At 36.9% G+C, this 72,089-nt stretch overlaps 1 protein-coding gene across 1 annotated transcript in view; it reads left to right on the forward strand.

The window, feature by feature from the left end:
• The first annotated feature begins 71,528 nt into the window (after positions 1 to 71,528).
• Positions 71,529 to 72,089, forward strand: part of LOC113297523 (NAC domain-containing protein 14-like) — a 3,517-nt gene continuing 2,956 nt past the window's right edge. The window contains exons 1-2 of the mRNA XM_026546015.1: positions 71,529 to 71,891; positions 72,043 to 72,089. The exon at positions 72,043 to 72,089 is cut by the window's right edge and continues 207 nt beyond it. Of these exons, the coding sequence (XP_026401800.1) occupies positions 71,726 to 71,891; positions 72,043 to 72,089 (213 nt within the window). The 5' untranslated portion in view covers positions 71,529 to 71,725. The remainder of the gene's footprint in view (positions 71,892 to 72,042) is intronic.

Raw genomic sequence — 72,089 nt, forward strand, 5'->3', positions numbered from 1 at the left:
TGAAGAAGATGGTGTCCCCCTATCCAAACTGGGGGTGCGAATAGCAATTGGGGTGGAAATAGTAATTTTGGGGTGGAAATAGTAATTTTTCTGGATTCCTCCGGCACATTTCTGGGACGCTTCCGGTGCATTTCGAGGGTGCCTTTAGTACTCTATCCTCGGGTGTAAAACACCACTTTTTGAGCCAATATCGCCGCAAGAGCTTATTTCTCTAAGAATTCCTACAAAGACATAAAAGAACACAATAAATACAAAATTGAGCACTAACAATACATACAATAGAGACATATTAGACACATAAATGCGTCTATCAACACCCCCAAACTTATTATTTGCTAGTCCTCGAGCAAAATTTATTCTTGAAAAATGACCGAGTTAATCTCGGGTGGGTTTATCAGAGGTGTACCCACAAAAACCAATACTCCAGACCCTAGCTATCTACGCAGAACCTTGGAAAGCACTAAAGAACCTCCTTGGTTGGCATACAATTATTGACTCTAAGAGGAAGAACCCTGATGCGAAATTCCAATTGTTGTACACGAGTTTGCACTCAAGCATACTAAAATTCATATAAGTGACAGAGCTCTACTAAGATAGTTTCACGATGGACATCATACTCGGAGTCAGACTAATCACATGAAAAGATTAAGAAGATGGAAAAAGAAAAATGTAGATGGTTGAAAAGTGAACGGTGTTTCCCATATCTGTCTGAAGGCCTCTGCCAAGGTGAACCTAACCTAAATGACTGAGATACCGGTCTGACTAATATTAACACACTGGCATATACAAGGGAACCAGTGGTCAATAACTTAAATCTAGATCAACAAACTGGCAAATACAAGGGAACCAGCAGTTGACTACACATAACAATAACCATTTTTTTTTTTTAATTTAACGGCATGAATAGATCTTTTGGATCCAAGCGCATGCTTCTTGTCAGCAGATTACACGATAGTTCCCACGGGTCCTGCATTCCACGCTTGCTTAGGCGACGGAAACAGGGAGAACACACGCATATTGCTATCCAAGTGTTAATACTTATTCCGATTGGTCTAACTGGTCCGGTCTTTTTTTTTTTTTTTTTTGGTAACTCAGTCACTCTATTTCACCCTAGCAAAGGTAACAACTTGAATCGTGTGCCCCACCAAATCACTTGAAACAAAAGAAAACTAAAAATAGAAAGTGAAAAGGACTCGACGAGATATGGCGAAACTATCATGTTATTTCTAACACCTGAGCTCTGTGCTTTTATGAATAGACTCTATAGATGTTTCCATCTAGTCAGATTGGTTCCTCAGCTCCTAAAACAAAAATGTTTCCATCCACTTAGATTGGTTAGTGTTATCCTTAATAGGCGTAAATTTCTAGGCTCTGGAGTTTATTTATTGCAACTAAAAAGTTTCTCCCATACCCCCAAACTTAAATCTAACATTGTCCTCAATGTTCTAAAGATGAAACTAAAAGCATGAACAAGGAGAAACTGTTACCATTTGAAGCGAAAGAGTTAAGGAAAGATATTACCGTGTTGCATGAGATTGGGTTACCTCCCAAGAAGTGCTAAGTTTAAAGTCTTCAGCCAGACGTAGGAAAGGTTTAGTCAACTCGAACCGTATAACAGTAGCCGGAATAACTGTGGGTCTTTAAAACCAAAAAGAGCTGACAAAAGGAAACTACAGTGAACCAACGAAATGAACAACACTAGCATGCCCTTACCTAGTTTCCTGATAACTATCGCTAATTTTGGTTCAGGTTCAGGTTCTATGAAAGGGTCTAAATAGAATATTTTCATTGGTTGCGTTTCTTCATAGGTTGGATCCAAATTATTAGGTCCTAGAGTCTGGAAAAACTCAAATAAGAACTTGGAATCACAAAGTAATAACCTAAATAATTGCGGATCCTCTAAGTCAATCAGATATGACTTACAAAATTGACCACAGTGAGAATAGTGGTCATTCTTAAGCAAATGTATCGATTCTAATTTCCTAAGGCATTTAGGTTTAGTCTCACAACTTAATATTCGACACATTTGGAATATAAACGTTCCCACAGTTGGAAGAAAACTATTTGGTGGGAAAACAAAGTCAATCTGGGGATCATAGCCTGGGCAAACCACATCAACCAGAGGATGGGTTTCTAACGACTGAACTTCTTCCTGGACATCATTAGGTTCGGGAAAACGAGTATGAAGGTAATCTTGTAAAATGATTGAGGCACATATGTCAAGTCCCAAGTGAGGGACCTTTCTAAGAGTTAAAGGTAAGGCACTAGGAAGGTGATAATCACCCCCAAACTTAGAGTTTTCAGTGTCTCTAGCTAGACTAGTCACAATCTCCCTAATTTCTGGATCATTAGATTCTTGAAAATGGTCAATTGATTCTTCTAAGTTATTATCAGGTGGTGCATCTTTACTCATATTTAAAATCTCTACGAGTTCATGTTCTTCGTCTAAGACTAATGTTTCTAAATCGCTAGACTCTAAAACAATATCCTCAGAATAAACTCGTTCCTCTAGACCATTATCGGCTTCGTAATCCTCGTCTAAAACTGTGGTATCTCTAGTCAAATCCTCGTCCTTTTGAATAGGTGAATAATTATTAAAATTATTTGGATTTGAACTAGAAATAACATTATCATTATAAGGATCAATTGGAGAAACAAATTCCTGATTACTCTGCCTACATATTTCAGATTCTTCATCATCACTATCCTCATCATCATGATACAATTTTTGAAATTCAAGAATTCTCAATCTTTGTTCCAAACTACATGGTCTATGTTTATAATATTTCTCATAGATCGTTAGAGGTGATTCCTCAATAAAAGTTGGAGTATCCATATATCGCTTCCCACGCATATATTCACCAAGAGTCATTTCCGAAGACGTCTCTTGATAACGAGAATTTCTAGACATATATTCTCGCAATGTCATCGCAGGTGGCGTCTCCTCAAAAGGATTCATCACCGAAGAAATATAAACTACAGAGGGATTCTATACAATCACAAACAAGACCGACTCGACTCCACCAAAGAAAACCTAAATATTTCTAGCAAACAAAAAGCATGATGGCTCCACTTAGATTTTTTCTAGACCAGCTTCTATCTTTCGAAAGGGAATTTGTTGCAATTTGAGCAAACCCCTCTAGAATCAATCCGAGTCAAAGTAAGTTGAATTGAGGCGAGGGAAGCTCAGTGGAGCTTTGATACCCAAGGCCTCACCGCTATCACAAGGCGGCGTAGTCACGCATTCAACTCACAGAAACCATCATGAACTTTGGAGTGTGCTTAAAGAGCAACCAATATTTTTCGAACGAGTTTCCTATTAAGCTCGTTACCCTATCAGTCTCGTTCTATTCTCCGGCAGCGGCGCCATTTTGTTGTTGTTTTGAAAGTGGTAGTAAAAGTTCGTTGCTCGGACTTGTAAAGATTAAAGTTTTCTAAAATAATAAATATATACACAATAATTGTCACAATGGGCGAGAGATACTGGGACTAAAGATTCGGCCATTTTTCATTTTCAAGTGGTTCAGAATTTAATTCTAGGCGATTATAGTTCAAAACAAAACAAATATTAACTCTAGTTTATTGCCAAGATAGATTTATAAAATATTACTTGTATTTCTTAAGCATGGCATATCAAAAATCCCTAGGACTAAGCATAAACCATCAAATGAAATCACAAATAATTAATTAAAATCTTAATTCAATTAAAATTGGTGCAAAAAGTTAATATAGAATTAAATAAAATTACCCCAAGTATGAAGTTTGGCCTCCTCCGTCGTCCCAGTGTTGGGTTTTAGCTCATCATAGTAAAAATTCTCTCAAAATAATTATTTATTGCTCAAAAAGTTGTTTACAAATGATAAAAATGAGTAAAACAATTGAACAGAAAAATCGCAACAGAAATAACTGTTGCAAAGGCGCTGTTCAGCTGTTACAAAAAGAACGATAAATGATAACTGTTGTTGTACGAAGAACAACGACCCACGCGTGTGCGTCTTAGACGCTGTTGATAAACGACTGCTTCTGCGAGTCCGTTCTTCGTGTTCTTCATCTTCATCAATGGCAGCAGCAGCAGCAGAGAGAAATCATGGTTCTCGATCTGCAGCGTTCCTTCTCTCCTCCCAACTCTCGACGACCTTCTACTCTACCCCAGAAGTCTTTTTATACTCAACAGGTAGACGAAATCCTTTGCAATAACTCCCAAAAATCTTCCATTACTCGGGCAGTTCATAATATAATTTTTTTCCTTTTTTATTTCGATTACGTATCTGCAGCTGTTAATTTCATGGAAACTCACCTTAATTTTCTTCTACACGGTCCAAAAGTGTGTTAGAGTCCTCCATGCATCATCAGAACACGTTCGAATTCCTCCAAAAATTCTCTCAAACCCGTGACAGACATGAACTGCCCTGTTCCCAACTCGTGAATTTCCTAGACGATTCTAGCCAAATTCGATCGGACCCGACACCCAAAATATATTCCTTAGGCTTAATCACATATTCCTTCCAAGTCTCATCCATTTAATCTCCCTATAACACGTTAAAAAAAATTCGGTCAAACTTCTGCCAGTTCTCATGCACGTTTTCCCGCCAAAATTCAGTTTTTTGAAATGAAGAAGATGGTGTCCCCCTATCCAAACTGGGGGTGCGAATAGCAATTGGGGTGGAAATAGTAATTTTGGGGTGGAAATAGTAATTTTTCTGGATTCCTCCGGCACATTTCTGGGACGCTTCCGGTGCATTTCGAGGGTGCCTTTAGTACTCTATCCTCGGGTGTAAAACACCACTTTTTGAGCCAATATCGCCGCAAGAGCTTATTTCTCTAAGAATTCCTACAAAGACATGAAAGAACACAATAAATACAAAATTGAGCACTAACAATACATACAATAGAGACATATTAGACACATAAATGTGTCTATCAAAGGGCCTCATAAAAATGGCATATATCCAATTCACTTCACCAACCACATCAACAACCACACCCCTACAGCTGCATCACCTACAACATTCTCCAGCATACTTTCTACAAGTGATCTTCTCCACAAACGCCTAGGCCATCCCTCTTTCCAGACTCTACAACATGTTTGCAAGTCTGCTAATATCAATAATATTGCTAAAAAACATGTGTTTTGCAATGATTGTAATCTAGGTAGAATTCAAAAACTACCTTTCCAAATGTCTTGTAACAATGGTAGTAAACCTCTAGAGTTACTGCACATTGACCTTTGGGGTCCTTGCCATACTGCTTCGGTTAGTGGTTGTTATTATTATGCCAATGTAATTGATGACTACTCAAAATATTGTTGGATTTTCACTATGGCTAATAAATCTGATTTTAAAAACTTGTTCATTACTTTTGCTGCTCAAATAGAAAATCTTCTTTCTTGTAAGCTTGTAAGATCAAAGTTCTTCGAACAGATGGTGGAGGTGAATTTTTACACTCACTTTTTCAATCCTTTTTAGCTACAAAAGGCATTTTTCATGAATTCACCTGTCCACATACACCTGAGCAAAATGGTGTAGCTGAAACTAAGCATAAACATCTTCTTAATGTTGCAAGAACTTTGCTTATTCAGTCCTATCTGCCAACAAAATATTGGGCTGAAGCCATTCATACTGCCAACTACTCTATTAACAGGCTTCCTACTAAATCTCTTAAATTTGTATCTCCTTTTAAAACTCTATTTCATAAATCTCCAAACTACCATTTTCTTAAAGTTTTTGGGTGTTCTTGCTTTCCTTGGCTCAAACCTTACACCACTACTAAGCTGCAACCAAGGAGCAAACACTGCATCTTTTTAGGTTATAATCTCAATCAAAAGGGATATAGATGTTTAGACCCCACTACAGGAAGAATTTACATTTCCAGACATGCCTTGTTCAATGAACAATCTTTTCCTTACACCTCTTTATTTCCATCTGCATCTCCCACTGTGTCTCATCTTGCTTCCATTCCAGTTGCTCCTTCTTCAAGACATTTTGGCTATGATTTTCCATTCTTTCCTGAAGACTCAGCTCCTACTTCCTCTTATCCTCCTGCTACCTCCAATGCTCATAGTATGATCACCAGGGGTAAACATGGAATTTTTAAGCCTAAAACTCTACTAGCTACATCACACAAGTTTCCTGATGCATTACTTGTTGATTCTTCTCAACCAGTTCCAACTTGTTTTTCTCAAGCTATTAAGATTCCTAAATAGAGAACTGCTTTATCAAATGAACATGGAGCTCTTATGGAGGAAGGTACTTGGTCCTTAGAACCACCTGTTCCAGGTCAAAATTTGGTGGGGTGTAAACGGGTATTTAGAATTAAATACAAGGCAGATGGAACAATTGATAAATATAAAGCAAGGCTTGTGTCTAAAGGCTATCATCAGCAATTTGGCATTGACTTTGCAGAGACATTCAACCCTGTAGCTAAGCCTACTACCATCAGACTTATCTTATCTCTTGCTGTTAATTTTGATTGGATTATCTCTCAACTTGATATCTCCAATACCTTCCTTCATGGAAACTTAGAGGAACCAGTTTACATGGAACAACCACCTGGGTTTAAGGATGAAGAGCATCCTCATTATGTATGCAAGTTGCACAAATCCATCTATGGACTGAAACAAGCTCCTAGAGCTTGGTATGCAAGATTATCCAATGTCTTTCTTTCTATGGGGTTTGTGTCTTCCTTTGCAGATACCTCATTATTTGTTCAGAAAGTGGGTAAAAGACTAACTGTAGCCCTTGTATATGTTGATGACAATTTAGTCACTGGGAATGAGGTGCTTATATCTCTGCATTTATTTCTAAACTGAATAATCACTTTCCTGTTAAAGATCTTGGATCTCTTCACTATTTTCTTGGTCTTGAGATACAAAGAAGCTCAACTGGTATATTTCTTTCTCAGTCCAAGTATATTTTGGATCTTCTCAATAAGACAAATATGGTTGGTTGTAAGCCCTGCACCTCTCCTGTAGCTGCAAATGTTCATCTCACTGCTGAAGGACCTTTGCTGCCAGATCCTTCCATCTACAGATCTCTTGTTGGTGCACTTCATTATTTAACTTGGAGCAGACCTGAAATTTCTTTTGCAGTACAACAAGTTTGTCAATTTATGTCTCAACCAACTACTTTTCATCTAGAAGTTGCTCTTAGAATTGTCAGATATCTTAAGGGCACTATTGATCTTGGTGTTTGCTTTACAAAAGGTCCCATGACACTTCATGGTTACCCAGATGTTGTCTGGGCTGGACCTGTAACTAACAACAGATCTATTGGAGGTTTATGCATTTATTTTGGTTCAAATCCAATTTCTTGGTCAGCCAAGAAACAAGCTATTGTCTCTAGATCCTCCACAGAATCAGAGTATAGGGCTTTGGCAATTGCTGCTGCAGAATCAGTTTGGATTTGTTAGCTATTAAAAGATCTGCATTTCCCTCTCACTACCTCTCCCAGAATTGGTTGTGATAATGTCAGTACTATTTCTCTTGCTTCTAATCCATCCATGAACACCAGAATGAAGAGTTTAAGGGTTGATTTTCATTATGTCAGAGAACTTGTCAAGCTCAAAACTTTGCAGGTTTACTATGTAGCCACTTTGGATCAAACTGCTGACATTTTTACAAAGGGTTTCCATGGTCCAAGGTTCAAGTTCTTAAGATCCAAGTTGAAGGTTTCCTCTCCTCTCACCTCAAACTTGAGGGGGGTGATGGCATATCTACTATTACAGCTTTACAAGAGTGTGCAAAGACTGAAAATTCAAAAGGTGGTGGTACTGAGTAACTCACTCAGGGTGCTTCATAATTCACAATGTCTGTGTGAAACACTTGTGTTGTTTTCTTTAAATAGCTGTCTACCTGTAAACTGTAATCTAACTTTAATTTGAATTTCAACTTTACTTTTATTTTGCTTTTATCTCTCTCTTCTCTGTGAATCAGAGAATGTAAGAACCCTAATTTTGTTTTGTTAATGAAGAGATGATTAACAATATTACTAGTCTTCATCATCCAGATTATTCAATGACGTTGTTTTCTTCATCATCCGGCTTATTCAATGACGCCTCTTGAGTGATTGGGCACATGAAGGAGATGGGGAGAGAGAGAGGAAGATATACGGATGTATCTTGGGGTAGTCGGAGGATGAGGATGGTGTGGAGTTGGTGTAATGACGCGGTGGTGGTGGTGCGAAGCTTTTCTGTATCAAGTTAACTGATCGGATATTGTTCCTCGGAACTGATGGTAGTGAAGCAGTCATGGTCAGGGAGTTGTTGAGCGGATAATGGAAAATGAGAGTCGAGAGGTGAGTTGAGCGCTGAAAGCAAGGAAGGGCGAGACAAGAGAAATGTAAAGTGAGAATCAGGGTGGACGAGTCTTGCTGGGAGAGAAACTAAACCTCTCACACTGTGGCCGCAGTGTTGATAGGGTAAAAGTGGGAAAGAGAATCTAGTTCAAGCCACAGCAAGCCCAGCCCCCTTAAAGGTGAAGAGAGAGAATTGGTAAGTTCAGAATGAATTCCTAAAGGTTTTACCTATATCCCATCCCCACTTTCCCTAAATCTCATCCCAACTATCCAAATCAAATTTTGTATAACTCAATTTAAACTGGGTGAACAAAACTCACTCAAATATTCTTTAATCTCCATGATTAACCAGAATTTTTACCACCGCCTCCAAATTAATTTGGTTTGAAAATTAGTTTGCACATCAATCTTAATTAGTTTTGAGTTTGAATACCAAAACCTATTTACCGGAGGACAACTGCAGACAAATTCCACTAATATAAGATTATTAGATTGAGTTATTTGAATCCAAATCCAATCAAAACCTTGAATAGCCCCTTTTGTGATTGTACGGTAGTTTTTGGGTTTCTTACATTTGGTGCCCAACCTTCGTTAAACCATGTTCATGGAACATTATTGGATGTCGATAATACATATTGGCAGCGACATGATGCTACCATCGTGTTAAACAGGTTAAAGTAATGATAAAGATAGGCTAGGGTTTGAGAGAAGAAAAAGGAGGACGGCAGACGGCGGTTTAGCGAAGAAGACGGTTACCTATAAATTATGATAGGGTATGTTTTGTATACCCACCTTAAAAGGAGTTATATAAAATTGATTTGGATAACGAGGATGGGATTTAGGGAAAGTGGGGATAGGAAATAGATAAAACCTTCCTAAATACCCTTTCTCCCCTTTTATAATAATCTCTCATCCTCCTCTTATGGATAAGCAAGCACCCATAAGATCAATATATTATGAAACTACCATTTCCTTTCCTTTAAGTTATTAGTAAACCCTAAGAGGATTTCTTTCTTCCTTGGACCAAATCCCAACTAGACTAACATGCTCTTTTATGGATAGAGCTATCCCGACCTTGCGGGTTAGGTCTAGTCCCCAAGTCTCTATATCCTATAAGGAATCCCTAATAGGTTAAGGGGATTCCTTTTCTAAGGATAATTATTTTCATGTATCAACAAGGTCCAGTTATCTTTTATCTTGATAACTTGAGTATCTTGATCTTGTTTGATTGTTGATTTATCACTTGAACAAGATAGATAGAAATCACTAAGTTCTCTTCGTCTCAACTTTGTGAATCCAAAAGGTTTATACTTGTGAGCTGAATAATAATCTAGGCTGCACTTCGGGTTGCATAAGTCCGGATTTTGAGGATAGCCAGACTTTTGTCAAGTTGTTGTCGATTTCCATCACCTTGATCCTATATTTGATCTGATCATCTATTTCGATTGTAATTCAAGAAATCAATTATAAGCTTATTATGTTGGGAGACAGATTTGGTTTAAAGTCTTCAATTGAGTTGAAGCAAATCTCATTAGTTGGTGGGACTCCATCTAAGGGAATCAATTGCGCAGAGTCCTACTAGGATTCAAGAGGCGTAAGGAGCACGATTGTACCTTAATCGGTGGATTTCCTTTTTGGTGTCAAATACATTCCAGACCGAAGTTAATTGGTAGTAGACTAGTGTCTGTAGCGGCTTAATACAGTTTGGTGTTCAATCTGGATTAGGTCCCGGGGTTTTTCTGCATTTGCAGTTTCCTCGTTAACAAAATTTCTGGTGTATGTGTTATTTATTTTTCCTCATTATATTGTTTATCTTTATAATTGAAATATCACAGGTTGTGCGTTAATCAATCAGAGTAGAGACGTCCGACCTAGTTTGTTGGATACGACTTGATTGATCCTTGGACATTGGTCTTTGGTATTGTTAGAGCATGGATCGGTTGAACCCACCAAGCGTTGGTATGTCAAGTTTGGTTGTCATTTTAGTGAATCAAAACTCATGTTAAGAGTCGCTTGATTATGTACTAGAGTCAACTTCGTATAGGTCAGCTTAAAAGTATCAGGATATGAGACATTACAAGTATTGCGAAGTCTTGAAGATGTGAAGAAGAAGGATCTACAACGAAAACAATCATCCTTCCACTTGAGGTTAGTGATATTTGACTTGAACTTTTTCATTCCCTAACGTATCTTCCAAGTCGTGCGTATTGAAAACATAACTGCGAAGCATATTTGAACTCTAGATAGACATAGTACTAAGGAATAAAATACGAGGTTTATTGGTTAACCATTAAACTTTGTAGATAAGACATCGCCATAATCATTTGAATGCTATTGTGATTATGTATGGGTATGAGGTGAGGATTTCATCCTAGGGAACAATGTTTACATGTGTTCTAAGGAAGTAAGTTCATAAACTTATTTTTGAACCAAAAAGGAAATTTCCAGGTGTTATTGGTTTTGTTATTCATTTCATATCTTATGAACAACCAATATGTGTGATTGAGTATAACCGCTCACAACTTGTTTGTGTTCTTGGTAGAACTATTCACAAAGGCCTGACTTATGTATTGATATGAGTTTTATTAGTGAAACCGATCTTAAGTAATCACCTGAGATGGTATGATTGGGTTTGTGTTTTGTATGACCAATTATGGGAAAGGGGAACCGATCCTAGTAAGAGGTGCAGTACATCACAAAGGGGAACCGATCCTTGTATGAGGTGCAGCAGAGTTTATAGCAGAAAGGGGAACCGATCTTATGGACATGTGCAACACGTTTTTAGGCAAAGGGGAACTGATCCTATGGACATGTGCAACACATATAAGTTAGATACCATATATATGTGGGGAACCGATCCTAGTACCTAGTCAACCGAATTTTGGAAAACTAGTGTGACTATGCATAGTACTCACATGGAGGTAGAACCGAAACTTGTTTTGGTAGAACCGTTAAACCCATGATTGTGATTGAATGTTGGTTTGATCAATCACATAGTTCTTGAAAGTCAGACGAACCAATTCTAAACTTGTTTGGAAGTGTGGCAAATCGGTTTCAAGGTTGTAAGTGTGAAAGAGAACTTACAAAGTAAGGATGTCGACATACTTTGAACATGTGCTGTGAATGTTTATTTCTTTAATTGTTCAAAGATATTCCTTAACGGCTAACGGAAGAGAATCCCATGATCGAAACATAAGTAAGTTAAGAATCTTTTAATTAAGGTTATTAATTTCATTTTGTAGGGAAATTCCAGAATTAGTAAGGTGCATTTACTAATTAGATTTTCCGAGAGATTTCGATCATTATTTTTGGACAGAGCATTTCTAGGAATTATGAAAACCGAATTTGTGCTTTGATGAATATCTTGAGAATATTTTCGGTTTTGGAAATTCCTTGGTGTCCAAACTTCCTTGTCTATAAATACTTGAAGTTTGCCTTTCTAGCAAACTAATCCTTCGTAACAACAGACTTCCTCTTTTGTTGTTGTTACTGGTGTAGCCGCCTATCCGGAGAGGAGAGTAACCTAATTAGGCGAAATCTCTTATGGCCGCTCAGTTAAAAGTCTTCTTTGGTATTGAGAAGCTCTAGCATGTACCGTTGGTGGGAAACTAGATAATTGTGGTTTATCTTTTGTTTTCATTGATTTGATTGACTAACGGTGGTTGAAATCTGATTGCACCTAGTTTATTTATTCTTGAGAATCTTCTCTTCTGATATAAGATTCACTCAAACTAGTTCAGAGTTTCGACAAGGATCTTTAGACTGTTGTTAGTTCTAAAGACGATCTTGTGATAATCCATTGTTAACAGACTCTGTTCTGTGCGTGATTGATCACAAGAGATTCAAGTGATTGTGTGCAGGTTTTTATTGAAGATTTAAGAAGATTTGAAGACAAAGAAGATATTGAAGATCTGACTTGAGTTTTATAATCTTTGGTGTGCACAATACTTGTTTTGGTAAAAGAGGATCCAATTAATAATCCGTTTATCCTTGTGGTAGATTGGATTGATTAATTGAGTAGATCGGCATCAACACAATTCTTTGGATTAAGAGTGTTGTTGGCTTAATCTTAAACGATTACTTCGGTAATTGAACATAAGATAGATCTAAGGACCTGACGAAGGAGTTTATGTTAAGATAAACGGAAGAGCCTTTGTTTGACTCATATCACTTGGTTGAATAGAGTTGATACCAAACAGATTTCTTGTTCCTTTACTGTTTGGAATACGAACCAAAGGAATTATTCCAAGTACGTGAGTTATTTATAAGTTGGAGGCGTAGGAATACAGACGGAACTAGGTGAACTATAGGTTTAGTTGTTTGGTCTCAACTATACGAAGTTGGTGCAATTTTGTGTAGCGGCTTAATCCTGAGAGTATTCAATTCTGGATAAGGTCCCGGGGTTTTTCTGCATTTGCGGTTTCCTCGTTAAAAAAATCATGTTGTGTCATTTACTTTTATTTTCCGCATTATAATTGTTTTATTATAATTAAAGTAAATTACACAAACGTTAATTCCTATTTATTTGATAAGAAATCTTATTGTGTTTGGTTAAGTCTGAACCTTTGTATCAAGTAAACATACTTCGTTGTTGTATTGTCTCGATATCGTATCCATAGACAATCACACGAAGTGTGAACCAATTAGTTGTTGTCTCGACTCTGTCCATAGACAATCACTTTCAGAGAAAGGACTTATAGGTAGGAAAAGTTTTAGCTTGAGGTGTATTTGGGTCCCCTCGCCTTTTCAATTGGTATCAGAGCATGCAAACACGAAAATATCTAACAATCTGTGTTTGGTGCGATCCAACCTATAAGAATTGAATCTAATGTCTAACTCAGTTAACGCAGTGGCTGGATTTGACTACTTTATAAGATCATGGTGGAAATCACGTATGAAGTATGTAATACTCTTATTCCTAAACATGTTAGGAATTATGCTTATGTATGTCTTGAGTGACTTACATGATCCTTTGGTTATCATAGGATTCTATACCATTATGGTAAGTAACAATGGTACAATGGCCTATGAGGCATGTCGTATCTTGAAAATGCATGAGATTCTGCTTAAGATTTTTATGAACATCGGATATTGTTTTCCAGCAAAATGAGGAATCTTAAATATATTTTGGATGGCCTACCAAAGTATACGCATGTACATTTTCAGATCAACGACTGTCAATGTTCTGCTCTCTAGGATGCGTTTTTGGAAAATATGTATTCCTACAAGGAATAAGTTTTCAGTTAATAATTTTATTAACAATGGATTGCTTCATGCACCTCACAACTGTTTTACTGAAGCAAGTGATCTTTTGAAATTTTATATGGTTTATGATTCTGATGGTATTTTTAACAAATATCATATTTTGTTCAATTTTTCCTCTGCATACTCTAGTAGATTCTTGAATGAATCTCAAGTGATATTATCACATTCTGGTAATAAAAGAGTACACAGACTATTGGAAAAAAACATGGAATCAACCCGAAATAAAGATCCAGTCCATAGAAAAACGGTTTTCCGAAAGAAATACCTAGATACAAAATCGGAATTGTTTCCCCACAAGCCACAGTTTCCGATTTTGAGTGTTTTTCCTAAAACTAGTTATTTTCGGTTTTTTATTTCAAGTCTTCCTATAAAAGATAATCTCTTGCTATGTGTTCAAACATATTAGGGAAGATTGGTCAAAACCGTAACTAGGGTTTTTCATATTTTCGCAAGTATGGGAAAAAGGAAAACAAGAGAAGAAATCTCCGAATTAGACAAGTTTGTCTTGAATCCTATCATCCCTCCCAGGGAAGTTCAGAAAATCAAGTTTCCTCACTTGATCAAAGAAAAGCATGCTCTTACGAACTTCGTAGATAACACTTGTTTTGAAAGGTATCAAGCTTTGAAGGAAGTAAACTTCACTGAAGAGAAGAAATTCGATCCAGAAGTTTCAGAAACCAATTATGTGAAGTTTGTTCAAGACCGAACCTGGGGAAATATGTTCGAATTTGAAAAATATTCACCTGACATAGTAAGAATTTTTATGGTAATATTCACAATATTAATCATGAAAAACTTACGTCTTGCACCCTGGTTGGAAGTACTTTTCTTCATGTCAACAGAAAGATGATATCAGAAATCATCAACTTCAAAGGGAAGGGTCATATGATTACTGGTTTTGAAATTGAGCACGATAACATTTCGAAACTTATCACTGGAAAAATTGTTGAATGGAGAAAGGGAAGGATGATAACCAAAGAAGTACCCTTATACTTGAGGATTTTCGGTAAACTTGTTGTACCAACACTCTTTGCTTGCTCAAGAGATTCCTCTCTATGGAATAGAGAATTTGCTTAAGTGGTTTATTACCTTCTTGAAGGCAAGAAACTGATTGATATTTGTGGAATAATTATCAATCAAATGATCAAAATCACTGAATCTCTCAATGTCACAGGTTTCCATAGAAACCTTGGATATCCCTGTGTTATCACCAAGTTGTGTGAAGAAGCAATAGGAATCTGCTCTGGAGATAAGAAAGATATCAAAACTGTATCTCAGGGAATTATTAACCGGATGAGTGGGACTCAAAAGGGATCAAGCATCTCATATGATCAAATCTATAGTAATTTAGATCTCTTGTTTCACATTTTACGTCTTGGAAGACAATTGGACCGTATTCAGAGACAGTTGATGTTTGCTTACAGACATGATCCAGAAACTCTTGAAGGAATCGTATCAATTAATAATGAGTTTCTTAAGGGAGAACAAGAAGAAGACTCTGAGGATTCAGAGGTGCAACCAAATGAAGCCTAACTTGACTTCAAGAAATAGAATAATAGACATCAATTTTTGATTTCTTTCATTGATTGTATTGGTCTATTAATGAATAAAACTATTATGAATAAAATTATTTGATTGGTAATTTTTTTTGTGATAGTTTTCGGTTTACATAGCCTGTCACTTGAATGCTTTTATCTTATTGCTATGTATGTTTATGGGATGTTTGATTTCGGTTTTACAACTTTAATATTTGATCTCATATATAGTGAACCCTTATGGTTTGGGTGACTTTTTGATTTAGCAGGATTAAGTTCTAGCCCATGTTGGTAGGCTTTATCAAAGAATCATGAGGGGTTATGGTAGAAACAATATGTAAAAAAGTCACAATATGTTGAATCAGTTTTGGTTTAGCATAAAAGCATATGTGTTTCGACGGTTTTCTACTCTTGCTTGCAATTGTTAAAACCGGGTTTCAACCTTTCTCTGGTAAAGATTGAGGGTTGTTGTTATTCTCTTGTTTATGCATAAGGATGACAACATGATGATATTTCGATATCAATTCTCCCTGGACGAAGATGCAAACATATTGGAGAAGTGGATGCGAAATTTGAGGTAACAATCTTGTTAGTTAATTGTTTTCGTGTTTAAGAAAAGCCTGAGTTTATATTATATATATTTGTTGCTTTTGCTTAACAAAATTTCGGTACAATTGATATTTATTCCATGATGTGCGTGTGGATGTGTGTGTGGATTGGTTTTGGTTAAGAAAAACTATTGTTATATTGCTTTATTGTGTGGTATCAATTGTTTCGGCTTACAAAATTTCGGTACAATTGATGTTGTGTGTGATTCAATTGGTTTCGGTTAAGAAAAACTATTGTTATCTTGCTTTTGTATGGTATCAATTATTTAGGCTTACAAAATTTCGGTGTAATTGCGGTGCTTTTAATGTCTATGTTGTTTCAATTGCTTCCGGTTGAGATGAATAATTATGCAAGTTTATTTATTTTGGTTTGTATGAATTATTTATGGCTTAACGAAATAAAAGGTGTACGGGATGAGTTGTTTAGTACAATTCGATTCTGGATAAGAGAAACTAAGTTAATTCTGATCTTAGTTAGACTTATAGAAGTGAGGTTTCAGTTATTCAAGTCTAATCGAATGTCTTAACAAGAAATGCTAGTTAACCAACCTAGTGCTTGTCTTGTTTAAAATTGAAAGGTCTACATTTATGGATAATTAGAACCTGATGAGAAAAATAAAGTTTATCTTTATTTTGGTCTTATCGAATTAAGCGGTTGTTTTTTAACAATCGGTTTAGCAAAGGGACTAAAGTGCTTAGTTGAATTTTGGTTTGCTAAACTAAATTGGAAAATTTGTTTCGGACAATTGTTTCCTTGATAACATATCAAAATAAAACTACTTGTAGATTCGGTTTTGATATTGGTTATCAGAACATGATGTGTGGAACCCTCGTGCCTAACTCTACAGGTTTGCAAGTCTATTTTGAGATTTGTAAGATTCTTTTCGTGTTTCCCTTTATTTTTTCGTTTCTTGTCATTTTTGTGACAAAAAGGGGGAGAAATATATGGAGTAAATAGGTGATACCGGCATTGGTTTTATATTGATTGGTATCGCTAAGGAAAATAAAAATGGTGCTTGAACGTTTATCAAATGAAAGAGTGAAAGCATAGACTAAGGGGGAGTAACATGTCATATGAATTGGTATAACAAAGACGTTCGGATTGAATATCTACCTATCTTCCTTAGGGGGAGTAATAGCTTTGTTATTATAATGTCAACATTGCCATTTTCAAGGATTGAATGTAAGTAGTTTTACTGTGCTGTTGAATCGGGAATCAAGCGGATGTGTAATGAATTCTTTTAATTTGTTTATCCATATGATGTAAGAGTTTTGTCACTAAAATTGACAAAGGGGGAGATTGTTAGAGCATGGATCGGTTGAACCCACCAAGCGTTGGTATGTCAAGTTTGGTTGTCATATTTTAGTGAATCAAAACTCATGTTAAGAGTCGCTTGATTATGTACTATAGTCAACTTCGTATAGGTTAGATTGAAAGTATTAGGATATGAGACATTACAAGTATTGCGGAGTCTTGAAGATGTGAAGAAGCAAGGAGCTACAACGACAACAATCATCCTTCCACTTGAGGTTAGTGATATTTGACTTGAATTGCTTCATTCCCTAACGTATCTTTCAAGTCGTGCATATTGAAAACATAACTGCGAAGCATATTTGAACTCTAGATAGACGTAGTATTGAGGAGTACAATATGAGGTTTATTGCTTAACCATTAAACTTTGTAGATAAGACATCTCCATAATCATTTGAATGTTATTGTGATTATGTATGGGTATTAGGTGGAGATTTCATCCTAGGGAACAATGTTTACATGTGTTCTAAGGAAGTAAGTTCATAAAGTTGTTTGTGAACCGAAAAGGAAATTTCCAGGTGTTATTGGTTTTGTTATTCATTGCATATCTTATGAACAACCAATATGTGTGATTGAGTGTAACCTATCACAACTTGTTTGTGTTCTTGGTAGAACTATTCACAAAGGCCTGACTTATGTATTGGTATGAGTTTTATTAGTGAAACCGATCTTAAGTAATCACCTGAGATGGTGTGATCGGGTTTGTGTTTTGTCTGACCAATTATGGGAAAGGGGAACCGATCCTAGTAAGAGGTGCAATACATCACAAAGGGGAACCGATCCTTCTATGAGGTGCAGCAAGGTTTATAGCAGAAAGGGGAACCGATCCTATGGACATGTGCTACACGTTTTTAGGAAAAGGGGAACCGATCCTATGGACATGTGCAACACATATAAGTTAGATACCAGATATATGTGGGGAACCGATCCTATTACCTAGTCAACCGAATTTTGGAAAGCTAGTGTGACTATGCATAGTACTCACATAGAGGTAGAACCGAAGCTTGTTTTGGTAGAACCGTTAAACCCATGATTGTGATTGAATGTTGGTTTGATCAATCCCATAGTTCTTGAAAGTCAGATGAACCAATTCTAAACTTGTTTGGAAGTGTGGCAAATCGGTTTCAAGGTTTTAAGTGTGAAAGAGAACTTACAAAGTAAGGATGTCGACATACTTTGAACATGTGATGTGAATGTTTATTTCTTTAATTGTTCAAAGATATTCCTTAACGGCTAAGGGAAGAGAATCCCAGGATCAAAACATAAGTAAGCTAAGAATCTTTTAATTAAGGTTATTAATTTCATTTTGTAGGGAAATTCCAGAATTAGTAATGTGCATTTACTAATTAGATTTTCCGAGAGATTTCGATCGTTATTTTTGGACAGAGCATTTCCAAGAATTATGAAAACCGAATTTGTGCTTTGATGAATATCTTGAGAATATTTTCAGTTTTGGAAATTCCTTGGTGTCTAAACTTCATTGTCTATAAATACTTGAAGTTTGCCTTTCTAGCAAACTAATCCTTCGTAACAACAGACTTCCTCTTTTTGTTGTTGTTACTGGTGTAGCCGCCTATCCGGAGTGGAGAGTAACCTAATTAGGAAAAATCTCTTACGAACGCTCAGTTAAAAGTCTTATTTTGGATTGAGAAGCTCTAGCGTGTACCGTTGGTGGGAAACTAGATAATTGCGGTTTATCTTTTGTTTTCATTGATTTGATTGACTAATGGTGGTTGAAATCTGATTGCACCTAGTTTGTTTATTCTTGAGAATCTTCTCTTTTGATATAAGATTCACTCAAACTAGTTCAGAGTTTCGACAGGGATCTATAGACTGTTGTTAGTTCTAAAGATAATCTTGTAATAGTTCATTGTTAACAGACTCCGTTCTATGCGTGATTGATCACAAGAGATTCAAGTGATTGTGTGCAGGTTTTTACTGAAGATTTAAGAAGATTTGAAGACATCGAAGATATTGAAGATCTGACTTGGGTTTTATAATCTTTGGTGTGCACAATAATTGTTTTGGTAAAAGAGGATCCAATTAATAATAGGTTTATCCTTGTGGTAGATTGGATTGATTAATTCAGTAGATCGGCATCAACATAATTCTTTGGATTAAGAGTGTTGTTGGCTTAATCTTAAACGATTACTTCGGTAATGAACAAAAGATTGATCTAAGGACCCGACGAAGGAGTTTATGTTAAGATAAACGGAAGAGCCTTTGTTTGACTCATATCACTTGGTTGAAGAGAGTTGATACCAAACAGATTTGTTGTTCATTTACTGTTTGGAATACGAACCAAAAGGAATTGTTCCAAGTACGTGACTTATTTATAAGTTGGAGGCGTAGGAATACAGACGAAACTAGGTAAACTATAGGTTTAGTTGCTTGGTCTCAACTATACGAAGTTGATGTAATTTTGTGTAGCGGCTTAATCCTGAGAGTATTCAATTCTGGACAAGGTCCCGGGGTTTTTCTGTATTTACGGTTTCCTCGTTAACAAAATCTTGTTGTGTCATTTACTTTTACTTTCCGCATTATAATTATTTTATTATAATTAAAGTAAATTACACAAACGTTAATTCCTATTTAGTTGATAAGCAATCCTATTGTGTTTGGTTAAGTCTGAACCTTTGTATCAAGTAAACATACTTCGTTGTTGTATTGTCTCGATCTCGTATCTATAGACAATCACATGAAGTGTGAACCGATTAGTTGTATTCTCTCGACTTTGTCCATAGACAATCACTTTCGGAGAAAGGACTTATAGGTAGGAAAAGTTTTAGCTTGAGGTATATTTGGGTACCCTCGCCTTTTCAGGTATCATCCAAGAACTTTCTTTGTGATTAGTTTCACGGATTCAATTCTGTAAACGTTCTAATCGCAAGAGAGATAGAGATATAACTATAGACACTTTCTTCGATTGAAATTAACTCTCTGAGTTGTGTTGATTTTGTCCACACTGATTGCGTACGAAAAAATTGGTGGTGTATTTTGGTAACTCCATTGTTTTCAATTGGTATCAGAGCAAGCAAACACATTTAGACCCAATAAGTCTGTGTTTGAAGCAGTCTGAATATATGGACATGAGTGCAATATCTAATAACATATCACCAGTTAAGAATCAACCAGTTGATTTTGATCAAATTTTGGATCCAACACCTGAGGAAACTGTCACATCTAGATCAATATCCAAACATCCTCTGGATGTGGAAACTGTTGATAAGTGGGAACACTCCTGCAAGAACAGTTGGATGAACTATCATATGAAGGTGACTCAGATATTGATAGAGACGTTGATGGGGAAATTTCAGAGTATGTTAAATTGTTGGAATCGGCTAAAAAGTTGACAACTCCTTGTGTGACTCCTTTTCTGACCCATCTCTGTCAAGGAAACAAGAAATTGAGAAGAATTTACACATGTATTTTTGTTTCGAATCGCTTTAACGAATCGATCCTCAAAGATTCGTAAGAAGTCACTTGAATGTGATAATCTTTATCAAAAATACTTTTTGTTGGAAGAGAAACTTGTATAATCTGAAGCAAGGATTAACTCTCAACAAATTAGTTTTGAAGACAGAGAAAAACGCCTTGAGGCTGATTTAGCTGCTGCTCTTGATAAAATCAAGATGTTGGAAGAGGACTTGAAAAATTTCAATACTAGCACAAACAAATTAACCACTATCTAGGAGCAAGTAAAAATCATCGTGATACACGAGGATCGATCTATAAGGGAATAGATGCAAATAGGTAAAATTTGTCAAGGCTAGTGATTCTTCTTAACCAAAGGTTTCCACTGATGGCAAAAGTAAGATACCTACACCGGAGTTAAGGTTCGAAAGACCAAAATATATCAACCTCCAAAGCCAGCACACACGAATACATGTAATAACATTCCTTATGTTTGCTATTATTACGGAAATAAAGGTCACCTGCAAAGGGGATGTCGTTTTCGTATAAGGAATGAGAAACTCATGATGATCTTGTTTGGGTACCAAAAGAAGTTATGAAACCTAGATCATATGTTAAGGTTAATCCCCTTAATATTACAGGTTGTAACTGTCCTATCTTTAGGCGAAGGAATCAATGCTGTGATATACCAAGATTTTCCTATAAACGTCAAACAAAGCCTTTTCAAAATTGTAATGATTATCAAAAGGATAGCTTTGTAAAGACGAAGACAAGAACCGATGCTCCCAATTGGAGAAATACTAACTTGGAGAAATACTAACTTGGAAAAGAAGTGTGACGAAAATGATCAAAGATGCTCAAAATTAAAAGATGGGCCAAAGTCCAAGAAGGTACGTGTACCATGGGAAAAAAGAATGAGGTCATTCCGAGTTCGGACGAAGAAGTTATGGGAAAAATAAGCTTACAGAATATTGACGTCTAAGTGTTGTTATATCAAGCTTGTTTTCAAATTTAGTTGTCAAAAGTATATCTTGATTTCTAGTCTACAATTAGTTAAGTCTTGGTCTAGGATAGAGGTAGTTGAGAAACGAACCAGTCATCATTTGCGTTCCACCGTTTTAAGGCGAAGATCAACTGAAGCTTTTGGAGAAGTTCACCAGCAAAAGGTAAGTGAAGAATGAACTACCCAGGGTCGTACCAAGTGCTTAGGAAACATAAACAATTGCCTAGGGCCCCCGGATTATAGGGGCCCCCAAAAAAGTAATTTTTTCATATATACTATAGTTGTGATTCTCCTATCGCAGAATGGAAAAAAAAAAAGAAACTAGTATCCGACTGTTTAGTTTACAAAAGTAAAACCTAACTGGCTAATCCATTTACATTTCGTCATTCCCGTAGCACCTATTTCTTCATCTCTCGACATTCACTTCAGTAAGTTCACCGATTAGAATCTATTTTAACATAGAATTCTTTTATTTTGTTTTGGTTTATGTTTAAATCTACATGACATTATTGATATGGGTATAATTTTTTTTACCATTAAGCCGTTGTCAGATACTCGGTGGAAAGTCATATAGAGAGTGTCAAAGCAATACGATTCCAACTTCCTGAAATACAGGATGCTTTGCTAGAGTCGTCGAAATCCATTGACTTTAGTGCGAGGAAGGGGAATAACATCGATTATGATATGATCATTGATGAATTTGAATTGAGGAGGCCAGGAAGATCAATTTTATGTCGAGGAACTATTTTTGTTTTTTGTTTTTTTTTTAACATACTTATACTGTCGGTCTTTTTACTTTAGACAATCGGCAAAAAAAAAATTAGGGCCCCTATTTTCGGTTTTCGCCTACGGCCCCTAAAAAGCTTGGTACGGCCCTGGAACTACCTATTTCTCAAGTTATATTCACCTTTCTATCCTTGAGACGAATGTCGCATAACTAATTAGATTAGCTTGCATAGATAATAAATTCGAGTCTAGAACTAATTATTTAGTTTACGAATTTCTCGAAATATAATGACTAATCTTGATGAACACTTGTTCATACTTAATCAATTTCGGTGGAGAACAATTTATTGTTCGGAACCAAATCATAATTCAAGTTTACCATTCGAAAATGGCTTGGAACAGTGATATGTGTCATTGATGTTATTCGGGAATGTTTCGAATTGATTTAGAGAAATATAGAACTATTATATTCGGAATACAAGACAGTGTTATCAGTCTTACAAACTAAGATAACTCTTATATGTCTGAAGTTGTATTACATGTACTCGTACACGTAGCGGAGTAGCTATACATCAGCTTACATATTTGTGTGATACGCATACTCGTATGCACATCATGGGAAAATCTGTTTGTTTCTTAATCCAAATAGTATGTACATTCGTATACAAACCTCTTTGGAACTATGGTAAGGGAACCGGGTTTAAGTATTCAAACCAGTATGGAAACCAATACAGTTCTATGTTCTAGAACAAGTTTAGAACCCAAACCGGTACGCAAACTGAAAATGTTATGTGAACTCCGAAACCGGTAAAGTCTTGAGGTTTCCAAACCGGTTCGCAAACTGAAAAAGTTCTGTGAACTTCAGAACTCAGTTTTGCACCTAAGTTTGCAAACCGGTACGTGAATTGAAACATTTATAACAGTTTCGGAACTAGTTTTTGCTCATAAGTTTGCAAACCGGTCCGCGTACCATGACTCAGCCGATTCACGAACGACTCATTTATTTGTACTTTGTGTAATCACAAACTATGTCGATTGTGTTCAAATGCACTTTTATTATTTCTAAGAATATGATTTGCATTTGATCAATTCTCTAATTAACACTAGACTTATTTGATCATATGATTGTGACTCAAGATCAATGTCTTTGTGTTCATTAAAAAGAGTGCTAAGCTTTTAAGTTCAAACTGGCTAGTTTTGGCTAACCATATTGAACGTAGTCTTTGTACACAGTACGATTACGGTTTACCTAACCAGAGTGTATATCTTTTTTATGTGAATAAGATTCAAAACCTTCATCTAATGGTGAGTATTGTTTGCTTGGTTCCAAAGCTATCTTCGCTTAAACCTAAAACAACCTATGCTTTGAAGCCTATATAAGGGGAACTCTTGGCAACTGGGATCTTTGAATCCTGACACTACTTTTTGGTGTGTGCTAGTTGTATTTAGAGTCGTCCTCTCTAGAAACCATTTTAGGGTTTAGGACTATCAAAGACTTCATTGGATTCGTGAAACCAGGTACAACTATCTTTTATCTTGATAACATGATATCCTAATTTTGTTCGATTGTCGATTTATCACTTGAACAAGATAGATAGAAACCACAAAGTTCTCTTCGTCTCAACTTTGTGATTCCACAAGTTTTATACTTGTAGGTGAATAATAATCTAGGCTGCACTTCGGGTTGCATAAGTCTGGATTTTGAGGATAACCAGACTTTTGTCAAGTTGCTACCAACTTTCATCACCTTGATCCAACGTTTGATATGATCATCCGTTTCGATCGTAAATCAGGAAATAAATTATACGCTTAATCAGTTGGGAGGAAGATTTAGTTTAAAGTCTTCAATTGAGTTGAAGCAACTCTTAGTTGGTGAGACTTCATCTAAGGGAGTCAATTGCACAGAGTCCTGCTTGGATTCAAGAAGCGTCCAACTATTCTTGTCTTCCAAGAATGTTTCAATGATTAACATGGAGTTTAGAAGAATTAACCATTGATTGGATATAGCACAATATGCGTACTTGTATGCTAACTGTTGCAAGTTATTCCAAGTCTGAGAACCATAGTATGCATACCCGTATGCCTGCAGGTTTGATAGTTGAAGTCCGGGAACTTAATATGCATACTCGTATGCGTACCGGATTAAAAGTTAAAGTCCGGGAATTCAACTGAGTTGGGCATGTACGACAGTATGCATACCCGTTCGCATACTGGCGAACCCAGACCAAGTCCGGCTACTTAGGTATGCGTACCCGTTTGCATACTTGAGTGGGTTAAGTTCTAATATCGGTTTGTTCATGAACAAATACATTTATATAATAAGGAATGCAATCTTTTGCAAACCGCGGCTATAATTTTCGTGAACTGATTCGAGTGAATCAAAATCGATTTTGCTTCAATTGTGGCTTTTATACTTATATGATATAAACAATTGAACAACTCTAAAACTAGTTTCATTTGAGTCATTTGAACTAGTTGTGATTAAGATGAACAAGGTTGATATGAAAGTGTTCATATGGCTAACTAATTGTACACAGGTTGTGTTCAACCAGAAATAACTACGCACCAGAAATAACTACGAACCAGAAATAACTACGCACAACCAGTGATATTTCAATTATATAAAAATATAATGCGGAAAATAAATAACACAGACACCAGAAATTTTGTTAACGAAGAAACCGCAAATGTAGAAAACCCCCAACACCTAGTCCAGATTTGAACACCACACTGTATTAAGCCGCTACATACACTAGCCTACTACAAACTAACTTCGGTCTGGACCGTAGTTGAACCCCAATCAATCTCACACTGATTCAAGGTACAGTTGCGCTCCTTACGTCTCTGATCCCAGCAGGATACTACGCACTTGATTCCCTTAACTGATCTCACCCGCAACTAAGAGTTGCTACGACCCAAAGTCGAAGACTTTAATAAATAAATCTGTATCACACAGAAAAGTCCAAAGAATAGATAAATCTGTCTCCCACAGATAAACCTACAAGTTTTGTCCCGTATTTTGATAAATCAAGGTGAACAGAAACCAATTGATAACCCGGACTTATATTCCCGAAGAACAGCCTAGTAATATCAATCACCTCACAATAATCTTAATCGTACGGTAGAGAAACAAGATATCGTGGAATCACAAACGATGAGACGAAGATGTTTGTGAAGATAGTACCTATCGGAGATTAAATATCGAGCAATTCTTAGAGAAGATAGTACTCAATACGATGGAACAAAGTAAGATCAGAACACACAACTACAAAGAAAATAGTTGAGTCTGGCTTCAGAATCCCAATGAAGTCTTTAAGTCATTAACCTATAATGGTTTTAGGAAAAACCTAGGTTAAAGGAGAATCGACTCTAGTCGCAACTAGTATCACACAGGAGGTGTGGGTATTAGGTTTCCCAGTTGTTAGAGTTCTCCCTTATATAGTCTTCAAATCAGGGTTTGCAATCAATGCTACCTTGGTAACAAAGTATTCAATATTCACCGTTAGATGAAAACCTTATTAGAGTCAAGCTAATATCTTTCAACCGTTAGATCGAACTTAGCTTTTTATACACAAATGAAATGTGACTTCATTTAGATATGGGTAATCGTACCTAAACGTGTACACTTAGTTGGCTCAACAATAGTTAACCGAAGTTAGCCATATGAACACTTTCATATCAACCTTGTTCATCTTAATCACAACTAGTTCAAATGACTCAAATGAAACTAGTTATACAATTGTTCAATTGTTTATATTCTCATAGAAGTATACAAGACACAATTGAAGCAAAATCGATTTTGATTCACTCGAATCAATTCATGAACATTATAGCCACGGTTTGCAAAAGATTGCATTCTTTATTATATAAAAGTATTTGTTCATGAACAAACCGATATTAGAACTTAACCCACTCAAGTATGCAAATGGGTACGCATACCTAAGTAGCCAGACTTGGTCTTGGTTCGCCAGTATGCGAATTGGTACGCATACTATCGTACACAACTAACTCAGTTGAATTCCCGGACTTGAACTTTTAAGTCGGTACGCATACAGGTATGCATACTATGGTTCCCGGACTTGGAATAACTTGCAACAGTTAGCATACAAGTACGCATATTGTGTTATATCCAATCAATGGTTAATCGTTCTAAACTTCATGTTAAATCATTGAAACATTCTTGGAAGACGGGAATAACTGTATCACACAAAATATTAGCTTCAAAGCAATTTTGAAGTGATTAATAGATCAATACGAAATATTTCGAGTCTACATCAAGTGATTGTCTCACACAAATCATGTAAGATGTTACCAGGCGATTTTCACATGATCATATTTTGACTTTCGTCAAGAATAAAGATGAACTTGGTTAAAGCGAAAGCTTACCAACACATGTTTCGACAAATATGTAAGCGAGTTAAACTCAGCTCGAAATATCAAATGTGTATAAAATAAAGTCTATATAGCTATACGACTTGTTAGAGCATTGCTCGGTCGAACTCGCATGCGTTGCTATCTCAAGCATGTTTGTCAATTTAGTGATCAAAACTATAAGTCTTGATTTCTAGTCTACTATAGCTAAGTCTCGGACTAGGATAGACAGTGTAGTTGATCTCAAGAACTCCATGGAGATCATCATACAAGACGAAGGACTACTCAAGGAACTGGTGGAACTTTATCGACTAAAAGGTATGTGGAGATTTGAACTTATCTATCACTCAAAAGTCTATATACTTTATCTCCTATCTTGATACAAAAGTCGTTTTGCTATATAGACTTTGATTATACACATTTGCTATTTTGAGCCGAGTTTATCTCGCCTATCTATTTGTCGAAATATGTGTTGGTAAGCTTTCACTTTGGCCAAGTTCATCTTTACCTAGTGACGAAAATCATGTTATGTTTCAATCATTTTGAAAATGGCTTTGACGAAAAATGGATTGTGAATAACAACTATATAACGTCCTCTAAGAATGTTTCAATGATTGAAATAAAAGTTTAGATCATATAACCAATGATGGATATAAGCATTGTGTGGCAACACATATATGTATTAGTCCTTTTTCCTTGAACCGAAGTTTGCGAACTTTGTTGATCAAGAGAACCGGAACAAGAGCCGCGAACTCAGTCCGCGCACCCAGTCCGCGAACTGGCGGAAGTTCTCGACCCGAGAAAATCTGCTGGAGTTTGAGAACTCCTTTCGGGAACTTAAGTCCGCGAACTAAGTCTGCGAACTTAAGCTGGTTATATTTAAAGACGGTTGTGTAGGATCAGAATCTCGCAACAATAATGTCTCAGCGAAATTATCAATGACACAGCACAATAGCGTCGCAGAACAATTTCAGGAAGAATATAACAAGCGACGTCAGCTAGGATCACGAGAAAGGTGTGATAGTCTTGCAAAAAATTAGAGAGCTTGCGAAATTAACATTTGTAAGGTTGGGAGAATGTCGCAAACCATATCCGAAAATAAAGGACAGATTAGCTGTCATCCACTATGTATTTCCCTATAAATAGTCGTTCAAGTTGTAAAAAGAGGGAGAGATCTTTTTTGAGTAAGAAACAAGTAAATAGGAGAGAGAAAGTCTAGAACAGAGATCATTCTTGATTTCTTTATCTTTTCTTGTAAGAATATTCAAAGATTGTTCAATAAAATAAAGAGTTTAAACCTAAAATGAGTTGATTAATAGTGAAACCATATGAGGGGTGTAGTGTAGGATTTCCTGCAACTACATAATGACGCTAGAAACAGGGAGGAGTTGAAGATTATTCTAGAAAAATCTAAAGATTGATATTGAGATTCGTGAAAATTTAAATTGATTGATTAAGAATTTTTCATAATCTCTTGCAATATTGTTAATATTGAAGAAATGGCTAGAAGAAGAAATATATCCGAACAACCGACTGCTATAAGAAGAAGCAAAAGAATTGCTGGAAGAGAAAGAAGTGAAATGGGAGAATCTACTAGAATGAGAAATTAAAGAGAAAATCAAATTCAATCGCCAATTCAACAAACACTAGTTCAAGAGAGGAATACAGATTATGACAGGGTGAGTATACACACTTGGCGATCAAATTCAGCAGAAGAAATAGAAGAAGAACAACAAAACAGAAATTATAGATAGGAAGAGAGAAATCAAGAAGCAGATGAAAGAATAATTCATGGAGGTGAGGAAATTGGAGCGTTAGAAGCATTGAGACGAAGAATACATGAAGAACGAAGAGCTGAAGCAGAAGAACGTGCAAATTTAACAAGGCAAAATCACGAATTAAGGATGGAGAATATAAGACTACAGAATAGAAGATCGAGAAGCATTACAAAATCATATTCAAGATCGAATAGAAGATAAATGAGGCTAAATTCACCCACAATCAATGCTGAAAATAATATTCAAGAAGAAATATCAAATCCTAATGAAGAAAATCGCGAAAATAGAGAAAGAACTGATGATCGTTACGTTCCACAAAATGAAATTTTTGATGATGGGCAAATTGGAGGAAATCAAGAGAATGGACAAAATCAGGGACAAAATAACCAATATGGCGAAGGAAATCAAGAGGAAGGAAGAAGAATTTTACATGTGAGAGAAACTCAAAGAAATCAACAGACAATTGAAGAAGAAATTGAAAGACATTATGCTGAACAAGCACGTTTAATCTGCGAACGTGAAAGATTGAGAGCGGAAATGGAAGAACAAGAGCTTCAGGAGACAATTCGCCAGAACAATCATGACAATCGAGAAAGAAGGCGTACACAAAACCGGAATAATGATAATCTCAATGAGGAGTATGATAGAGTAAAGAGAATGGCTGAAAGACAGCGAATTGAATTGATAAGAAATGAACAAAATTATGGAGGGGAAAATGAACGACATCATAATTTGCGAATTCAAGATATATATGAGGAAGAGAATCGCAGAAGAAGACGAGATGAGGATAACGAAAAAGAGATACAAAATTTCGCAAGAGAAGATAGACGTGAACGCAGAAGAAGAGAAGCAAAATTAAAGAGACCAATTGATCAAGATTCAGGTGTAAATAAACAAATCTTGAAGGAATTAGAAGAAATGAGAGGAATGCTAAATAACATAGGAGAAGTAGGTAGAAGACAATTGGATGAAGCAATAGAAGAAGCTGCAAAAACTCCGTTTACAAGGGAAGTACAATTAGGAGGAATACCACCGAAATGCAATTTGCCCGCATTAACCAGCATTTTTGATGGAACAACTTGTGCAATTCAGCACATTAAAGCTATGTGAGGTGCATGTTACAATGGGAAAATCATGATGCGGTATTGTGCAAATATTTCGCATCCAGCTTAACAGGAGAAGCGTTAAAATGGTTTGAAGGTTTACCAAAGAATACAATAACCTCCTTCAATCATTTGCAGACCACATTCTTGGGAGCATATATAAGTAATAATTCCTCACGACCTGGTATAGAAGATGTGTTTGGATTAAAACAAAGGATTGGCGAAAGTTTGAAACACTTGACTAAAAGATGGAGAACTATGTGTAGCGAAATGGCTGGCCGTGTAGATGAGAGATATCTCATATTATCATTTATCAATGCTATGTTTGCAACAAACCTGTTGTATGTCCAAATTTTCAGAGTCAAGAATACGATTACAATGACTGAATTGCGAGAACTTCAAGAAGAATACATTGCTTTAGAGGAAAGAAAAATGAAATGGAATCATATCCAGTTGCGAACACCAGCTCACAAACAGCGAATGCAAGCTTATTACCCAAGCTAATAAACACAGTGGCGAATACTTCGCAAGTACAACAAGAAGGTGACAAGTAACAATCAGCAGAAATTGGTAGCTATGGGAGCCGAGATCAAGAAGAGTATGAAAGAGAAAGAAATTTCTACAATCGTGGAGGAAATAACAAGATTCAAAGACTCGATCAACCGCAAGAAACTTATGGAGGTCAAAGACCAAACTTAATAGAGGACAAGGAGGTCACAAGGTAATATGGGAAGAAATCAAGATGCCACCTCTAAATGCAAGTGTGGAGAAGATATGGGAAGCTATAATCTTGATGGAGAATATACCAACACCATGGAACATGGGAACGGAACCACCTCCAAACCACAGAAGTCATGAATTTTGTTCTTATCATCATTTTCATGGACATACCACAAATGATTGCAGAAATGTAAAAGAATTATTTTGAGAATGATAGATCAAGGAAAACTAAACGACTTTCTGGTAGGGCATCCACAATCTCAACCATTACCACCACCACCAGAACATCACAAAGTGAATACGATGAAAAAGAAAGAAACATTCTTCATAGAAGTTGGTGCAAAAGCAAAAAATCTATTCTGTCACTCTATCGTACATTCATATAAGACAATTGAAGATTTTCATGATAATGTTTTGAGTAGAGTGTTCGCAAGAGATAATGATGGAAAATTATGAATATTGCGAAAATCTCGCCATAGAGGAATGGCAGAAACAGATCATTTCTTTTACCGCAGAAGAAATTCCCGAAGGAGAAGAGGTGCATGACAATCCATTGGTAATAAAATTAGAAATTAATCCAAAACCAAAGAAGATGAGGATGATGAAGCTGAAGATTCATGGGCAATCAATAGAATTCTAGTCGATACTGGAAGCTCTGTGAACATCTTATTTTATCATACTTATAAAACCATGGGTGGAAGAGATGATGATCTTATACCATCAACATATAAGATATATGGTTTTAATGGTACTGCTAACAAGCCTAAAGGGGAGGTTACTATGCAATTCCATTGAAGGGAATATCTTCTGAAATCTCATTCTGTGTCGTTGATGTAGAATCACCCTACAATGCGTTAATTGGTCGACCTTGGCTACATGGGATTCTAGGTGTAGCTTCAACTTTCCACCAATGCATCAAATTCCCTCACCCCAATGGTGTAGGAATCATAAAGGGAGATTGGGTTGAAGGAAAGAGATGTTACGAAACTGAGATAGAATCTTGCGAAGGAAGAGCAAACAAGAAGGAAAACTGGCGACACAAAATCAAATGTACAAAGAAGTGAGAGGTTGATGGTGGATACAATCGAAAGAAAGGAGAAGAGATGTTGCGAAATTAATGCTAGCTCAGAATAAAAGGATGAACATACCACTACCAAGGAAGCAGTAGCAGAAAATAATAAAGAAGCAGAGGATGGCAAAGGTAATAAAAACAAGAAATGTATGAATGATTAAGTTGTTGCGATAATCTCGCAATAAGTAAAATTCTCAAAAATACATTTGATTGAACAACAAAATTGAGATTGCGAAATTCAGATACAATATATGATTTGCGAGACTCTCGCAGAGATAATGAATTTTACAGAAAATAATCAGAGAAGAATGACAAAAGAGAAAGGCGAACCTTTATGGCGTACACCCTAGTTCGCGAATACAATTTCGCAAGAGGCAAATGTAAGACCTAAAGTACGTCATATAAGGGGGTACCTGTTGCATGGCTCAGGGAAAGGCTACACCACCACCGGAACCTGAGTCATGGAGATTTGGGGTCAATGAAGCCCATCCGGGAGAGGCACCTTGGATTCTCAACTTAAGCATATGACTTAGGTTGGGCGACTAAGGTAATAAGGACTCTCCCAAGGAGTGCAGATCTGATCAAGGCGCCGAGGTACACGGTTGAGTCAAGAGTGCCGGGGCGTTTGAAGCGTCCTTGCCATTCTTGACAAGTCTTGGCTTATACTGCACTCGGCCTGAAGAAAACCCCACTTAGGGTGCAGTCTCGTAACCATAACCCTATAGGTAAAAGGGATAAGAGGCTGCGAAAACAACTGGTTGTTGTTAAGACTGGATGGGAGGAGCTAACCTTGTCTGGTTAGAAGTACGCCTCCTTGACGGGGCAACCAGGGGGAGATAAGGGAGGCACCCTCCATAGGGACTGATAAGTGTCTTAAGACGCAAATGTCATGAGACTTTTATTCGAAGGATATTAAGGCTTGTCATATTTGTGCAACAATCCTGAAGAGGCAATAATACAAAAGAAAAAGATAAGACGAGATCAATGGGTTTTCGCATGAAAGTGCGAAGACGTCCTGCGATTTCGTCGCAAGACGGCAATGTCATGGGGTTTATTTTCGCAAGAATATTTAGGCCTGTCATATTGTCGCAACATTCCTGAAGAGGCCATAATACAAAAGAAAAAGTTAAGGCAAGATCAATGGGTTTTGCATGAAAGTGCAAGGACGTCCTGCGATTTTGTCGCAATGACAAGAGGTGGCATAATAAGACCTTTAATTAGGAAGGCAAAATAAGACCACACAGGAATGAGATTTTGAAAAGAAACAAAATTCACTTCGCAAAAGGTTGCGAAATTATACAATAAGAAATTTTTATGAAATCTCTCATTTGGATTCAAATAACAGAGGCAAGTATGGGAATGTATGAAATTAGAAAATGTTATTTGTCTCCATATGAGAGATTTACTCAAAAATTCAAGAATTAATTATATTGATTAACTGTATTGCAAAGAAGAATTGTTTTAATTTACGCAGGTCAAAATGAAAGAAAAACACAAATATACAGAAAGAAGAAATAAATGTACAAGTATTACAAAGAATCAAAGAAAGAAGTAAAGACTATTTCTTGGTTAATCCTTCATTATCTTCATCAGACTTGTTTCCTTCTTCATCTGCGTCAGAATCTTCACCATCAGAACTTCCATCACTATCAGATTCTTCATCGTCAGCTTCGCTATCAGAGATAATCAAACTGGGAGTATTCTGTGGGATTTCTTCTAAAAGACAAGGATAATCAGAATGTGGGATATTATGATCATCACAAACCATTTGGATGGTTTGATTGCGAAAATGCATAGCGTCATTCTTAAAATTCGCAACGGTGATCTTGATTTGATTCTTTAATCTAGAATACTTGTCGTTGCGAGAAGAAAGATTCTTTGCGAGTTCCTCCTTTTCAGCTTCAAGTTCTTCAATCTTTTCACGATATTTATTTTCAGAATCTGCGAACAAAAGACAATCAATTATTAACTTGATGAAAATTCATAAGAAGCAAAAGATTAGTAAAGAAGAGCAATTAGCAACCTTCTCTGTCAGAAATCATCTCTAATCAAGGCTGTATGTTCAACTTGGAGACTAACATTTACGCCTAAATCTTTTCTAGCATCATCTAAAATTTTCGCAGCCCAGACAAATTCATCCTCACTACTTATGAGAAGACGAGAACGAATTTGATTTTCCCTTTCGCAGAGTTCAATATTCTTGCGGTTAGCTTCATCTCGCTCAAGTTGAACTTCAAGGAGAGCCTCTTGGAATTTCGCCAAAGCCTTGGCACCTTGATCAGAGATACGATCCTTATCATCTATGAGACCGCTAATTTTGGTTCTTAACTCATTGGTTTTCTCTTTGGAATCAATAAGGAGACGCTTAAATCTGTTGGCTAAGCCTAAACTGGATCTATGATCAATTTCTAAGAGGCGAAATTTCGATCTAAGTTCATTTAGAGAAAGAGATGAAATTCTATCATTTGAGAAGCTATTTAAGGAATTGTTAAGACGTTCAAGAATGGTATCATTATCCAAGGCATTGGGAAATGAGCAAAGAAGGGTAGCTTCATTAGAAAGACCATAAATGTCTGCAAAAAGGATCATTTAAATAAGATAAAACAACAGGATGAATGAATAAAGAGAAAAGAGAAAAGTAACATACCTTAAAGATGATTATTAGCTTGTTGAAGACTAGAAATTTTGTTCTTATACGAGGAAGAATCAATTTCTAATTGTCTATTTTTCTCGGGAAGACCTTTAACATCAGCTTCCAATTCTTCATTCTTCTTGCGAAATTGAAGATTCTTTTTTTCAAGATTTTCGCGTCTTCTCTCTAGATCTGAGGCAACAGCAAAAGAAGCTTTTCCATCCTGCGAAAATATATGAAAAATATTAATATAAAAAGAGATTTTGAGTTATAACAATGAAGAAGTAAAAGGATAAAAGTATACCAGACTATTGAGAGAATGCAAGAAGTCGGGAGTCACTGATCTAGAAACTCCACGAAGAGAGTTATCACCATCTAGTAAAGGGACATCACAAAGGGTAGCGAGAGCTTTGCAGGTATTTGCGAATTGGCTATCTCCCATTCCTTGTAGAGAATCAGAAAAGAGGCCAGAAAGCTTAGCCATAGAGGATTCAGGTGGAGAATCTTCAGTTGCAGCAAGATCATCGTTATCCTCATCACCCTTGTCACTTTCGAATCGTTAGAAGGAACATTTTAAGGAGAAGAAGAACGAACTTTTCTTTTCTTTGGAGGAGGACCAGTTGATTTTTCCCTGCGAAGAGCACCTTTACCTTTATCACCAATCTTCGCAACATCAGCAGATTCTTCTACTTCAGCAATAATCTTCACACACAGATAGAAATAAGAAATGGAAGTAATAGTACTATTTAAAGTCATAAGAGAAAATTTCTTACCTCATTCGTGTATGAGCGAAGAGCTAACATAGTACTAGATTTCCCAGTTCTATTATAACTATCCTTTAACTTTTGGATCTGCGGAATGTTGCAAGAGTTAGCGAACAGAATAGTAAAAATCAATAAAGAAATATAAAATGAGTTAAAGGGGAGAAACATACCTCTTTCTCCTTCTCGGGCCAAGAGAAAACCCAAGGTTGATATGCAGCGAGATTCGCAGGAAGAACGTTTGATCCAGCAATGTAGGGTCCCTTTAACATTAAAGGAAAAACATACCATTTATCATCTTTGGATTGGCGAGGAGTTGTGTTTTTACCAGAATGCCAGTCAATATCTTGCATAAGAATTTTGGCTTCATCAATGTTATCTTTCCTTTTTAATCGAATACCCCAGCGAGTATTCTCTTTCTTCATGGAGATAAGTTCGTAGTTCTCAAAGAAATTCGCCACTGTATACTTCTCAACAACTATCTCTAAGTTTGCGAATTTTGGATCCCTAAGTTCTTTGGAGTAAAGAGATCCTCTACCAGCACCACGATTAGCGAACTCCAGCATCAGACGGATGCAGTCCCCACTTAGTTGGAAGATGGCTCGCGAAAATCCCGAATGAGCGAGAATTTCATAAAATAAAGGAAGATCTGGGTTATAAAGAGGAATAGGGAGACCTGTGAGAATCTGACCTAGCGAGATTATGATTGATTGATCATCACAATATTGATCAGAGAAAAGCTTGACAGAAAGAATTGATTTGGCATTCTCACCAGGAATAGTGGAGAGTATAAAACCTTTATCAGCAAGATCTTTTTGAACATCTTGTAAATTCTTCTCATATCTATGACCACTTGGATCCATGTTTGAATATAGAGTATGGGAATGTATGTAAAGTAAAAGGATTGAAGGAAGAAAAAATTACAGCAGCAGAATTTGCAGAAGAATAACAGAGTTGCAGAGAGGAGAGAATAAAAATAGAAAAGAAGGTAAAAAGAAAAGTGGAAAAGAGGGGAAAGAAGAGTATATAAAGGAGATTTTTTACTCGAAGAAATAAACACCATTAAGACGAAAAGACGTGAGCGTTTGAAAAGCAGCGGTTACAGAAGACATGTCAAGAAATAAATGGAAGAGAGAGTACGTGTGATAAATGTAGAATATGAAAAGACGAACAGTTGCGGCATTTCTCACATCATTATCTACTTCGCAGATAAGATATGAGAAGAGGCAAGATGTAGGATCAGAATCTCGCAACAATAATGTCTCAGCGAAATTATCAATGACACAGCACAATAGCGTCGCAGAACAATTTCAGAAAGAATATAACAAGCGACGTCAGCTAGGATCATGAGAAAGGTGTAATAGTCTTGCAAAAATTAGAGAGCTTGCAAAATTAACATTTGTAAGGTTGCGAGAATGTCGCAAACCATATCCGAAAATAAAGGACAGATTAGCTGTCATCCACTATGTATTTCCCTATAAATAGTCGTTCAAGTTGTAAAAAGAGGGAGAGATCTTTTTTGAGTAAGAAACAAGTAAATAGGAGAGAGAAAGTCTAGAACAGAGATCATTCTTGATTTCTTTATCTTTTCTTGTAAGAATATTCAAAGATTATTCAATAAAATAAAGAGTTTAAACCTAAAATGAGTTGATTAATAGTGAAATCATATGAGGGGTGTAGTGTAGGATTTCCTGCAACTACAGGTTGTTTGTGAAACTCATCTATATTAATTAAGGAATGCAAATTGCAAACCGTGGCTATAAAGTTCATGAACCGATTCGAGTGAATCAAATCGTTTTTGCTTCGATTGTGTCTTATGTAGTTACATAAGATTTCCTTGCAATTGAACAACTCTCTAACTAGTTCATTTGAGTCATTTGAACTAGTTATGGTGAAGAAGAATATGGTTAATATGAAAGTGCTCATATGGCTAACCATTTGGTTAACTATTGTTGAACCAAAAAATGTTCATGTTTGGGTACGGTTATGTTGATGGTGGTTTTTCGAATAGGGCTAAAATTGTAAAACCCTGTATTTAATGCGCTGACGCCCTGTAAGGGTATAAAGCCATTTAAGAAGTGATGAGTCCAAAAAACCCTCTTCACTCATTGAGCAATTCAATATGTATGGAATTCGTTCAGAATGGTGCAACAATCCCGAATATTCTATGAATTTTCCTAGTAGCATTATCCATTTAATGCATTGTGCGCCTGGTATTTTTCCATGCTATGTTCTCAGCCGAACTCTCAATACTGACATGACATGACGATTAATGCTTACTCTCAGCAGAGTAGCATGAATCTCCCGAAGTGCTAGTATTGGGATTTGCGCAAAAATACTCATACAGGCTACATCTCTCTGACAAAGAGATCAACGCGTTCACACACTTTCAATTCAAGTTAGAGTGATTGAACACATATTTATTCTCAAAGAAAACCTAGACTGTCAATATCAGTCTCAAAAAAAATCACGGCCATAAGAATTGGCCGCGCGGTTTAACAAGCATAGCTTACTCCTAACAGAATTAGGGAATCACCGTAGTGACCGCCGGCGGGCCCACTAGTGCCCTAGTAGACTGAGTTCCATTCCGTCAGTCACAAGTGCTTTAAACGCTAACCCCCAAATATCGGTGATCGCGCTGTACAAAATAGCTCGAACGAGCCGAGACTGTTAAGAAGAGTCTCAAAAACGCATCACGACCGTCCAACTTTTCCAGCCTAGTTGGACGGCTTAGATCTTCCTACAAACGATTAAAGAAGCATCAACATGATCATTGGTGGCCCCGCTATCCCCTTGAACAACCGACTTGCCGGCAGCAAGCCTATAGGGCGCTAAATCGATCGCCCAAACTCGAGCAGACACGCTGCATTCAAAAATTCTAAATTTGGGTTGTGGCAGTTTACAACTGCCGCAAATCAATCGTGTCCGTCCAACTTTACCGGCTTAGTTAGACGACTTGGATCGTATCTCGAGCAACCAAAGAAGTGCCAACGTGTTCACCGTTGGCCCAACATCTCCCTTGGTCGATCGACCTCTCCGTGGAAAAGCCAGAGCATACTAAAAAGTTTGCCCAAAGTAGCTTGGATGCGGATGCTGTAAATCCCTAATCGGTGTTTGCGACAACGCATTACTACCGCAAATCAATCACGGCCGTCCATCTTCGCCAGCCTAGTTGGACGGCCCAGATCCAATTTTAGACAATCAACAAGATGCTAACGTGTTCACCGTCGACCCAACTTCATCGTTGGTCGATCGACTTGCTCATAGCAAGCTTGGAACACATAGAATCATTGACACAAAGTAGGGCGAACGCGCAAATTTTGAAACACTAATTGGCATTTGCGGCTGTATGTCACTGCCGCAAATCGATCTCGACCACTCCTCTTCGCCAGCTGATTTGAGTGGCTTAGATTTAATCTTAAATGGCCCCAAAGATGTCAACATGATCAATGTGGACCCACCTTTACACGTGATTGACTGGCCTACGCAAACTAGGGCTCAATGCCTCGAAACGCTTGCTCAAAAGGGGGTTGGCCGATCGACCCCTAAACCCTAAAATTGCATCAAACGACGTTGAACAACTGCCGCAAATGATCACGACCATACAACTTTGCCAGCCTAGTTGGATGGTATAGATCTGTTTTTAGTAAACAAGCGAAGCAACATTGTGAATACCGACCATCCTTCTTCCACATGAGGCGATCGGCCAAATAATGGTGGGCCCTAGAGTCACCAAACGATCACCCAAAGGTGGTCGATCACGCTTCCACTTTTAAGACGCTTATCCGCGACTTATTCAATCAGGCTCTAAAACAATGACGCTTCATACACATCGATTAAATTGAGCTGCTTAAATGTGATGCTTCACATGCATCAAATACATACGATATTTTATGTCGGCCTCATAAACAACTTAGTTGTTTCATCTAATAGCATCATGTGCTATTTTCCGCGTCAAGTCCCACGACTTGGCCCACTTACTCGAGACATCAAACGTGTCACAAACTGGGGGGTGCTCACTGGGGTATTGGTCTGGCAGTTTACAGCGTGCGGCGTGCAACGCGCCCATTACGAGAAAGTGTTAGGAAAAGACGGACGGTCAGCAGTAATGAGACTAGTGGGTGAAGGAGTGACCGATTTTCCCTCATAGTGGAAACATGACGATCACCACCACCTACACAACCCCACTACTCCATTACTCAATCTCCACCACTTCCTACGATATCAGAGTTTTGCGCTCAATGACTTGTACAAATAGGCTTTCAGCCTATTTCAACAACGCAAGTGTTGTCAATATAGTATCCATAAAAACACCCAGAACTGATAGCTTACATTATGCAAGCCAGTTCGACATTCTCATACAAGTCATAAACAGCCAACACCTTCATAATCTCAAACACCTTCTTCGCTTCCCTCCCTAAGATCAACCCTTTTCCTTCACCTTGTGACCGAATTGAATCTGGAATGACCATTTCTTGGTTTAGGCTAGAGTCTTACAGATTGATCTCTCGAACTCAAAAGTACTCCCGTGCAGTGCATTGTTTAGGGTTTGAATTCGTTTCTCATCAACACACCCAAGTTTACCAAAACATCAGAATCAGTTTTTACCCACAAATAGGTTACATAAACCTAAAATAGTACATTACATTTGTGTGTAACAAGCTAAGTTTTTGATCCAACGGTTGAAAGATATTAGCTTGAATCTAATCAGGTTTTCATCTAACGGTGAATATTTAATGCTTTGTTACTAAGCTAACATTGATTGCAAACCCTGATTTGAAAGACTATATAAGGGAGAACTCTAGCAACTTGGAAACCTAATCCCCACACCTCATGTGTGATACTAGTTGTATTAGCTAGAGTCGATTCTCCTTTAACCTTTGGTTTCTTCTTAAAAACCAGGTTAACGACTTAAAGACTTCATTGGGATTGTGAAGCCAGACCGATACTACTTTCTCGTAGTTGTGTGATCTGATCTTGATGATTCTATCGTTTTGAGTACAATCGTAACGATTGGCTTGAGATTTATATCTCCGATAGGAAAGATAGAAAAGTAGTCACAAACATCTTCGTCTCATCGTTTGTGATTCCACAATATCTTCTTTCGCCGCGTCGATTAAGATTATTGTGAGGTGATTGATAATACTAGGCTGTTCTTCGGGAATATAAGTCCGGGTTATCAATTGGTTTCTGTTCACCTTGATTTATCAAAAGACGGAACAAAACTTGTAGGTTTATCTGTGGGAGACAGATTTATCTATTCTGTAGACTTTTCTGTGTGATACAGATTTATTTATTAAAGTCTTCGACTTTGGGTCGTAGCAACTCTTAGTTGCGGGTGAGATCAGTTAAGGGAATCAAGTGCGTAGTATCCTGCTGGGAACAGAGACGTAAGGAGCGCAACTGTACCTTGAATCAGTGTGAGATTGATTGGGGTTCAACTACAGTCCATACCGAAGTTAGTTTGTAGTAGGATAGGGTCTGTAGCGGCTTAATACAGTGTGGTGTTCAATCTGGACTAGGTCCCGGGGGTTTTCTGCATTTGCGGTTTCCTCGTTAACAAAATTCTGGTGTCTGTGTTATTTCTATTCCGCATTATATTTTGTTATATAATTGAAATATCACAGGTTGTGCATTTGAATCAATCAATTGGAAATCCGACCTTTGGTTGTTGATTGAAATTGATTGATCCTTGAACATTGGTCTTTGGTACCGTTCAAGTGATTTCTCTTGTATTCAATTAAACTCGCAGATTTCTATTTGTTTGAGAAAGAATTGAATCAAGAAAGAGAGATATAACTCTTTGATATACTTTATTAAGATTGAGTCTAGTTGATTCTCTTGAAAGTATATTGGAGTTTTTCCATACAAATTGCTAATCGAAATATTGGATGAGGTTGTTAGACCCCCGGTTTTTCAATTGGTATCAGAGCAGGCAAACACGTTGACAGACACATTTGTGTGTCCGAATTGTCCTTAGTGTCTCTATTGTTAGTGCTTGATTTTGTACTTATTATGGTGTTTTTATGTTTGTGTAGGCGTTTTTGGAGAAATACACTTGTGTGGAAAAAGTTGCTCGAAAAGTGCTATTTGGACTCCCGAAGAAAAGTACTAAAGGCACCCTCACTTTGGATAAGGGCACCCCCAGGCACCGCAGCTGTTAAAGGCGCCTACGTTTTGGTTAAGAGGCACCTTCATCCCCTTCGTTTGAAACTGAATATTGGCGGGAAAATAGTCGCATTTACTGGCAGAATTTTCGATCGAATTTCGGATGTGATTTAATGAGATTCAATCCCTGAAACTTAGTGGGTAGACGTGATATGTCATAACAAAGATGGTATGGGTGTTTGTTTCGATCGAATTTGGCTGGATAACTCGCAAGAAGAAAATAGGGCAAGCCACGTATGGGAAACATACTCGGGATTTTTGTGCCATGTTGAGGAGATTTCGTGAGGATATTGCATGTATAACTGATACTGGTATTAGGTAGAAACATGCTGGCGCAATTCCGTGTACAACATGCGCATGAGAGAGTTAATTCAGGGAAGAAAACATCCGAAGAATATTTTTCTTCAAGCCGAGTTATGGAGAATTTGATGAAGTTATGACGAGATATTTTGGTGTTGAAAGGCTATATAAGTGGCTGAGGATTAGTACGAAGGAGGACGGATAGTTTGGGAGAGTTTTAGAGCACCTGAAAGTCGAAAAAAATCAAGTTACAGAGCTGCCATTTTTCTGTTGCTGCTGAAGAACACGAAGAACATAAGACGCACACCCTTGTGTCGTTTATGCTACAGTGATTGCGACTGTTACAGAACAGTCTTAAGAGCTACAGTTTCAATGACTGTCGCAGGACAGTCTTATTTGTTACAGTGACAGCCGAGGGTCGTAGTTCTCTGGTTTATAACAAATATAATTGTTACAAACCCGGTTTTGAATTATTTCTCCCTTTTCATCATTTGTAAACCCATCTTTGAGCATAAATGAAATCAACTTTTGAGCGTGTTTCCAACATGATGAGAGGCTAATTTCTCCCTCAACCAAGGCAGTGAGGAAGCTATTTACGCATGAATAATTGGTAATCATTTATTTCCTCTAATTTATAATTTATAATTCACTCAATCACTGCTTTTGCAGAGTTTTTAATTGTTTGCAAAAAATTTCTTCATTAGTTGTGATTCAATTAGATAGGTTATGCTTTGTTTAGATAATCTATGCTTAGGGATACAATTAATTTTTGAGAATTTTCCAGATTATTTGTGAATTAAGAAATAAGATTCTTAAAAGATAATTAGAGTTTTGGATTGTTTACCATAATTTATTCATGTGTAATAGTGAAATCAGTGTCTTGGTTGTTTTCTAATATCTTGAAGTCAATTTTGTAATAAGTTTTCTTTGTTTTAAAATTTTTATTAAGTCTAAAATTCATTGCCTTCACAAGTCTTAAAACAACCCTTTTATCACTATTTACAACAACTTTGAAAACACATCAAATTTTGGCGCCGCCGACGCGGGCTTGTCTTTAGGCTAGAGTTTTTAGATTTTTTTTTTTTAGGTTTTTATTTGTTTTTATTTTATTTGTTCTTCTTTACGTTTTTGGGTTTTTTTCTTTTCCTTACAGATTTTGGAATTGGGAGCGAAAGAAAATTTTGCAAAAGCTTTGGTGAATACTTAAAGACTTGGAGTAAAAGACAAAGCGAAAGAAGAATTTTTTTTTGTTTTTATTAAAAAAAGAGAGAAAAAAAAAGAGACATTTTATTTTATTTTTATTATTTTTTTTAGACTTTCCTTTTTTTTGGACTTTGGACTTGGACATTTGGACATTCTTTTATTTTTAAACCCTATGGAAGGGTAGTATTAAATATTAAACTGTTTGCAGAGAAGGACGGTGATTATGATATCACCTCGGCCCCTCGGGTTCGTACACGACGTTGGAGTTGTGGCCCCAGTCGACTTCAGCGGTTCATCCCCCGTCTGGAACGGGAGGTAAGTTTTTCGAAACACTCGTGAATCCCCTGTCAGCGAGTTACTGTATTCCTTCGTTTGCATATATGCTGAGGACTTGAAAACGGATGCTTTAATTTCCTAGTAAAGGGCAAGGACTGGCCATACAAGAAAAAGGTTCGGATTTCATCACCGTTCTCTTCTTGCGCGCCTTAGGAAAACAAAACCAAACGCGAACGTAAAACCTAAAATTTGGAATAGAACGATACCTATAGGGTAACGAGCTTAATAGGAAAGTCGTTCGAAATATGTTGGTTACTCTTTTGAGCATACTTCGAAGTTCATGATGGTTTCTGTGAGTTGAATGCATGACTGCGCCGCCTTGGAATGCGGTGAGGCCTTGGGTATCAAAGCTCTACGCAGCTTACCTCGCCTCTATTCAACTTACTTAAACTCGGATTGATTCCAGAGAGGTTTGCTCAGATTGTAACGAATTCCTTTTCGAAAGATTAGAAACTGGTCTAGAAACAATCTAAGTGGAGCCATCATGCTTTTTGTTTGCTAGAAATCTTTAGGTTTGTTTTGGTGGAGTCAGCTTGCTGTGTGTTTGCTTAGAACCCCCCTTCCTTTAGGATTTTTTTTTAGTGTATGCCCGAAAGGGCTTGGAAAAGAAATACTTTTGGCCGTCTGATTAGTGACGAGCCTAGAAGTTCTTTTTGTGAAAGCGGGGAGCTCGAAGACTCTTCTTTTGAAAGCCCTGTTTTTGAAAACTTTAGTTTGGAGAATCTGTCTCTTCGTGAGGAAAGTACCCCTAGTACTTCTGTTGTGCCAGCGATGGCAACTTTGAAAGATTACATGTCCCCTACTAGGTCTACCCGAGCCTCTTGCATTAAATTGCCAGCCACTACGGCTAATTTTGAGATAAAACCTAGTGTTCTTCAGATGATCCCTATATTCTTAGGGAAAGATGATGAGAACCCTTATTTTCATATTAGGGACTTTGAGGAAATTTGTGGGACAATTAGAATAAAAGACCTTACTGATGAAGTCTTGAAACTTAAGATGTTTCCCTTTTCCTTGAGAGATAAAGCCAAGACCTGGCTGAACAACCTACCATCTGAATCCATTGAAACATGGCAGGAACTTGTTGCTGCTTTCTATATGAAATTCTACCCTAAGCATAAAACTGCAGCTGTTAGACAGAAAATTAGTGCTAGTGTGCAACAAGAGGGAGAGTCTCTTTATAGGTTTTTAGAGAGATTCAATGATCTTCTATCCCAGTGTCCTCACCATGGATCTGATAAGATGAAACTTGTAGAGATTATTTATAATGGTTTAGACTATTCGACCAAAGCCATGGTCGAGTCTATGTCCGCTGGTGAGTTCACTAGTAAAAATGATGATGATGCTTTTACCTTCTTAGGAGCTATCGCTGAAAAATCCCAACAGTGGGAGTCTTGTGTTGAACCCCCTAAAATACTCTTGGTCAATAGAAGTAGCACCAATATGGTAGATACAAGCTCCGAGTCAGATGCTAAGTTTGATGTTCTGTCTAGAAGGTTAGAAGCTTTGGAAATGGGTCAGTCTAAAAATAGATCCCTTGATGAACCTAATAGAGCCTCTCAAGTCTCTAGTTGTGGAATAGAGCCCGATAACTCATTTTGGGAAGGTCAGGTTAGTGAAGAGCAAGCCCATGCTGTCTATAACAATGCTAGGTTTGAGAACCGTCGAAAGTTTGACCCATACTCAGAGACCTACAATCCTGGTTGGAGAAACCATCCTAATTTTTCTTGGTCTAAGGGACAGAATCAAGGTCAGTCTAGTAATTCTCAGCCTCCCCCAGGTTTTGGTTATGCTAAGATCTCTTCAGGAAAAGCTCAGTTCCAGAACCCTTCTGAGAATATAATGACTAGCTTAGAGGAATCTCTTAGTATATTAAAAAAGAGCCAGAATATGCTATCACAAAGCCAGTAAATGCTAATAAAGAGCCAGGTTAATTTTCAAGAGGAAACCAATCAGAATTTTAAGAATAATTCCCAGTCTCTTGCTAAATTAGAACTTCAAGTCGGCCAAATAGCTAAGTACCTTACTGAGAGAGAGGATGGAAGCTTCCCTAGTCATACTGATCCTAATCCAAAAGGACAGAAATCGTAAAATCATGTGAATTCTGTTACTACCCTTAGGAGTGGAAATAAAGTTGACAACAAGGTCGCCATGCCTGAAAGTGAACATGTTGTAGTTCACCCTTTTGAGCCAGAAAATGAGGAGACTAATAGAGTCTCTAAAGAGACCAATGAGGGTCCTAATGAGTACGGCTTTCTTCCCAGAGACCCATTCCCACAACTGCTAGTTCCGACTAAGAGGGAGTCCAATTTTAATGATATATTGGAGGTTTTTAAGCAGGTTACTATCAACCTCCCATTGTTAGATGCGATTAAGCAGATTCCCGCTTATGCCAAGTTTCTTAAGGACTTGTGTACACGAAAGCGTAAGCTTAGTGTCCAAAAGAAAGCCTTCCTAGCTAGTCACGTGAGTTCCATTATTCAGAATACCACTTCTCCTAAGTATAAAGACCCAGGGTCCCCTACTATTTCTTGCACAAAAGGTAAATACCGTGTTGAGAAAGCTTTGCTTGACTTAGGAGAAAGTGTGAATTTACTTCCATACCATTTGTACCTCAAGCTAGGATTTGGTGATGTGAAACCGACCAAGATGACACTTCAGTTAGCTGATAGGTCCGTTAAAATTCCTCGTAGTGTGATCGAGGATGTTCTTATTGAGGTCGACAAGTTTATTTATCCAGTGGATTTTGTTGTCCTAGATACCCAACCTGTCCCTGACCCAGAGAACCAGATACCAGTGATTTTAGGTCGCCCATTTTTAGCAACATCCAATGAGATCATTAATTTTCGAACTGGTATTATGAACTTGTCTTTTGGTAATATGACTATTGAGATGAACGTCTTTCATATTAGTAAGCTACCCTCTAAACTAGATGACTCGAGCATAGAAGAGGTAAACATGATATGAACATTAGTCGAGGAGTCATTACCAAACACTTTGTTAGAAGATCCGTTAGAGAAATGCCTAGCTCACTTTGGGATTGATTTTGATGATGATAATGTGATTAATAAGGTGAATGCTTTGTTAGATTCAACCCCTTTGCTAGACACTAGTAACAGATGGAAACCTAAGTTCGAATCACTACCAGTTTCTAAGTCTACCCTAGTTCCTTCGTTAAAAGAGCCTCCTAAGTTGGACCTAAAACCATTGCTAGATACCCTGAAGTATGTGTTTTTAGGCCCGTTTGAAACTTTACCTGTGATTGTTGCTTCCGACTTGGATAGTGATCAGGAAAGTAGGCTAATGACCGTCCTTCAAAACAACAAGAAGCTTTAGGGTGGACCATAGCAGACATTAAGGGTATAAGTCCTACTGTTTGTATGCATCAGATCTATTTTGAGGAAGATACCAAACCTTCTAGGGAGATGCAACGAAGACTAAACCCTAATATGAAAGAAGTAGTTCGAACCGAGGTTCTTAAGCTGTTAGATGCAGGCATTATCTACCCCATTTCAGACAGTAAGTGGGTCATCCCCGTTCAGGTTGTTCCCAAGAAATCCGGTATTACTGTAGTCCAAAATGATAACAATGAGTTAATCCCGACCCGAGTGACCACGGGTTGGCGTGTTTGTATTGACTATAGGAAATTGAACAAGGTCACTAGGAAGGACCACTTTCCCCTTCCCTTTATCGACCAAATGCTAGAGAGATTAGATGGACATAGTCATTACTGTTTTCTAGATGGCTACTCAGGCTACAATCAGATTTTTATTGCCCCAGAAGACCAAGAAAAAACTACTTTTACTTGTCCCTTTGGTACCTTTGCGTATAGACGCATGCCTTTCGGGCTATGTAACGCCCCTGCGACTTTTCAGCGTTGCATGATGAGCATATTTTCCGATATGGTAGAAAAGTTTTTAGAGGTCTTTATGGATGATTTTTCAGTGTTTGGTTCGTCTTTCGATGAGTGCTTGCATCATTTGTCATTAGTGTTGACTAGGTGTAAGGAAAATAATCTAGTGCTTAATTGGGAGAAATGTCATTTCATGGTTCGATCAGGAATTGTCTTAGGGCATATCGTATCTTCTAAGGGTAAAGAGGTAGATAAAGCCAAAGTTGACCTTATCAAGACTTTACAGGTCCCAAAAACCGTAAGAGATATTAGGTCATTCTTAGGGTATCAGGTTTTTATCGTCGATTCATTAAGGATTTTAGCTTGATTTCTAAACCTCTTTGCAACTTGCTTGCAAAAGATGTTAAGTTTGTATTTGATGATGCTTGTTTAGAGGCTTTGAGAAGCTTAAGACTTTACTCACTACCGCCCCCATAGTACAGGCACCCAACTGGAACTTACCCTTTGAGATCATGTGTGATGCTTCAGATTATGCTATTGGTGTTGTGCTAGGTCAGCGAGAAAACAAATTACTTCATGTGATTTACTATGCTAGCAAAACTCTGAATGATGCCCAGTTGAACTATACCACTACCGAGAAGGAACTGTTAGCCATTGTGTTTGGCTTAGACAAGCTTAGACCCTATCTCTTAGGTTCTAAGATCGTCATATATACAGATCATGCTGCTTTGAAATATCTTTTGTCTAAAAGGGATACGAAACCTAGATTGGTTAGGTGGATCCTTTTGTTGCAAGAGTTCTCTCCAGACATTAGAGACAAAAAGGGTGTCAAAAATTGATAGACACATTTTTGTGTTTAATTTGATCTCAATACTATATATTGTTGGCACTCGAGTTTGTACTAATTTTGGTGTTTTATGTGTTTGTAGGCACCTTTGGAAAATAAACATTTTTTGGAAAATTCGGCTCAAAAAGTTGGTAAAAGCCCCGGAGGACACGTGTTATTCGGACTCTCACCGTTGGAAAAGGGGCACCTCAATTACTAAGGGGCACCCCAGATCACCCCAAAGGCATCTGCTATTCGCACCCCAGTTCTGGTTAGGGGGGAGTACATCTTCTTCCCAAATTCAAAAACCAAAAATTGGCGGGAAAAAATACTATCAACTGGCAGATGTTTTGTTGGAATTTTTGAACGTGTTCTAGGCGATTCAATAGCTGATTTTTGGTAGGAAGTTGTGATATGTCCTAGCAAACATGTTTTGGGCTTTTGGTTCGATCAAATTTGGCCAGAATTAGCTGGATAATTCACGGAATGCAAAACAGGGAAACACGGGTTGGACACGGGATTGGAGAAGATTTGAGCGTGTTCTGCTCATGCATGAGGGCTCTAGCAACATTGTGGGTCGTGTGTAAACATTTCTAGAGTGACCAGGATGGAAATCTACGCGTGAGAACCTAAATCAGGGAAGAAAATATTCCCATAATATTTTTTCATCAAACCGAGTTAAGAGAGAATTATCTCGAGTTATAGCGAGACTTCTTGATCCTGTGGAGTATATATAGATTGCTGGGGACTCATAGAAGAGGTGTCGAGAGTTTGGGGTCGAGAGAAGGTCAAGATAAGCAGAAATCAAGAGTTGATGAAACTCTGTTTTTGCTGCTGCTGATGATGAAGAACACCAAGAACAGACTCGCAAGGATAGTGGTTTATCAACAGTGTCTAAGACGCAAGCCGTGGGTCGCAGTGCAGTCTAAACATCAGCAGCACTTGTGTTTAATCGTTCATTCTGTGACGCTTTTTGTGCGTCGCAGATTACAGTTTTACACCATTTTCTCCTTTTCTCTCCATTGTAAACACCATTTGAGCTATAAAAATATATTTTGAGCATGTTTTCATCATGAGGAGCTAAAACCCAACACTGGGACGACGGAGCAGGCTGAATTTCATCCTTGGGGTAATTTATTTTATTCTTTTTTATGACTTTTGCATTAATCTAAAATTGAAATATGATTTGAATTAATTGGTTGTTATTTAATTTGATGATGTATGCTTAGCTTAGTTGTTTTGATACATCATGCTTAGGACTTACATTGTTAATAATTTGATGATGTATGCTTAGCTTACTTGTGTAGTGAATTCAGCCAAATCCTTAGTTCCAGTACCTCTTACCCATTGTTAATAATTTTTTATATAATTTTATTAAATCTTTAAATTTAATCTTCACAAGTCCGAGAGTTTGAACCTCATTAATACAACCCCATCAAAAACATTAGTCATTTTGGCGTCGCCGACGCGGATTTGTGCTTAGGTAGAATTTTTAGGTTTTTATTATTTTTTATTATTCCATTTGTTCTTTTTACGTCTCTTTGGTTGTGTCTTTGTATTACAGGTTTGAAGTTGGATACTAAAGACCTTGGAATCAAAGCTTAAAGCTAAAAGAGAAGGAAAAAAGACAAAGCAAAAAAATAAAGAAAAAAGAGAGAAAAAAAAGAGAGAGAATTTTTATTTTTTTATTTTTTTAAGAGACTTTCCATATTTTTTTTTGTAATTATTATTATTATTTTTTGTATTTTTTTTCATTGGACTGGACTTTGGACAATTTATTTTAATTTTAAACCCTACGAAAGGGTTATATAAAAAAAATTAAATATGAACTGTTCGCAGGGAAGGACGACGATTACAATATCGTCTCGGTCCCTCGGGTTCGCACATGACATAGGAGTCGTGGCCCGAGTCGACTACAACGGTTCTTCGCCCGTCAGGTACGGGAGGTAAACTTCTAAAGTTCCGCGAATCTCCTGTCAGCGGGTTTACTGTCTGCCTTAAGGTGATTATATGTTGAGGACTGAACCGGCTGCTTTAATTTCCTAGTAAAGGACAAGAACTGGCCATATAAGATAAGGTTTCGGATTTCATCACCGTTCCCTTCTTGCCCGCCTTAGGTAAACGAAACCTAACGCGAACCCAAGCTTAAAATTTGATTAGAACGAGACCGATAGGGTAACGAGCTTGGTAGGAAAATCTTTCGAAAAATATTGGTTACTCTTTTAAGCATACTTCAAAGTTCTTGATGGTTTCTGTAAGTTGAATGCGTGACTGCGCCGCCTTGTACCGGTGAGGCTTTGGATATCAAAGCTCCACTGAGCTTCCCTCACCTCGATTCGACTTACTTTAACTCGGATTGATTCCAGAGGGGTTTGCTTAAATTGTAACGAATTCCCTTTCGAAGGATTAGAAGCTGGTCTAGAAAGAATCTAAGTGGAGCCATCATGTTTTTTGTTTGCTAGAAATCAGTAGGTTTGATTTGGTCGAGTCAGCCTTGTTTGTGATTGTGTAGAATTCCCTTGCAATTAAGAATGTCGAACTGGTATGACAGAAACCAATACAATGAGTATCGATCTGAATTTGAATATGGACATCATCATTTTTATGACCATGGTGGGAATAGTAGTTGGGAACGCCAACCTTTTCAAGGTTATGGTTCATACCATGGTGAGCCCAATTACTATCCACACGCGAATTGGTCTTACGAGCAAGAAAATCAGGAACACTGTAGTACTGGTTACTCGTTTTTGGAAACTAGTCCTGATTATGATATTTCTGAACCTGTTCCTTCTCTAGAAGAGACCCAACAACGGATTAAAAGGACGTATAAATGTTTAGTTGCAATGAATAGTTTAAAAGAAGAGTGTACACGGTATTCTGAGATGATAAACGAGAGTAGTGAACGTATAAGTGTTATGCTCAGTGAAATTCAGGCACGTCTAGAGGCAGAAAATGAACAGTTAGCTACTGCTGCTCGAAATGATCTAAATTTCCAAAATAGTGTTTCTAATTCTACCCTTGATATCAATAGTGAATATTTTCCTAATTTAGAGGACGAAGTTAGAATAAAAGACACTACTTATTTAGATATGGTTCAATCATCTTCGTACTATTATGATGAGGATAGTAGTAATGAAGAATCTGAAATGTGTAGGCATAGTGATCAGGAATCTATTAATCCAATTGAGCTTTATAATGATTCTAGTTCAAATACAAATAATTTTTATGATTATTCACCTATTCAAAAGGACGAGGATTTGATTAGGGATACCACCGTTTTAGATGATGTAGTTTTTCCTTTTGATTACGAAGCCGATAATGCTTTAGAGGAACGGGTTTATTCCGAAAATGTTGTTTTAGAGTCTAGCGACTTAGAAACAATAGTCTTAGACGAAGAAAATGAACTCGTAGAGCTATTAAATATGAGTAAGGATGCGTCGCTTGAGTATAACCTCGAAGGAGCAATTGACTATTTTCAGGATTCCAATGATCTAGAAATTAAGGAAATTGTAGCTAGTCTATCTAGAGATACCCAAAAATCTAAGTTTGGGGGTGATTATCATTCTCCTTGTGCCATACCTTTAGCTCTTACAAAGATCCCTCATTTTGGACTTGATATCTCTGCCTCGACCATTTTACAAGATTACCTTCATACTCGTTTTCCCGAACCTAATGATGTCCAGGAAGAAGTTCAGTCATTAGAAACCCATCCTCTGGTTGATGTGGTTTTCCCAGGCAATAATACCAAGATTGAATTTGTTTTCGCACCAAATATTTTGCTTCCAATTGTGGGAACGTATAAATCTCAAATGTGTCACTTATTAAGTTCTGAGACTAAGCCTAAGTACTTTAGGTTGATAGAATCGACACATTTTCTTAAGAATGACCACTACTCTCATTGTGGTCAGTTATGTAAGTCAAACCTGATTGACTTAGAGGATCCTCAATTATTTAGGTTATTGTTTTGTGCTTCTAAGTTCTTATTTGAGTTTTTCCAGACTCTAGGACCTAATGATTCGGATCCCACCTATGAAGAAACGCAACCAATGAAAATATTTTATTTAGACCCTTTCATAGATCCTGAACCTGAACCACAATTAGATATAAATATCTTAATCAGGAAACTAGATAAGGGCATGCTATACTTGTTCACTTTCTTGGGTTATTGTAGTTTCCTTTGGTCAGCTCTTTTTGGTTTTGCAGACCCACAATTATTTCGACTGTTACTTTTTGATTCTATGAGGTGACTAATTCTTTCCGATGTCTGGCCGAAGACTTTAAACTTAGCACTTCTTGGGAGGTAACCCAATCTCATGCGACACGGTAATATCTTTCCTTAACTCTTTTGCTTCAAATGGTAACAGTTTCTCCTTGTTCATATGCTTTTAATTTTATCTTTAGAACATTGAGGACAATGTTAGATTTAAGTTTGGGGGTGGGGAAGAACTTTTTAGTTGCACTTTTGAAACTTCTAGCGTCACATGGTATCCGGTTAGCTAAGTTTACATACTGTTTCTCACCGAAAAGATAGAAATTGGAATGCTAGGGATAACAACCTTTTGAGACATTAGAGAAAAAGACATTGAGATCCTTGAAATTCAGGAGAGAACTTTTTCCTTTTAGAGGGTAACCGTGATGGACCTAACCATACATGATGAAAAGGCAAGTAGGTCAGGAAATGCGAGAAAGACAAAGCAACCTCACAATGTAGTCTTAGTTACTGGATTGCGACTCTCTCTCAGTAGAAACTTATCATCATCAACAAGCGGAGCGACATCAAAATATATGAAGAAAGTTGAAGACGTTTTAGGTTTAGAAGCAACAATAGAAGAGAATAATTCAAAAATCAAAATTGAAGTTATAGGAGCAAATGATATAAGTTGTTAGAATCCATGATACCAAGACATCACAAGTTGCGAAGATCCAAGTTTTGAAAGTCCTTCTCTCATGGCCATGTAAATTTTTGTCTTGTATTTTTTTATTTTCAAAAAAAAAAAAAATGATAAATGAAAAAAAAAATAAAATAAAAAATGAAACATCATTACGTTCTTTTTGTTCAATAAGGCCATAGGGAAGAAGAAATTTATAAGTCAAGCAAGAAATCGAAGAGAAGAGTTAATTGTCAAGGTTCTACGAGGTTCGAGAGTTTATCATCAGCAGTTGAAGACCGAAGAAGGCGTTGTTTCTACTGAGCATTGTGAGAGAGTCGAAGAAAGATGCATTTTGGTTGCTTTGTTAGTCTGCTTTCAATCTGGCACAAAATCTTTCTAGCACTGGTTTAACTCATCACACGTAATTAGTCCAGCTGTGTAGCAGATGTCCCTATCATTTTTATCTCTCTCCTAATCTTATCCATCTGTAAAGCAGCGGACGCATCTTACAATGTTTATCTAGTTGTGTAGCGGATATCTCTTTATCTAGCAGTGGTGTGGATGTGTCTCCCCTTTTCTTCAATCAGCTTTAGAGCTGACACCTTTAATTTCTCTGGCATTCTACTTACTTGGAGATAGGTTGAGAATATGTATGTCCTCATAGCTCTTTGGATACTTGTGACCAATTAGGAGAAAAGGTTTTGTGGGTACACCTCTGGTAAACCCTCCGGAGACAACACTCCGCCGCTAGGGCCACCTAGCGGTTTAACGGCCTGCTGCACGTGCTAAGTGTAGTCTTTTTATCTTTTCAAAAATAAATTTTGCTCGAGGATTAGCAAATAATAAGTTTGGGAGTATTTGATAGACACATTTTTGTGTTTAATTTGATCTCAATACTATATATTGTTGGCACTCGAGTTTGTGCTAATTTTGGTGTTTTATGTGTTTGTAGGCACCTTTGGAAAATAAACATTTTTTGGAAAATTCGGCTCGAAAAGTTGGTAAAAGCCCCGGAGGACACGTGTTATTCGGACTCTCACTGTTGGAAAAGGGGCACCTCAATTACTAAGGGGCACCCCAGGTCACCCCAAAGGCAGCTGCTATTCGCACCCCAGTTCTGGTTAGGGGGGAGGACATCTTCTTCCCAAATTCAAAAACCAAAAATTGGCGGGAAAAAAATACTATCAACTGGCAGATGTTTTGTTGGAATTTTTGAACGTGTTCTAGGGCGATTCAATGGCTGATTTTTGGTAGGAAGTTGTGATATGTCCTAGCAAACACGTTTTGGGCTTTTGGTTCGATCAAATTGGCCAGAATTAGCTGGATAATTCACGGAATGCAAAACAGGGAAACACGGGTTGGACACGGGATTGGAGAAGATTTGAGCGTGTTCTGCTCATGCATGAGGGCTCTAGCAACATTGTGGGTCATGTGTAAACATTTCTAGAGTGACCAGGATGGAAATCTACGCGTGAGAATCTAAATCAGGGAAGAAAATATTCCCAGAATATTTTTTCATCAAACCGAGTTAAGAGAGAATTATCTCGAGTTATAGCGAGACTTCTTGATACTGTGGAGTATATATAGAGTGCTGGGGACTCATAGAAGAGGTGTCGAGAGTTTGGGGTCGATAGGAGAGCTTTGGAGCGAGAAATCAAGAGTTGATGAAACTTTGTTTCTACTCCTGTTGATGATGAAGAACACCAAGAACACGAAGAACAGACTCGCAGGGACAGTCGTTTATCAACAGTGACACAGACTCACAGGCGTGGGTCGTAGGTGTGGGTCTTAGAACCACAACGACAATAACACTTCTCTTTTATCGTTCTTTTGTGATGCTTCCTGTGGGTCGCACATTAGCTGTTTACACCATTTTCTCTTCTTCTCTTCATTGTAAACACCATTTGAGAAATAAATAAATATTTTGAGTGTGTTTTTATCATGATGAGCTAAACCCAACACTGGGACGACAGAGGAGGGTGAATTTCATACATGGGTAAATTTATTTTATTCTTTTTTATGACTTTTGCATTAATTTAAAATTGAAATATGATTTGAATTAATTGGTTGTTATTTAATTTGATGATGTATGCTTAGCTTAGGTGTTTTGGTAAATCATGCTTAGGACTTACAATCGATGTTTTGAGAATCTATCTTGGCAAAATCAGAGTCCATGTTAATTTTATTGAGTTTTAAATTGTCAAAGAATATATGAATGAACCATGTGTAGTGAATTCGGCCAAATCCTTAGTCCCAGTACCTCTCGCCCATTGTTAATATTTTTGTATATATATTTTTATCAAATCTAAAAATTCCATTTCCTTCACAAGTCTGAAACGAATCCTATTTACTACAATCACAATCAAAAATATTAATCAAAAATGTAGTAGCAGACCACTTGTCTAGGCTAGTTGTTGATTCCCATGATGAATCCCTTCCTATAAGGGATAGCTTTCCTGATGAACAATTGTTCTTTTTTACCCAAGCACCTTGGTATGCAAATATAGTGAATTATCTTGTTACTAGTCGAATGCCCCAACATTGGGGTAAACAAGATCGTTCTAGGTTTTTAGCCGAGGTTAAGCACTTCTTTTGGGATGATCCTTATTTATTTAAGTATTGTCCAGACCAGATTATTAGGAGATGTATACCTGAGAGTGACCAGTCCAGTATTATTTCCTTTTGTCATGATCATGCTTGTGGAGGTCACTTTAGTGCTAAGAAGACTGCTGCTAAGATATTGCAGTGTGGATTCTATTGGCCTTCGTTGTTTAAAGACTCCCATAGTTATTGTGTTACTTTTGAGCGTTGCCAGAAATTAGGAACCATTTCTCGTAGGAACATGATGCCCTTGAACCCTATTTTAGTTGTTGAGGTCTTTGATGTGTGGCGAATTGACTTTATGGGTCTGTTTCCTAATTCTTTTGGTAACCTATACATCATTGTCTTTATAGACTATGTCTCTAAGTGGATTGAGGCGGTTGCGTGTAAAACCAATGACCATAGGGTTGTGATTGAGTTCTTGAAAAATAATATACTTACACGTTTTGGTACACCGCGCTATAATTAGTGATGGAGGGTCGCACTTTTGTAATGGACCTTTTAGGCTTCTGATGAAGAAATATAATATTACACATAAGGTAGCTACCCCGTATCATCCGCAGCTAGTGGTCAGGTAGAGGTTTCCAATAGGGAAATAAAACGTATATTAGAGAAAACAGTTAATCCTAATCGGAAAGACTGGTCGTCTAGGATTACTGATGCCTTATGGGCTTACCGTACTGCGTTTAAGACCCCCATTGGAATGTCGCCTTATCGTCTTGTGTATGGAAAGGCATGTCATTTACCTGTTGAGTTAGAACATAGAGATTATTGGGCTGTTAAGCAACTAAATTTTTCACTTGACAAGGCAGGAGCCCATAGGAAACTCCAACTCAATGAGTTGGACGAGATTCGTATAGATGCTAACGATAGTGCGAAAGAGTATAAGAACAAAATAAAACTTGTGCATGATATAAATATTTTACGGAAGTCATTTTCTCCAGTTCAAAAAGTCCTTCTGTATGATACCCGTTTACATCTTTTCCCTGAGAAGTTACGTTCTCGGTGGACGGGTCCTTTTATTGTTCGCACTGTCTTTCCTCATGGAGCTGTTGAAATTGAGACACCGGATGGTAGTAGTTCTTCGAAGGTTAATGGTCAGAGATTGAAACCCTTTTTAGAGCCCTTTCCTACAGGTGATGTTGAGGAGGTCCCTCTGGAGGACCCTGTTTACCCTTGATTGACCATCGAGGAAGTTGTATGTTGTATATTAGTTTTTTATTTTCTTAACCATGGTACTATCTTTCCAACTTCTCCTCATGTTATTTTACTTTTGGTATTTCTCTTTCATTAGAAACATTGAGGACAATGTTAGATTTAAGTTTGGGGGTGGGGAAGAACTTTTTAGTTGCACTTTTGAAACTTCTAGCGTCACATGGTATCCGGTTAGCTAAGTTTACATACTGTTTCTCACCGAAAAGATAGAAATTGGAATGCTAGGGATCACAACCTTTTGAGACATTAGAAAAAAAGACATTGAGATCCTTGAAATTCAGGAGAGAACTTGTTCCTTTTAGAGGGTAACCGTGATGGACCTAACCATACATGATGGAAAGGCAAGTAGGTCAGGAAATGCCAGAAAGACAAAGCAACCTCACAATGTAGTTTTAGTTACTGGATTGCGACTCTTTCTCAGTAGAAACTTATCATCATCAACAAGCGGAGCGATATCAAAATCTATGAAGAAAGTTGAAGACGTTTTAAGTTTAGAAACAACAATAGAAAAGAATAATTCAAAAATCAAAGTTGGAGTTATAAGAGCAAATGATATAAGTTGTTAAAATCCATGATACCAAGACATCACAAGTTGCGAAGATCCAAGTTTTGAAAGTCCTTCTCTCATGGCCATGTAAACTGTTGTCTTGAAATTTTTGTTTCCAAAAAAAAAAAAAAAATGAAAAAAAAATCATCGTTACGTTTTGTTCAATAAGGCCAAAGGGAAGTAGAAATTCATAAGCAAGAAATCGAAGAGAAGAGTTAATTGTCAAGGTTCTATGAGGTTCGATAGTTTATCATCAACAGTTGAAGACCGAAGAAGACGTTGTTTCTACTGAGCAATATGAGAGAGTCGAAGAAAGATACATTTGGTTGCTTTGTTAGTCCGCTTTCAATCTGGCACAAGATCTTTCTAGCACTGGTTTAACTCATCACATGTAATTATTCCAGCTGTTAGCAGATGTCCCTCTCATCTTTATCTCTCTCCTAATCTTATCCAGCTGTAAAGCAGCGGACGCATCTTACAATGTTTATCTAGCTGTGTAGCATATATCTCTTTATCTAGCAGTGTTGCGGATGTGTCTCCCCTTTTCTTCAGACAGCTTTAGAGCTGACACCTTTAATTTCTCTGGCATTCTAGTTACTTGGAGATAGGTTGAGAATATGTATGTCCTCATAGCTCTTTGGATACTTGTGACCAATTAGAAGTAATGGTTTTGTGGGTACACCTCTGGTAAAACCTCCCGAGATTAACTCGGTTTTATTTTCTAGATTAATTTTGCTCGAGGACTAGCAAATAATAAGTTTGGGGGTATTTGATAGACACATTTTTGTGTCCGAATTGTCCTCAGTGTCTCTATTGTTAGTGCTTGATTTTTTACTTATTATGGTGTTTTTATGTTTGTGTAGGCATTTTTGGAGAAATACACTTGTGTGGAAAAAGTTGCTCGAAAAGTGCTATTTGGACTCCCGGAGAAAAGTACTAAAGGCACCCTCACTTTGGATAAGGGCACCCCCAGGCACCCCAGCTGTTAAAGGCGCCCATGTTTTGGTTAAGAGGCACCTTCATCCCCTTCGTTTGAAACTGAATATTGGCGGGAAAATAGTCGCAGTTACTGGCAGAATTTTCGATCGAATTTCGGACGTGATTTAGTGAGATTCAATCCCTGAAACTTAGTGGGTAGACGTGATATGTCATAACAAAGCTGGTATGGGTGTTTGTTTCGATCGAATTTGGCTGGATAACTCGCAAGAAGAAAATAGGGCAAGCCACGTATGGGAAAGATACTCAGGATTTTTGTGCCATGTTGAGGAGATTTCGTGAGGATATTGCATGTATAACTGATACTGGTATTAGGTAGAAACGTGCTGGAGCAATTCCGTGTACAACAGGCGCATGAGAGAGTTAATTCAGGGAAGAAAATATCCGAAGAATATTTTTTCTTCAAGCCGAGTTATGGAGAATTTGATGAAGTTATGATGATATATTTTGGTGTTGAAAGGCTATATAAGTGGCTGAGGATTAGTACGAAGGAGGACGAATAGTTTGGGAGAGTTTTAGAGCACCAGAAAGTCGAAAAAAATCAAGTTACAGAACTGCCATTTTTCTGCTGCTGCCGAAGAACACGAAGAACATAAGACACACACCCTTGTGTCGTTTATGCTACAATGATTACGACTGTTACAGAACAGTCTTAAGAGCTACAGTTTCAGGGACTGTGGCAGGACAGTCTTATTTGTTACAGTGACAGCTGAGGGTCGTAGTTCTCTGGTTTGTAACAAATATAATTGTTACGAACCTGGTTTTGAATTATTTCTCCCTTTTCATCATTTGTAAACCCATCTTTGAGCATAAATGAAATCAACTTTTGTGCGTGTTTCCAGCATGATGAGAGGCTAATTTCTCCCACAACCAAGGCAGTGAGGAAGCTATTTACGCATGAATAATTGGTAATCATTTATTTCTTCTAATTTATAATTCACTCAATCACTGCTTTTGCAGAGTTTTTAATTATTTGCAAAAAATTTCTTCATTAGTTGTGATTCAATTAGATAGGTTATGCTTTGTTTAGATAATCTATGCTTAGGGATACAATTAATTTTTGAGAATTTTTCAGATTATTTGTGAATTAAGAAATAAGAGTCTTAAAAGATAATTAGAGTTTTGGGTTGTTTACCATAATTTATTCATGTGTAATAGTGAAATCAATGTCTTGGTTGTTTTCTAATATCTTGAAGTCAATTTTGTAATAACTTTTCTTTGTTTTTAAATTTTTATTAAGTCTAAAATTCATTGCCTTCACAAGTCTTAAAACAACCCTTTTATCACTATCTACAACAACTTTGAAAACACATCACACGTTCAAGCCTTACAAGTCTGTGTTTGTAGCGATCTGACTCTATGGACAGAGGTGCTATCTCTATCAACGTACCACTATTCTTTGATGACTCTAATTACTTATGGTGAAAAATTGCTATGCGATCTTTCCTTCAAGCACGTGATTTTCAATCATGGGTATATGTTGTTAATGGCTATGATGCTCCCGTTGTGGCAGTAGGAAATGTAAACGTTCCCAAGAATATTGGTGAATACAGTCTTGTCGAGATACTTGCTGCAAAGCAAAATTCCTACGGTTTGAATGCCATCATAATGCCATTACCCCAAATCTTCAGCACCATGTGTCAAATTGCACTAAGTCTAAAGAAGCTTGGGATATCTCAGAAACCGTATTCGAAGGAAATACCAGTGAAAAGGAAGCTAGGCTTCAAAACCTTAATTCCGATTGGGAAAACCTTCGTATGGCAGATGAAGAAACATTTGATGAGTTTAATCACAAAGTGTCTGAAATTGTTAATGCATCTTTTGGTAAGACTATTCCTGAAAAGGACATTGTGATGAAAATTCTCAGATTGCTGCCATCTAGATACGTCTCTAAGAAGCATGCCATCGTTGAGGGAAATGACCTAGATAATATCTTCAGAAATACGCTGGTTGGGAAGCTTAAGATCTTTGATCATGAACATTCATCCAAATCTAAGGATGTTGCGTTCAAAGCACTAAAAGACACTAAATTACTTGATAAAAGTAAAAAAGTGTATATCTCTGAAGACGATCACTCTGAGACTGATTCATCAGATGAAGATCTTGATAAATCGATCTCGATGATCACAAGACAGTTCATGGACCTTCTGTTGAAGAGAAGTAAACGGTTCTCCATAGATAAGCCTAAAGCATCAGTCAAACCGCATAATCGTATTCCTCCTAAAAACAGGGACACAGATGAAACTGATGACGAGGATATGCCTCAGTGCTTTAAGTGTAAGGGATTTGGTCATTTTGCAAACGAGTGCCCAAACCATAGAAAATACATTGGGAACAAAGGTCTTGCTGCAACTCTTGATGAAATGTCTGACAGCTATGATTCTAATGAAGACGAGAAATTGGTGAAAATATTGATTTTGATAATTGTAGCAATACATACATCAATATTGATATTCTTTCAGAAGAAAACCCAACTAATCTGGAAGAAAAAATTGACCCATTCTTTAGAAACTCTATATGTAATTAATGTTTCAGGTTCCACCATGTGTCTAGCTGCTTGCACATCTCAGAAGCCTGACTTTTATCCTAGATTGACGTGCTCGTATTGTTATCTAAAGGGTCATGAACTTTCAAAGTGTTACAAGTACAAACACCAATTGAGGCACGTCAACAAACTTCAACGAAGAGCAAATCAATTAGCAAATAAGCTTAAACTTGCTCAGAAGACAGCTGAGGTATGTAGGATTTTATCTTCGTCTAAGAAGTTAGTTTCCAAGGATAAAAAAAGACCATTAGAGAAGAAAGTATGGTCAAGTCGTTTTTATAAAAAGGAAGAAAATGGTGGAAAAATTGTTGTTCACCGCAACACAACTTGATTGTGTTGATTTGGAAATCTTGTTTCATGTGCCTGATCAAAAGAGACAAGATTTGTACCTCTCAGGCTTTAGGAAAAGGTTGTTTTCTTCCTTTCTTAGTTTTGTTCTTGGAATCCCTGTCTATCAGTAAATGAGGGTTATTCTCGACAATTCTACTCTATTTAGGGTTCAGAATTGTGCGTGCACGAACCTGTTAAAGGTTAACCCTACATTCCTTTTTCCTTCCTTGAAACTTCTTTTTTTCTCAAGACTACTTGTTGAGATTGTGATTTCCTCTCATAAACCCATACGCCTATGGATGCTCCAAGTACCATGTCTTATGATGGAAAGGATGTTAATATCATTGTCAAGCCATCAATCATGAAGGAAAAAGAGAGATCTCCATTAGCTCCAACATTGAAAAGAAAAATAAGGAATGTGAGGAAGCCTAGAGTTGTTCCTTCAAATTCTCAGAAGTGTTATGATGTTCTTGAAGTGTTGAAGGAGATGCAAAAGGAGATTCATCAAATAAAGGCTTTTGTGTTTAAGACTCGTGAGATTCAGAAGGCCCTGGTTCGACATCAATCAAGAAGGTTTATTGATATTAACTCCTATCTTCATGAACCTTATGTCCCAATGGTTGTTGACGACAAGGAGTTCGGGGACGATAAATAATTCTTCAAAGGTCTTAATGCCTAGTAAATCTTTTATTTCTTGTTTTGTTTAGAAGAATAACTAGAGTTTGGAATAGCCATTATTGTGATTACACATAGCTATGTCCAACATTTTCATCTTCATGTTTTTAGATTTATTGGTTTAAATTCTAAAATTGTTTGGAAGATAAGTTTTGCAGTATTAATCTTTATGGTTTTATATATTGCAATTTGTTATGGGATACGTGTGTTTACGTCCGTGAACTGTGATTGTCCCATACCTTGTCAAAAGATAAGTCCTTTATATGTCGATATGTATGTGTTGATAAAAGAAGGAATGAACTTTTGACAATTACAAAAGTTAAGCCTATTATGTCAATTATTGATGGAAGATAGGTTAAAATCTTTTGTTTACAAGGATTATGTTTATTGTATGTCATTGTGCAAATGGTGATGGAAAATAGAACGAATCCTTGATTATTCCACAATATTTGGTCGACCTCCGGTCTACATTTTTTGTGCATATATTGTGTTGTTCCATAAAGTGTCTTATTTTGAGCACAATCGACTGAGTTATTCTTAGTTGTTGCTCCGTGAGGCATGTTCAACCAAATTAATCATCCTCGTTTGGTTATTTAGTTGTTGTTCCGTAAGTTTTCTTATGTTGAGCATGACCAATTAATTTGATTACTTTTTATGGTTAATTTGGTTGTGTATTCTGATTAGATTAATTATGGATTCTCTTGTGATTAATCTAATTGAGTATTTTTGAGTATCCATAAGTTCACTTATGTTGAGCATTTCCGATTAAATTAATCATGGGTTCTCTTGTGGTTATTGTAATTAAGTATTTTGGATTCAAATTCATACTCGTATGTGATTTGTTATGTCCAAAGAAATCATTCTTTTCTTTTGAAATTAAGATCGCTCTTGTTGTTCTTTCGGGAATGACATTATAGGGGGGGGGGAGTTCTTAATTGAACTTGTGCTTAATTGCCAAATCTTTGTGGGGAGTGCAGCTGTGGAATATTATAGGGGTTATCTTGTATCTTTATAAACTCCTTGATGAATGCATTTAGCTTCGTCTATATGATTGCATCTAAATAAGATGATATGTGCTTTCTTTTGGTCATGAAATGTCTCTTTCGAAAATTTCATTAGGATCCCGTTTTTGTACCCTTGCCAATTTTATTGACAAAAAGGGGGAGAATTAATATGTAATCATACTACAAATACATATGGTTTTCGGATCATTATGTAAGGGGGAGTGGTTTCCATGTGAGATGGAGTATTGACTAAGGGGGAGTGATACATATCACCATAGTATTTTTGTCGAAGTTGTGATATAATTGAACTTTGATATTGTATAATGATACTATGACACTGTATAACAATGATTGAGAACTCTTGTTTTCTTGTTGTTATAGCTACGGATTTTCAACAACGATGATGCTGAACTTACAACCTTTGGGATCATTGGAGTACTTGGAAGTGACGAAGATTTCGAGTAATGCTGAAGATTAGGCATGTGAAATAGGAGCTACAAAAGTTAATTCATTTATTTTTTGTATTCCATATGTGTTGATAGTTTTGTCACTAAAATTGACAAAGGGGGAGATTGTTAGAGCACTGCTCGGTCGAACTCGCATGCGTTGCTATCTCAAGCATGTTTGTCAATGTTAGTGATCAAAACTATAAGTCTTGATTTCTAGTCTACTATAGCTAAGTCTCGGACAAAATAAAAAGTGTAGTTGAGCTCAAGAACTCCATGGCGATCATCATACAAGACGAATGACTACTCAAGGAACTGGTGGAACTTCATCGAATAAAAAATATGTTGAGACTTGAACTTATCTATCACTCAAAAGTCTATCTACTCTATCTCCTATCTTGAGACAAAAGTCGTTTTGCTATATAGACTTTGATTATACACATTTGCTATTTCGAGCCGAGTTTATCTCGCCTATATATTTCTCGAAATATGTGTCGGTAAGCTTTTGCTTTGGCCAAGTTCATCTTAACCTAGTGACGAAAGTCATGTTATGTTTCAATCACTTTGAAAATGGCTTTGACGAAAAATGGTTTGTGAATAACAACTATATAACGTCCTCTAAGAATGTTTCAATGATTGAAATGAGAGTTTAGATCATATAACCAATGATGCATATAAGCATTGTGTGGCAAAACATATATGTATAAGTCCTTTTTCCTTGAACCGAAGTTTGCGAACTTTGTTGATCAAGAAAACCGGAACAAGAGCCGTGAACTCAGTCCGCGAACTGGCGAAAGTTATCGACCCGAGAAAATATGCTGGAGTTTGAGAACTCCTTCCGGGAACTTAAGTCCGCGAACTAAGTATGCGAACTTAAGATGGTTATATCTAAAGACGATTGTTTATGAACTCATCTATATTAACTAAGAAATGCAAATTGCAAACCGTGGCTATAAAGTTCATGAACCGATTCGAGTGAATCAAATCGTTTTTGCTTCGATTGTTTCTTGTGTAGTTACATAAGATTTCCTTACAATTGAACAACTCTCTAACTAGTTCATTTGATCCATTTGAACTAGTTATGGTGAAGAAGAATATGGTTGATATGAAAGTGCTCATATGGCTAACCATTTGGTTAACTATTGTTGAACCAACAAATGTTCATGTTTGGGTACGGTTACATAAACCCAAAATAGTACATTACATTTGTGTGTAACAAGATAAGTTTTCGATCCAACGGTTGAAAGATATTAGCTTGAATCTAATCAGGTTTTCATCTAACGGTGAATATTGAATGCTTTGTTACTAAGATAACATTGATTGCAAACCCTGATTTGAAAGACTATATAAGGGAGAACTCTAGCAACTAGGAAACTTAATCCCCACACCTCCTGTGTGATACTAGTTGTATTAGCTAGATTCGATTCTCCTTTAACCTTTGGTTTCTTCTTAAATACTAGGTTAACGACTTAAAGACTTTATTGGGATTGTGAAGCCAGAACGATACTACTTTCTCGTAGTTGTGTGATCTGATCTTGCTGATTTTATCATTTTGAATACAGTCGTAACGATTGGCTTGAGATTTATATCTCCGATAGGCAAGATAGAAAAGTAGTCACAAACATCTTCATCTCATCGTTTGTGATTCCACAATATCTTCTTTCGCCGCGTCGATTAAGATTATTGTGAGGTGATTGATAATACTAGGATGTTCTTCGGGAATATAAGTTCGGGTTATCAATTGGTTCCTGTTCACCTTGATTTATCAAAATACGGAACAAAACTTGTAGGTTTATATGTGGGAGACAGATTTATCTATTCTGTAGACTTTTATGTGTGATACAGATTTGTTTATTAAAGTCTTCGACTTTGGGTCGTAGCAACTATTAGTTGTGGGTGAGATCAGATAAGGGAATCAAGTGCGTAGTATCCTGCTGGGAACAGAGACGTAAGGAGCGAAACTGTACCTTGAATCAGTGTGAGATTGATTGGGGTTCAACTACAGTCCAGACCGAAGTTAGTTTGTAGTAGGCTAGTGTCTGTAGCGGCTTAATACAGTGTGGTATTCAATCTGGGCTAGGTCCCGGGATTTTTATGCATTTGCGGATTCCTCGTTAACAAAATTCTGGTGTCTGTGTTATTTCTATTCTGCATTATATTTTGTTATATAATTGAAATATCACAGGTTGTGTGTTTGAATCAATCAATTGGAAATCCGACCTTTGGTTGTTGATTGAAATTTATTGATCCTTGAAGATTGGTCTTTGGTACCGTTCAAGTGATTTCTCTTGTATTCAATTAGACTCGCAGATTTCTATTTGCTTGAGAAAGAATTGAATCAAGAAAGAGAGGTATAACTCTTTGATATATTTTATTAAGATTGAGTCTAGTTGATTCTCTTCAAAGTATATTGGAGTTTGTCCATACAGATTGTTAATCGAAATATTGGGTGAGGTTGTTAGACCCCCGCTTTTTTACGACTTTTCTCTCAATAGGATATAGAATTGAAATAGACTTCTGAGTGATAAATGAGTTCAAGTCTCCACATACCTTTTGTTGATGAAGTTCCACAAGCTCCCCTTAGTAGTTTTCTGTCTTCAATCAATGAATGCCGTGAAGTCTAAAGCTCAACTACACATTATATCCTAATCCAATACATAGTTATAAGTAGACTAGAAATCAAGACTTATAGTTTTGGCAATTAAACTAGACAAACAAGCTTGAGATAGCAACGCTTGCGAGTTCGGACGAGCAGTGCTCTAACAATAATACATAGTTTTCTAGGATGAAATGACACCTATATAATGAAAACATAATTAAGTAAATAAATGCAATAGATTATGTCGATGTCGTATTTACGAAGTTCAAATACTTCATAATATAATTCCTTAATACTTTGATCATACTATTATGACCAAGTCTAACACTAGAGTTTCATATGTTTATATCCTCGCATATTATGTTTTCAATCTAAAACGACTTGAAAGATACGTTATGAATGAAAACAAGATCAAGTCAATATTACTAACCTCAAGAGGAAGGATGATGTTGTCGTTGGAGTAGTTATTTCTTCACTTTCTTCAGGTTTTCAGAGTAATACTTGTACGTCTCAACATTCCTAGACTTTATAGTCTAACCTAAACAAAGTTGACTCTCGTATTTAATCAAGCGACTCTAGATGAGTTTTGATACTAAAATATGACAACCAACCTTGACATACCAACGTTTGGTGGGTTCAACCGAGCTATGCTCTAACAACACGTATCACTATTCCAGGTTATTTTCAAATGATTAACTTGAATCATGATTTAGGTCATAAACAATAAATTGTTCCTAACCAAATTCATCAAGTTTTGAATAAATTTTCTTAAGCTTAGTCATTCATATTTCGAGAATAATTAACATGATAAACCTGACTCAATTTTTTTATTGTGCAGTGCTATAAAAGTCCACTTAGTCATGCGACTTAGTCTCATAGATAGAATGATGAAAAGTTGAGTAATAGGTTGGTTCAGTCTTCACATACCTTTTGCTGATGAATGCTCGAATTTTAGATAGTGGTAAATAGGTTGTCTTTCACTCGGACTTGATGAGATTGATTTTAAGAATTAATAAAAGAAAATAAAAGAAAAATATATACAAGATATTATCACAGGATGAAGAGAGTTACTGGGACTAGGATTTCGTCGAATTCATAACATAGGGTTCAATTTATTATTCTCAACAAATAAAGCTCGATAAATAAAATTAACATGGCCTCTGATTTTTCCAAGGTAGATTCTCAAAATATTAGTTGTAAATCCTAAGCATGACGTGTCAAAACATTTAAGCTAAGCATACCTCATCAAATTAAATGACAACCAATTAATTCAAATCATACTTCAATTAAAATTAATGCAAAAGTCTTAAAAAGAATTAAATAATTTTACCAATGTATGAAATTCGTCTTCCTCCGTCGTCTCAGAGATGGGTTCTAGCTCCGCATGGTAGAAACACACTCAAAGGAATTTTTCATTGCTCAAAAAGGTGTTTGCAAGGATAAAAAGTATAAAGCAATGTGCTTGTAGCAGTTATAATTGTTACAGAATCCAGTGTCACAGAGAAACACTAACAGACTGTTGCGAATTCGAAATAATTGTTACAGAAATTGTTACAAAGCTATTGAATTTGAAATTATAGGTAACGGTTTCTGCGACTGTTTTTAACTGTTGTTCTGTGTTCTTCTTCTTCAATGGCAGCAGCAGAGACAAGCTCTGCAACTCCCGAATTTCTGCTCTATTCTCACCCCTATCACCCTTTTTATACTCGACAGAGATCATCAAATATCGCAGTAAATGCCAATAATCCTCTCATAATTCTTTCATCAATACACGGGTTTTATTTCCTTATCTTTCTCTGATTCAGATTCTCATGCATCGATTCGAAGGCTGCACACTCCATCACAAGAAATACTCGTCTCAATCAGCACTAAACACGCAACAGCCTCATGAAAAGTTTCCCAAAAGAATACCGAGAGTACTTCAACCTCTGTCTTGTCGAGTTAATCGTAATCTTCCTTTTTCTTCCTGTAGGTGTCTTATGAGCTGGCTCTCCCTTTATATCTTGGATTGATAGAGTCGAATCTTGTTGAGTAAAGAAGAAAATCTTCTCCCATGCAATACGTATCAACCAAATATCCTGATAACTATCACTGCCATGTTCTTGCTATTTCTCGAATCAGAATGAATTGCTAGCGCTGTTTGGATGAAACAGGCCCAATCTAAACAAAATCCAAGAAGAAGTTGCAAAGAATCTCGTCCAAAATCATCCTTGAAAATTACGCACGAACTGAAAATTTGAACTTATCTTTCCCGCCAAAAACAGTTCTTCACGAGAAAGAAAATGGATGCCCCTTAACCAATAATGGGGTGCGGTTAACAGTTGGCGCCCTAGGGTGTAAATAGCAGAAAAGGTGCCCCTTAGTATTGAGGTACCCCTTATCCAAAATGGGGGTCCGAGTAGCAAATGTCCTTCGGGGGCTTTAGTCAACTTTTCGAGCCGATTTTTCCAAAAATATTTATTGCCCCAAAACACCCACAAACACACAAAACACCATAATAAGTACAAAATCGAGTACCAACAATACAGAAAATTGAGGAAAACTCAGACACAAAAATGTGTCTATCAATGAAGTTCTCCAAATGTCTTCAATTGATCTTCGCCTTCAAACGGTTGAACACAGTGATGTCTGATACTCAACTACACACTTCTAATCCTAATCCTAATCCGAGACTTGACTAAATGCAGACTTGAAATGAAGATATAGTTTTGATCAACTAAATTTGACAACAAGCTTGAGATAGCAACACTTGTGAGTTCAACCGAGTAATGCTCTAACACATACAATATTTTTGGATAGCTAAAACGTACTTCTTCAACATCACCATGAAAATCTTGACTAGGACCTTTAAAAATGTCTTCCCAACCATCAGACAAAAGAGGTTTTAATACCTCATGCCCTTCAGTCAGGTATTTAATATTTATAGTCTCAGTAACTTACTACATGATTCATCATCACTGAGACATTGCAAAAAATACCAGAGGAAGAGTTGGAAGCAACACCATGAAAAACCTCCTTAACTGACAAATCAAAATGTGTAAGATGCTCAAACAGGAAATAATAACTAGACCTTGGAGAGCCAAATCACAACTGATAAATACTTTCTCACAACCTTCACCATGACTAAAATTTATGATCCGAGCAGGGCCAGTCCTGAGGGGTAAGCAGGACAAGCCCCACTTTGGGGCAACAAGGGAAGGGGGCAACAATAAACATGTTTCACATCTGGAGGTTTATATCCAACAAAAAATTATCAGGGACCTATGAATTATAGAGATAGATGTTTAATGGTGTTAATTATGACTCTAAAGGTTTTCTTCTTTCTTGTTAGATTGTTTTTTATTCTTTTGTTTGATCCCTTGTAGTATTATTTCTTCTTATTAGTTGATTGATTTTAAAGAATCAAAGTTTTAATTTACTGGTAATTCAATCGAATCTATTTAAAAAATTATATACATAGGTTTTTTTTTATAGAAAAATAATACTGATTTGGCGTATTTTTTGTTAGTATACATGATGTTTCAGATAATTTTTTTAGTTTAGATTTTCTTACAGTTAGTTAAATTTTTGTGCTTCCGAAATGTAATGTTACCGAACAATATGTAACTAATACTCGTTGTTATCGGCAAAAAAAACCAAAAAATTTTGGCGGGCTTCGACCGCCTAGTATTTAGGTATCAACTTTGTATTTCAAAAGTTTATTCTCGGTAATACTGAAATTCTAGCTTCCTCCACTTGGAAAAAACTCATATAAAATCTCTTCAAATAAAAAAATACAAAAAGATAGTTAACCCACACTTTAAATGATGCGAACATAATTAAGTTCATGTGAATGGAGGCAAAAAGAAAAAATTACTTCGGGGCAAAAGGATATCAGGAACGGCCCTAATCTGAGGAGTCAAGGATCTCCAATAATCACAAGCATACATTTTCAAATCATTAAGCAAATACTGTAGAAAAACTTCAACAGGAATGACATGTCCTTTATAGTGCATGACTGCAAAACAGCTTGGGAGAAACATACTAAAGCTGGAAAAACAAAATATGAAGGTGCACACAAAGAAATGAACTCAAACAAAAAATATAGACCAGATTTCAATATTTAAAATGTAATACCCCGATATTCAGAGTGGTTGGATGAATGGAATATAAATAATGGTCTGTCCTTTCTTAACACCGAGGCCTGATGAGCTCACTTGACTGAGATGTGGGAAAAACTTCTTAGTTAAGCGTGCTTGGCCGGGAGTAGTCACAGGATGGGTGACCTCTCGGGAAGCTGCTGTTGGATGTCCGCAGTAGTGCCGTTAAAAATCCCATACTGGTGGATATCCGCAGTGGGTAAGTGGGAACAATATCGGTGTTATTTGGGATACAACTAGGGACGGTACGCTCGTGCTTGGGTGGGAGAGTATGCTGGGATGTTATGGCAGATACTGGTCTCACAAGAGGCAAGGAACGTCCACATTATACCGAGGCCTTTTCAGCACAATTGGTTCCAGAGTTGGCAGAAAACTCTGCATTTAAGCGTGCTCAGGCGGGAGTAATCCAGGGATGGGTGACCTCCCGAGAAGTTTCTGCCGGATTACTGCAGCGATGCCCGTTCAAAACCCCACACTGCCAGATAACCGAAGTGGGTAAGTGGGGACAGTATCGGTGGAGGGACGAGTCATTACATAAAATGACACACACAAAAAAAGTTTATTCTATCAGATGAAGACCTTATTCTGAACAAAGAGTTTCATTCTTTCAGATGAACACCTAATTCTTAACAAAAGAGTTCATCCTTTCAGATGGACACCTTATTCTTAACAAAAAGAGTTCATTCTTTCAAATAAACACCTTATTCTTAATAACAAAAATTAATCAAATCAAACTGATGGTAAAAAAACCTAACTCATGAACTGCACAAAACAAATGATTCGAACAAATCTAATATAGAGTAATCTTCACATACCAATAAATAACTCAAAACTCATAAAAACAACAAGTAATCGACTAATCTACGATGAAAATATAATCTTCCCAAACAGATGTCAAAACAAAGGAACAACTATTTCTGAAAATTAACATAGATCACGAAAAAACACAAAACGGTTCATGATTCATAATGAACTGAACATTTTCGATGATCTATAAAAATACAAAAAATGATCAGTAGTGCAAAAACTGAACATGATTCATAACACAAATCTACAATGCAAAAAACTGATTTCAACTAAATCATAAAGATCGACAAGAATTAGTATGAAACTCACCAGAAACAAGAAGAATTCCAAAAAAAAATTTCTTCGAATTGATCTCTGTAATTGAATCAATCTTCATAATCAAAAATCAAATTAATCTCTTTCCTCGAATCAATCTTCGTAATCAAATCAAATCTTCATAGGTCTAGTTCAATCTTCGTAACCCTAGAAAAAATTCACAGCAGCTGAGCAGCAGAAAAGAAAACTCTCCGAAAACTGAGATGAGACTAGAGAGGAGAGAGAAAATAAATTTGAAACTGATTTCTTCTTTCTTAATAGATCACTATATAAATGGATATAAAGGATCTTATCATAATTACAATAAATTAATTTTATGAGGTATTGTCCATCATAGAACTAAACAATAATATTTTGGACCAACGCGTAATATTATACTATACAAAGAGAATACCAACAAAATATTTGACCAAGTCAATATGATCAAACTGTCTCATTTCTCCTAATATTAGGATTATTTGATAAATTTCATGCTTCAAAAAAAGAAAAAAGGATAGCTAGCTCTGCTGGTCATCATGTTCCTCAAAAATTGATGCGCTTCAGGAGATCCCAGGTTCGAGTCCCCAATGGTGCAATATTATAGAATTTGACGTGGAAGGTAGAGTTAGCTTGCCCCCTTGCGATATAATTTCAGTCTCATCCACTTCGGCTCCCTTGGCTAGCACTACAACCTGTTAAATTAATGTAGTAGTACGCTATTGGAGTTTAGTATTTTTATCTAATATTATTATTTAAAAAAAAAAAAAAAAAAAAAAAAGTTGACTATTGGACCTCGTTGGCACACCGATGTGTCCTATGGAAATATGATGGTTAATTTCATACGCCGCAAAGCACAGAATCCTGATCACACTACAACACGAAGAAGCAAAACTCGTCTCCTTCTTGGAAGATTCATATACAGTATTACGCGCACTATACACGCAACCGGTCCCAGTACGGAAAGGATGACTTTAGGGATCCTACGTGGCATATTCTTATTCGTTTAGTGACAATTTTTACTTTTGTTTACCCTAATTTACCCATATTTACCACGTCCAAATATTGACGATTTTACTTATACTGGCGTGGTATTACCGTAGTTATGGATAACGGTAAGGGTATAACTGAGCATGGGTAATCGTTAGGGGAATAAAACGCGTCTCCACTTGGTCTTCTACTTCAGAGCTCTTTTTTCTACTTCGTCATTTACAGAAAACATGGAAAGAAGCGAGAGAGAAAATTAAAGTTTTTGATTTGAAGTTGATTCCTTTAGATTTTAGAGTTTACAAATTTCTGGGTTCTGTTCTTCTTATTTGGTTTGATTAAATTTTGGTAGTGATTTTTAATTTTGGTTTTGTTATACAAAGAGTAAAAAAAAGATGGCGGTAATATCTTTAGAATCTATGCCTTTAGGATTCAGATTTAGTCCAACAGATAAAGAATTAGTGAATCATTATTTGAGGTTGAAGATCAAGGGGAGAGAATCCGATGTAGAAGCTATTCGTGAAATTGATGTTTGCAAGTGGGAACCTTGGGATTTACCTAGTAAGAGCAAAACCCTTTTCCTCTCCTTAAATTATTTGTTGATATTATTAAATCAATGGTTTTCTGAAATTTTCTTGATTAAATATCCAAAATCATATTTTTAGGGTTTTGTTGAAATTGAGCAATTTTTTTTATTTGGTTTTGTTTTCAGATTTGTCTGTGATAAAATCTCCTGATATGGAGTGGTTCTTCTTTTGC

Source organism: Papaver somniferum, chromosome 7 (assembly GCF_003573695.1).
Source record: "Papaver somniferum cultivar HN1 chromosome 7, ASM357369v1, whole genome shotgun sequence".
Lineage (NCBI taxonomy): Eukaryota > Viridiplantae > Streptophyta > Magnoliopsida > Ranunculales > Papaveraceae > Papaver > Papaver somniferum.